Source organism: Astatotilapia calliptera, chromosome 10, assembly GCF_964374335.1.
Source record: "Astatotilapia calliptera chromosome 10, fAstCal68.1, whole genome shotgun sequence".
Classification (NCBI taxonomy): domain Eukaryota; kingdom Metazoa; phylum Chordata; class Actinopteri; order Cichliformes; family Cichlidae; genus Astatotilapia; species Astatotilapia calliptera.
In genome coordinates, this window is record NC_137431.1 from 21,680,318 (window position 1) to 21,752,406 (window position 72,089).

Here is a 72,089-nt window from a genome sequence, read left to right on the forward strand (position 1 = left end):
TTCTGTGGGTCAAATATCAGCGCATTTAACAGTTCATGAAACAACTGTAAGAACTTTATGGAAGTTTTCTAGTAATTAACTGTCCAAGAGACACTGTGCATTCCCAGTAGCAGGAATATAAAAGCCAAATCAGCAATAGAGCAAAACACTTTTCAGCCAGTCTCCTGCTAGCTACACTACAAGCCCAGCTGGAGATTTCAATAAGTGAAAAGACAAAGAGGAGGAAGCCACGGGAGATGAGAAGCGCTCAATCACCCCACAGTTTAGATTGCAAGGAAGAGCTCTCCACTGAAGATTCTGCTCTTATTAAAGTTTGCACAGCTTACTTGATTTGCTTCACAAGTTGTAAGAACATGTGGAAAAGCTGCACAGCATCATTGTTTCTCCAGTTATTCCCAAATACTTTAGAGTCACACAGAACTTTCCGTTTATATTGCGAATCTTTATAATCTGATGGTTAGTTATGTTACAGTACGGAACGTTTTCTCTAAAATATGCATTTAATATTAAATGATACATTTCAGAAGTAAAGCTCAAAATACGAGATTACATTAAAGACATGGTGTATATGGGAATTGCTAATGTACCTGAATTGATTAAATAGTCTGACACTTTTTATTGATGTTGTAAAGATCCCCTGAATGATCACAGCAAAATTTTGTGCATTAGCTCATAATACATTTTCTTTGCAATGCTTTTGTGTTCCTTTGCAATAGTGTCCACATTATTTGCCTCACATATGCTTCTAGAATACTTTGGTATACCGAGGAGGTCAACTCCATGACTGCAAGGTGCCCAGATCCTGTGGCTGTAAAAGAGGCTCAAATCATCATCCCTGCAACACGAGTCTGACAGTTGGTATGTGGCGTTTGTGCTGAGACAAAGTAGAGATGTTTGACTATAATCCACGGTGCCATCTTTGGTGAAAACCAAACACAGATTACTGTGTTCCAAAATCAACTTTGCAAACCTACAAAAAATGCTTTCTCTTGGCAACTTTTCTAAACAAGCTTTACCTTTTCACTCTTTCTAATTGTACTGTAATGAACTTTAACATGCTAACTGAGGCCTGTAAAGTCTGAGTCCGTAGTTGTTGGGTTTTATTGCAATTTATCTGTGTCACAGTCTGTAGGGTAGGAAGACTGTCATGGTGAGCAGGACAAAACCCCCATGTCCAGGACTCTCATGTCAGACATAAAATAACAAAAACTAACCTTTATTCAGGTGAATTGCAAAAGTTCCTCAGGGGACAAATAAGAAAATGCAAAATACTAGGGCCAAATACAGAAAACATGCAGCAGGAACACAGGCAAAGAATGCAGACACTCTAGCAAAGAACACTAACCAATTGAAGTTTTAAAGTCAAAGGTTAACAAGCGAAGCCGGGACACCTGGGAAACAACTGAAACTAATTCAGTGAACAAGAATTACACAAGTAAAACTAAAAGCAAGGCACAAGACTGCTGAAATAAAACAGAAAATAACCTAAGTGGAAAACACATGAAGACAAGATACGAAGGAACATGAGGAAAACAGAAAACTAAACTAAACCAAGAGTATATTTTAAAAAAATGACTAATACATAAAAACTGAGAAAAAATTCAAACACCAAAGGAATTAGAACTTGACTGAGAATAAAGCAAAAAGAAATGCTAAGGAGATTCAACATGAGAATGTAAACAACAAATTAAGAGCCAAGTAGAGAATATTTAAAAAATAAGAATTCAAAGTCCAAAAACTGAAATCCCTTGGTGCAAAATCCAGGACCATGACCCCAAACCCTGCATTAGATTCTAGAGCAGTATGACCTTGGGGTGAATATGCTGGTACTTCCACTTTATACTTTATATTGTATGGTAAAGACTGTAAAATAAGACAGAGAAAACACTAACAATCAGATGACCCCCTATGAGCAAACACTTGGTGACAGTGCGAAGGAAAAACTCTGTTTTAACTAGAGATTGCACGATACCACTTTTTTATGTCCGATACCGATATCATAAATTTGGATATCTGCCGATAATCAATAAAACTGTTTTTTTAATATATTGCTGCATTTTGTATAAGTTCATACTCAAGTTTAAATAAACAACAACACTAAAGCTATTCTGTTATACCTGTATGTAAAAAATACACTGCACCCAAAATATTTCATAATTCAGCAATACTGAACAATCTAATAAACTTAAACCTACTCCATCCTTCCTATTCTGGTATTTTAAAGAGTACTTAGCAGAAATATTAAGCAACCTAACTACCGTAATAGTGTTGCAAACTCCCAGCAAAAAAAACAATAGGGAACCACCCCCCACCCTCCACCTCATGATGCTTAATCGATGTAATCAACTTTAATTTGATGCAGTGTGGGGAAAAATTCACAGAAATAAAAAAAAAATGTCTTGGATAAAAAATTTTCAAGAATAATTAAGATTCAACATCTTTCTTCAACAGAATTGCAGACTGCACAGATGGTACAGAAGTAGTATAGCTTACTAGGGTATATTAGACTTAACAGTTACTATATACAGTAATGGACTTATATATATTTTACATAAGATTAAAACTTTGGCTGTAAGATTCAGATAATTATTCATTAAAAGCTAGACATTTTAAATGAGAATAAGAAAGAAAAGTATGTCTTTGTGCCCCCTTTTCCCTGTTCATGCCCTATCGGCCCCCCTGGCTAAACTTTGCTAGATCCGCCCCTGCACAGTTACCAGCCGTCAGCTGCATAGAAAAGGATCCTGGTGTAGAAAGTAATATTAAATAAATTCTAACTATAGCTTATCAAGGTTAAACGTGCTGCTGTTGTTCAGCCGCTGGTTTCCTCTTTCTGGCGCAAAGTGGGCCAAAAACAAACAAGAGAGACGGACTCGTGACAGAAAAGCCGATCAGCTGATCATTAATCAGTTTCACGATTGAAGTAGGAGCAAGAAGAGGCAGTCGCTCCATATATCGGTTGTTAAGCTTAACGTGGGAATGCTTTACAAACATTCAGAGATGAACTTAAGCACTTGCTTTACTTCTCTCTGGGATAACTTCATCGGAGATGAAATGCTGGTTTGGTAGCGAGGCTACAAATACACACAGCCGCTCTATCATGTGATGCAGACTGCTCCGATGTGCTACGGTTATGAGTCGAGTTAAGCCGTGTCGCAAGTTTTGTGAGGTGCTTTTTTTGATATTTAATGGATTGGATTACATTTTTTATTTCTCTCCGATATCCGATCCAGTAATTTACGTCAGTATCAGACCGATACCGATACGTAATATCGGGTCGGTCCATCTCTAGTAAAGAAATTTGCTTTTGCATGAATGAATAAAGTCGTTTCCTGCACTATACTATATAATTATTCTTTTTCACCTGACCATTTATCCATGCTGTACTATTTGAACCTGTAGTGCTAATGTGACAAAAGTGCATACCACACATCTCAGAAATACATCATCAATGCAAATCTCAGCTAGCTTAAATTTGTGCAACAGTTTCAGTTTAGTGGAACAACCAAAGCCCATTTAGCACCACACATGCTGTGAGAGTCATGTCATACCAGAGCTGCATTCATAAACCAAACCACAGTCTTTCTCAAGAGCAGTCAGTAAGAGATTCAGAAATCCTGACTGGCCTTTTAAAGTCTAACATTAGGGAGCCACAAAGCATTTTCAGAAACACATCATCTTACAGCGTGTGAACTCATACACCAATAGATATACGACACCTAATGCTGAATAATCTTCCACTTGGCTCTTCAGTTTGAGATACCTTTTCCCAGCTGTTTGTGTTTAATACCTCCTCTGATAAAGCCCCAGGCTTCAGAGACACACCGTGAAGATTATGGTGCCCTGCTGACAGGGCCGGAGCTTGAACCCTGAGGTTTTCTGTACTGACGGCTGGAGGCACAATTAAGAAAAACACATGGGGATACCCTGGTCTCTGCTGTTTCAGTTTATAGCCTGAATATTCTCTAAGAATATGTTCATCCTGCATACAATATATATATAAAATATATTAACTTTGATACCACTGCTTTTTAGATTTGTATCTTCACAGTCTCTAATGTATTGATATTCTGCGCTTATTTAAAAGAGCAACCATAATTTTTATATGTTGCAGATTTCATACTGGCACTTATTAAAACATTTAAAATTCATGCATCCACTATGTTTAACACATTAGTATACAGCAGTATTTATCTTATGTACCAGTCTTTTACATACTAGACCATCCAATAACACTTATCATAGCCAGTAATGAGGTAATATCTATTTTAAAAAATGTGGGAAAATTATTAGTGAAATTCATTCTTAATTTTAGTTTATTTATTGCTTTTGTGTTTTTGAGAACGTTTGTGGTAGTTACAGCTGGTATATCAAGTGAGCTCATTCACAGTGTTTAACGTATGTTAAAACATCCAGAAGGACTAGACTTTAAAAAGACTTCAAGTCACTTTTGACCTTAATAAGGCAACTTGTGAAAAAGTCTAGCTGCAATTCTTTCTGTGACTCAGTCTATGGATGTATAGGAGTCAAAGTGCAGAAAAAAAAGGAATGTCGTTAACTGTAGTCACCATACTTTAGTCTGCCATGAAGTAAAGTAGTTACTGAAAGGATGTAGCACTGAGAAGCACTGAGTAGTATAAGAGTACTGGTGTGGGATTGTATATGCATATCTTTAATATCGTATCATTTTTGCAATCTTCAGATATCACAGTTGTTGTCAAAACTTTCAAATTGTGACACCCATATTAGATATAGATTGATACGGAAATCCCAGATGTCATGCCCCTTTTTCAGCACCAACACAACCAGGGGTGATGGATTATTCTCACTAAAAATAGCTGCTGTTGATGAAAATGCTTTACATGAATGTGGCATTTTATGCTGGGAGGTATCTATGAGATCTCAGCCTGTCCCCATTGATTTCACATACAGATGTTCCTCGATGGCAGATGCAGCTTAATGGGTGGAGGAGTACCCTTCTGTCAGCCTGGCTACATCTTACAATATCCAAAGGATCATTGTTTGCCCATATTTTTTAGGGGAGAAGGTTTAGAGTGTGGAGTGAAACACCTAGACTAACACTAATTTAAACATTCCACTGTTTGGCTCATTTATATCAAATCATGCGCATTGTTAAAAAAAACTAAACAACAACAACAAAACCAGGAGGTGAAACATTTTTCTTTGTGATTTCAGTCATTTTTTTGCCCATTGTTACCATTTCAAAACTTAAAAAAACCCCTTCTGATCTGGAAAGATGTTTAAATGTGCAATAGAAATAAAATGCACTTAATGATTTTGTTGGTCTCACTGACTTGACATCTTTATAAAAGCTTAATTCCAAAGCTGTGATCCAAAATCCAAAAGAGAAACTGGCTGTGTGTTGAACAAAAGCCAATTTATAGGATGCAGAAAGAAATTAAAAACTAAAATCGATCATTTTGTCATAATAAACGTATTCTTTCTGTGGCAAACTGGAGAATGAACACTAACAGAGGCATTGTTAGTTTCATAAATAGGGATTCATTTTGTCAAAACATGCATTTTGTTCTGAAAGTGACATCCAACAGTAAAAGCTGTCTATCTGTAAACTGTAAAATTAGGAGTTTTTGTTCCACAGTACCCTAATTTAAGCATGCACAATTATCCACTTATTCAGTTCAGAGTCACAGGGAGACTACACTCGCAGGGCGAAAGGTGGGGTACACCTTTGGACAGGTCTAATGCACAAAGACAGAGAAACATTCACACTCACATTGACACCTATGACCAATTTAGAATAGGCAGTTGACCTAACATGCCAGGAACAAGCCCGAGTACCCGGAGAGATTAACACATGCACAGAAAGAACATGCAAACCTCATGCAGAAAGGCCCAATCAGGCCAGTGGATTCAAATGCAGGAGCTTATTACTGTAAAACAATACTAACCGCTACAACACTACTAATACTGCAGCTATGCAGTATTACAAACATAAAGTAATATGCAGTGTTAGTTCAATTTTTCAATAAATAAATAAACTTTCATCAGTCCTACTTGCTCTCATTATAACTCACCTGTCTTAATATTATTTCCTTGTACTTAAAAGTGAAACAGTGCTGACCTGTGCTCTTTTCATTCTCTGGCTGAAAGATGTTTTTCACCCTATTTGTGCTTAACATATTAAATTAGGTCAAGCAACCCACTTTTTACATCTAACTTTATGTTGCTAATTAAATCACAGATTGTGAAGATGAAGGGATAAGAGACAAAATCCCCTTCTCGCCATTTCCCCCCTCCTGCAAACATTGAATTAAAGGTTATGCAAATGGAGCATAGCTTGTACAATCTGATACAAAGTCTTTTTCCCCATCTGCAAAACGCATCTCTGCTTAAATACACCGGTCAGACTACAAGGATTTGGTCAGTTTCACTTTTATTTCTTTTGTTCTTTAAGCTCTGTGGATCTGCACATTTGATTTTAAATGATTACATCTAAATGTCAATGGATTTTTCCGCCATCTGTCTTTTTGTTTTTTGGACTGACCTCTAAAAGATTTAAATAAACCAGTGACATGACGGCATGGTCACAAAGTAAGGACACAAAGCAAGGATTGCTCTCCTAGATATAGATGGACATGCTTCCTTGATGACCATCCAAAGTGAAATATTTCCGATTTTCTTTTTTTTTTACATTTTTTTTAAATTCTTTTTCATGATGGCTTATAGCCCATAAAAATCAAAAGTTGAATAATTCTCATTGTTAGGATATTCCATTCTGCCTTGAAGTTTTCACAGTCTGTGGTGATTTTGGGATGCCAGTCCATCTGCCAGTGTTGGTTTGAACACTGTGTTTTATCAAGTCCAAAGTCAGTAAAAATGTCTAGCAGGAGAGTTTAGAGCACTTCATGCTTTCATCTGCTGACAAGCTTTATGGAGTAGTAGTTTCCAGTAGTACTACCTGCCTAGTGCCCAAACCTACTACAAGATAATTTGCTTATCATGTTATTACTGTGCAGGGTTCAGGCTGGCACTATGGAGTGGTGTCAAGAGGAAGATACCTGGCCCCAAAAACACAGACAAGCTACAGGTCAAAATTAAACCAATCTGGGCCTCAATACTATCTTAGCAGTGCCACAAGCTGCTTTATTGCCATTTTGATGCAGGCTTGAAATATTCCACTTTACATCAATGAATACATGAGATATTACCTTTCTGAATTAAATTACAAGAAACTTTTTTGCAATATTCTTTTTTTTTTGGTTGCACAAATGTAGGAACTCATATATCAAATATAGCGGTGGTAGTCCTTTTATGGCTTGTGCATGTGGGAGGCCGGGAAATGGATGTTAATTAGGAAGCAACAGGATGAATATGCAGGATGTATGCAAACAGATACTGAAGCTCTCTGTGGCTTAAATATGCCTCAGCATCCATATATGTCTTTTTTCAAAGCTTTATTTACAAAAATAGTCCATGACACAGAAAAGATACAAACACACAAGACATTGTTGGCATAAAAATTAAACTGTATATATACATATATGATTGCTTAGCTAATTTTATGCCTTTTTCTAAGAATGGTTCAATCACACACACTAAATCAAAACAGTTATTCCAAGATTGAAATCTCTGTCCCAAATATGTTAGGACAGAGGGAAACGAGGACATCCGTAGGCCATACTGTGTGCAGTTCTTGCAGGGTTTTTAATCACGCCACAAATCCACATGTAAGCAAAACAGGAAATAAAAGCTCGGCACAATTTTTAGGTAAGCAGATGTTTCATGTAGCACAGAGAGGAACCACTTGATATGTTAGTGTAAAGCTATTGCAAATACTGAAAATTTTCATACCTGTTTCCACTCTTTTCTTTCCAGTCATGTATAAAGTCATATGATGCTCATGATAGTTTGTATCTATTTGTCAGCAACCAACTTTGCTTAACCACACACAATTTTTTTTTAGCTAAATAACAAAATTTATTGAGGATATTCAACCTTGTAGAAGAAAGATAAGCCTACCAAGATCAGAAATGGCTATGACTTTGAAACATCAGGGATGAGCCCTCAGCAGTATAGCTCTGTGTCAGACCTGTAGCCTGAGTACTGTATTTCCATGGCCAGAGGAGAAACTCACCCCCCACCCTGTGTTTTGGCTGGCAGATGTTTTCTTACTCATGGGACCCGCCAATTCATTCCCTTTGGAGAGTAGAGTCCAAATTTAGACAGTATATCTTGGTAATTGACTCTATTTCTGTTTCTTCACACAAGCAGTTTTGTCTTTCTGACAAGTAGAAAATGCTCAAAATGTGGAGGGGAAAAAGGTTGTACTATTTTTATACAACTTGGTGTACTATTTTATATAAAATACTGGCTTGATGGATTTATTACTTTTGAAAAAAACATTTTAGATGTCTGTCAATAACTTACAGCTTAGCTTATAACTAAAAATTGTGTTTTTAGACAATATTAAGCAATAAACTAATATCACATTTTTATATACTAACTCAAGAACACACTGAATTTTTGAAATCTGAAATTAATCAAACATAAGAACTAGTAAAACTAATTATTCTGTTCAGTAATGCAAGTCAGTAACTGTATTTTGACATCTCAATCAAAAAATAATAATGCGCTTTACTTTATTTAAATTTTTTTTTTTGTGAAACAGTAAATTTGAAAACTCGTGGATACCAGCAATATGCTGTGTTTTCACATTAAAAAATAGCCGCAATGAAGAGATATATATTCTAAAAAGACACAGACCCTGCAGACAGTAGCAAAAAAATGGGGGAGTAAGTGGGCAAAAAGAGAGAAAGTTTGATACTGAGCCAAAACAGGAGGCACTATGCAAGATGACAGATTGGCCCAAAGTCAGAGGATTTACTTTAACCAGGCAGAAAGTCTGTTTCCCATGGCCAGAGGGTTCTTCAGATGGCCATCTATTTCAGCACAACCCTCATCTGCTGTTATTTCTAATGCGTTATACTTGCCTGTCCTACTTATATATTTTATATGTACAAGTGGGAGAGGGTATAACCATATGTTATCTGACTCAGCTGCTTAATCCAAGCATATTAGGACATTGTTGTCTGTGGAAAGTTTATAGTGTCCTTACAATAGAGGACACGGAGCACCACTGAAACCTGCCCCTCTGCCATATATCAGCTTACACTTAGTGTCCTTGAGCAAGACATTGACTTGCCAGTGTGTCTAAAGGTACTGCTGGGGGAAAGTGACCAAATCTCTGGCCCCCTGTGAAGGGGCACAGATATAAAAATAACTTCAAAGAGGAAAGGGATTAAAATGAACTGCTTTGAAATTGTTAAAAAAGATAAAGAATGGAATATAAAGCAACATTTATTCAGAATGATTCACTTTATGAGTAGTTAGACACTCTTAATGATACAAAATGTAACAATTTGACAACATATCACAAAAACCTATTATGTGTCATTTGGCTGGAAGTTGGCTGGAAGCATTTTGGAGATCCTCAAGGACACCTGGCTGAATGCAAATATTTTGGCAAACCAACAGGTCCCTCTGTTGCTGATCAAAAATCTAAATATTTAATAGATATTTGCATCCAGAGCAGCTGTGCCTTCAAGTACATTGACATGCACTGGAAATTTTATAGGGAGGGAAGACTGGTTTTGTAATGATGCAATAAATAGTTATAATTTAATCATACACTTAAAGATAATTGATAGAGTTTGGTATAAAAAAAGTCACTGCATATTGAACACATTGCACGTACGCCAGAATTACTGTGTTTTAAATGATGAAGGTATACTATTAGCTGGTGTAGCTATGTTTGACTTGTGAAGTAATCTCTGGTCAGTAATAACCTGGTCAGCTAACAGGTGCCCATGGAGGGAAATGATGCACACACAGTTAGTAGATGGTTTTAATGTCTTTTCAGAGACAAGGACAGAGCAGCAAAACAGGCAGGACACAATGTTATGCCAGGTCAGCTGAAAAGTGAGCTCGCATTTGCTTTATAATGCTGAATGCTGCTATCGGCTAACGGGGCTGTGTAAGCACAAGAGATAAATTACACTCATTGAGGCACACACATTAAAAGAAAAACATGCAAGTACAATACACAACGCCTCATGTTACCGTTAGTCACCATTAGTCATTTCTAAAAGTTACTATAGCGAAGGGCACGCATACTTAAATGCATTTAACAAGTAATTACATGCAGCATTTAGTCAGGACCCTCGGTAGGAGAGACTGCAAACACAATAAACCAGACTGACCTTTGAAAAGGTCAGAGTGCAAATAAAGGGTACGTTTGAATTACAGATTGTTAGATTGTTTCGCACTCAGTTGACAGTGATGAAGCGATGCAATTAGAAAAAACAAACAAACAAAAAAAAAATCAAGGATTTTTACTTTATCCCATACTGTATCTGATACTTTGTTTCTTGCAAGTCATATGCAACTTTATTCTCAAAATGTTATTAGGATAAAATAGCATTTTGACTTAAATCTCAAAATTTCTGCTTTATTTTCAAAATGTTTAATAACAGCTTGATAACGAATAACGCTGATTTGTAAAAAAGCCTTCAGGATACGCTTCCAAAGCTATTCAAATGTAGACTGGTTGAGCTTTAGTATTCCTTTAAGCTCTCCTGAACTTTCTTATGAGACATAATATCATGGGTAACTCAATTTTCTTCAGGGATGAAGAAATAACGCTGATTTCACAAACACCTACACCTGTGCACATTAATTCAAACAATCTAGGCCTTCATCAAATGCACAATGAGCACAGACTATGAATAGCACAGTCACAGCACCTTTCCGCAGGTGTATTTTGCATCTGGGTCTTGTTATTTCCTCAGACACAAGAAAAATACAGGAACTTTTCTTCATATAAATTTTTCAGCATTTTCAACAACATACAGTTGCACATTATATTTGGTTATATTTGGCTACACTTCTCGTAGCCTGTTATATCAGAAAAAATAAACCAGGGGGCGTCCGGGTACACACCGGCTCACTCCTTGGCGGCCGCTTATTGGGGCTCGCTCGGGCCACTTTGGAGGTGGGGTGCCCCCGGCCTCTCGGCCTGGGGCTCGGTCACTCAGGCACAGCTGGCTGCCGGCGGAGCTCACGGGCGCGTCACTGCAACTCCCCCTGGCTTCTGCTCCGCGGCTGCTGAATGAGCTCTCATCTGGGACTCTCCTTAGCTCTTACTGGGACAGTGGCGCGGCTGCCCCTCTGTGGGTCTTCCTTGGTCTCTTGTGTTCTGGGGGCCTCTGGATGTCTGGAGGTTTGATCTCCTCCATACCTGCTTGATACCATAGAGGACAGGGCTGTGGCTCCCCACACTCTCTAGCAGATCATTACATGGAGAAACCTTTGGAATGCAAGCATGCTGATCCACACAGGTATGCACACAGGTGTACACATGGGTATTCACAGATGCGGACTACAGCTTTCTTGGCTGCTGCCTCAAAGCACACTGTGCGCTGTCTATCTTGCGTGCTGCACAATATCGTTTATTATTTAGTAACTATTGATATCTATGACTAGCTAGTTTATTGTGATGGTGCTTTTTTTTTTTATTATTATGTTGCTCTTTGTTGTTTGCTGTCTCCCCTGTTTTTTTTGTTTTTCTTTCTCTCCATACAGGTGACCCAGGAGTTTTTTTTTTTTTTCTCTCTTCCCCCCCTTCTCACCGTCTCTTCTCCCCTTTGGTTTTCTTTCTTCCTCTCCCCCTCTTTCTTTCATTCTTTCCCCCTGTCCTATTAAAAAAAAAAAAAAAAGGATGACAAAGGATGAACTGAAGCTCCGCCATCACGTGATGTCACATGCTGCTGTTTCTGATGTCACTTCCAAAAAAAAAAAAAAGAAAAAAAAAGAAAAAAAAAAGAAAAAAAGAAAAAATAAACCAGTTATTTTTTTTTTTTATAAAAGGGCATAAAATACACACATGTTTCACTATTGTTGTATGGTGTGTCATAAACCTCCAGTGTACCTAGGCAAATATTAACAGGACCAACCAGTGTGAATATGGTTTACTTTAAATCCATAAGTTGATCTGTGAATGTACCTTTCCTGTTTCAACTAGTAACCACAGTCCTCGCATACATGGCTCTCTTCCTTTATAGGCTGAAATGAAATGTTGTTAAAGTTAGGAAACATGTGCAGGCTAAAAATCATAATAATATAATGTATTACTCGCCTGTCAAATCTTGCCACAAATATTAAAGGGATAAAGACTAAATGCTGTGGAAATTAGTCATAGACCATTTTATGAAACAGACACATTTTTTTCCAACAATGACAAAAAATCAAAACCGACACATTCATATCTGTGACACTGAACTGAACATGAGGTTTCACATCGAGCATGAAGGATTCACAACTAGGTCATCTTGCAGAGCAGCTGTGCAGAGCCTCTGCACACACAAGTCTTCATTAATGCAGGGTCAACAGTGCAGTAACCTTTTCCACAGAGTGAATGGAATATTGTCCTCAGGGTCTTACAGCTGACTAAAATTGAAACTGGAGATGAACTCCTACACAATTTTTTGAATGCCGTGCAGGAAATAAACAAATAAATACGCAATTAAAACCATGGTCATGCCTGCGTCTCTCTGCTTCACAGATTTGCTGAAAGATCGTGTGAGGCATTCCAACTCTGAAGGCCATCCAGAGCTACTGTCTAAATTAACAACTATGTAGCCACTGGTGTGTCCTTACTTTATTTTATTAAGTGTTCAACTTAATAAATCAACATCTAGCAGTGTAAGCTATAGAACCAAATACACAATGTCCACCTGTGCGGCAAAATTATCTGGCAATGGATTAACGCACTTGGATTTTAACTTAAAAAATAAAACTTTTGTCGGTTTGAATTGCGAAAACAGATTTATTTTTGCCACTTACAGAAATCAGAAAGATGCTGTGAACACTGCAATTTGCAACACTGCAAATGGCCGTTGTCGCCATCAGACGAACAATGAAGAGCACAGACAAAGAAAAGCTGACTGTATAATTTGACTGGCTTATCTATAGCACTGCTTCCATTATTTGAGGCACCAGAAAATCAGTGGGTTCTATTAATCCCATTTTTCTCAAGTTATGAAGTTGTGCCATCAGATACAACTAAGGGGAACAAAATAAAGGATGTTACTTCAATAATCACATAAATAAATCTTTGCTTAAATGAGGTACTTGTGTGTATAAAATATTGCTCTGTCCAAATGTAGATGGCGAACAAAAATCCTAAACTGGTGACCTACAAGTGAAAAACACATGTTTATCTTTTTGCAAGAAATACGTGCTCATGTGAGAGATCTTACACCATGCAGAATTTACTCTGTCTGCTTCTTCCCTCCACAGCGGCTCTTTCATAATGTACAGATTACTTTAAAGTCGCCTGGTTGCCGGGTTGAAGCTGATACCAAGTGACAGTCGTATTTTTAAAGTCAATGCTATTTCTTTTAGCCAGTGATGCATTTAAACAAAAAAGAAAATATGAATTTAAAGTTTATGTTACTTTTGCTCAAACTAATTTGAAATAAAATATTGACAACAGCAGTAGATGCTTATGTTGTTGCTTATATGTTAGCCGTTTTACCTCAACCGAGAAAGCCCATTTTTGTCTAACCCAGTGTTACAAGATGTTTTTCTCCATCTGAGTCGATGGTAATTAAACTCTGGAAATAGGTGTATATCTGTCAAGATTGCCACAAATAGCTTCTGTGTGCATGTGTGTGCAGGTTTTCCTGTTTATTTTGTAGCATCCAATAAATCAATGATGTAACTGACATTTCCACTTCTCTAGTTTTGACTTGGATTCGTCAAAAGGTCCTCGTACGGGTAACTGCTGAACAACTTCCAAAAATACACATGTCATTAAATAAGAAGTAAAGGCAGCATCAACAAGCAGGAGCACCAGATAAAACCAGCAATTTTTCTGCATTTGTGGATGAGAATACAAGGGTATATTTTTCAGCCTGGAAATCTACATGCAAGCAGTCATTGGATTATGTGCAAAGATTTGTGAGCATGTGCTCTAACATTCATTTGCATATGTGTGCTTTTGCAATCATGGATTCTCAGATGCTGCAACACTGGTTGAGATTCATTTGTCCTACCCCCCAAACTCGCCCCACATACAGTTGCAACTTCCTTCCTGCAAAATCTCCAGAGTCTCCACTGAAGCACTTGAATAACTACATCATTAATAAAGATGAACACATTTGAAAGAAGTCAGATATGCTCTCTGCTTTGTAGACAAGAGAATGAGATTTTAGACATCATCACTTTGCTGTTTCACATTAAATGATGCACAGTGCGAATTTTGGTAAATTGTGCTACACTGCATTTAGATTAATTGCCACATAAGACATATTGATTAGGGATGGAAACTGATAGGAATTCAGCAATTCCAATTTCATTATCAGCATTGAGAGGGAATAAGAAGCATTTTAACGACATTGCATTCTACATTGAATGTAGTTTAATTGCATACTGGGGGTCAAATCTTTGTTGTGATCATTGATGGGTTATTCACCACGTCAAAGCAGTATTTCTTTTTTTTACATTTAAATGAAATAAATATGGGCTTTACGTGGCACTATCACATAGTGACAGTCAGTCACACAAGTGCTTAATATGAAACATGAATAAATATCATGAAATGAGAGATGTTTTAATATCATCATCTGATATATTTTGTCATATCATAAAGCACAGCCTTACTATCTCATAATTACCATTCAAAAATATAGACCTGAGGCTGCAGCCCCACACATCAACACAAATTCCAAAGGTGATCTAGTGAATACAAAATTGTGTAAAAAAAAAAAAAAAAAAAAAATGTGGAATATAGCAGTAGTAAATAAGTGAACATGGAAAAAAAGGAAGTGAATGTTTTTGTTATTTCAAATTTCTGGTGTAACCGATTTGTTTAGGTATAACTCTTATTCATGGAATCTAGAAGGTGAAGGTAGAAGGTGACTGTGGCGGGGTCTGTTTGGTGGCTCGGCTGTAGGGGAGGAGTAGAGCAGTGGTGTCAGGGAAGGCTGGTTTCTGCAGCCGGCGAGCATCATCTAATCATGCCTTCCCTATTTTAGCAGCGGTCGGATGTACACTGCAAACTGGACAACAGTGTAACCAAAGCAAACAGTGTGAATAAAATAAAACGAGAACACAGACAAGCGTGTTGTGTAGGGTCCTTTGGGTCTACAGTGATTTTTGACTGTGCATACATCAGCTGTTAAGTTTGTATTTTTGCTTTCTTAGCAGGTGTCCAAGTAATTTGGAGTACACTTTGCAAGGCATCGAATATATTCTCTCATCTTTAAAGTTGATGAATTTTTCCTAAAAAAACCCCAACCCTATGATTGTCAGTTTGGGGGGGAAAAAAATAAGTTTTGATGCACCACTACACCCCTTCCTGATAGGTTTCACTGACTGCACAGATATTAAACCATTTTCCTGGCATCTATAAATTACTGATGCATCAGAACAGTCAAATGAATCAATAGGCTAGCAGGGAAGGAGCTGGAAAAAGACCCCAATCACCCCGGTTTACAGCAAAATAACAGCAAGAGGCAATTTTATGAGATCATCAATAATTCCAGGACAATAAGTCTGTATGGTTCAGATGTCAAATACAATTTCACAGCCAGTAATCTAACACAAATACTACTATCTGCTACATTTTTTTCTCTACTGTACTTTCTGTACTGTTACTAGGAAATTAACCAGAAAATTAAAAGGCAGCTGTTCCTATCAGTTGTTTCAAGAACTCAAGAACAGAAAATGTATATATGAATGTTCCCTTTTTCTTCAGTGTTCTATAGTAATATACTTTTTTCTTCTTCTTTTGTCTGCATTTGGTGGAACTAATCTACAGCTTAATCAATAATGAAATCCCTACTCCCATGGTTAAATTAAATGTTTTCAATAGTTTCATTATAAACAATTAAAATAATAAAACCTTAAAGCATTCTTTATATACATCACTGTGCAAACATCTTGAGCTAGGCAAGTTTAAAAAGATATGTTTTTAGCCGTGATTTAAAAGAATGAATAGAATCAGACGCCCGGATGCCAATCGGGAGATTGTTCCACAGCTCCGGTGCAACTAGAGCAAACGATCGATCACCTCTAGATTTCAGTCGAGATCTGGGCTGAACCAACAGTAACTGTGAGGATGACCTTAAAGCCCTAGCAGGAGCATATGGGTTTAAAAGTTCCTTAAGATAGCTTGGTGCAGTGTTATTGGTAATTTTAAAAGTAAACAACAAAATTTTAAATTGAATACGATATTTGACAGGCAACCAGTGCAGATCAGCAAGGACAGGAGTAATGTGGGCAAACTTCTTGGTTTTAGTTAGAATGCGTGCTGCAGCATTCTGAACTGTCTGTAATCTATGTAAAAGGGAAGAGTGGAAACCACAATAAAGTGAATTGCAGTAATCAAGCCTTGACGTTACAAAGGCGTGGATGAGCTTTTCTAGGTCTTTATACGGGATATAGCGCCTGGCCTTAGAAATAAGGCGAAGCTGGTAAAAACTGGATCTGACAACAGCAGACACTTGTTTATCAAGTTTAAATGAGCTGTCAAATAAGACACCCAGATTCCTAACAGTGTCAGAGAAAGAACTAGTGAGAAAACCAAAGGCATCCCGAAGTTTGGCACGAAGGGCATTACTACCAAAAATCATAATTTCAGTTTTCTTATCATTAAGGATAAGAGTATTTGCCAAAAGCCATTTCTTGACCTCACACATGCATTCTCGAAAGCTATTCAAAGACAGAGCAAGATCATCGTTTAACTCAAAATAGATCTGGATATCATCCGCATAATAGTGAAAAGCAATGTGGTATTAAAACCAGTTAACACTAACCTATGGATAAATGGTTGTATTTCAGTCAGTGGAACTGGGGATCTTCTCACAATTGATGGAATGTTGATGGAACAGAAAAGTATAATCAGATTTTCATCCATCATGCAATACCATCTGGGAAAAGTGGTAAGGACTTCATTCAGGATATTAATGATTGCACATGATGCACATTATTGGTGATGGATTTGTCTCCCCACAGGCCAGACCTCAATATTAATGAAGAAACGTGGCATCATCTTGACAGAGAATAGAACAAAAGGCAGCCATCATCCAAAGATGAGCTTTGAATGTCCTTCAAGAAGCCTGGATGACTACTCCAGTTCCAATTTAGTTCAGAGTGTGTTTAAGAATAAATATGATCATGACCAAACTCTATTTTTGACTTTCCAAAAGAATAAAATCAGTTCAATGAATGTGTGTCTTCAAAGTAAGTCAGACCAGACATATGTCCAGTTCTCCTTCATCTGCTTAACTCAGCATGGAGTCTAATCCTGCAGCCAAAGAGCAGGCAGGCATGTGCAAGCTGGCCTGCAGGAGGCACAGAAGGTCAAAGGATTAAGAGAGAGCGTGAAAGACCACCAACAGGAGAGACATTATGTACATGGTCAAAACAAAAGGAAGAAAAGGGTAAAAAGTGAGAGGACAGATTAATGCATGGAGGAGGTGGTCAGGTCTTGAAAAAGGATATTGGACCGAGCATGTAAAGTATGTCTTTGATCAAGGTACTGGAAGGACGAAAGGCAGTCAAGTGGAAAGAGAAATGAATCTAATTTGACTTTGGGTTAAATAATGTGAGATGGGAAATGTTCTAGTTTTCTCTTTTGCACATATTGTGAGCTGACTGAAAGTTGGAACTTTTTCAATTCTTAGATCAGAGTAAAATTTTCCCCCTTTCAAATGTAAAATACAAACTGTGGCTGTCGCCTTGAGGTCTTAAACTTGTAATGTCAGTATCAGTGTGATAATTCTGTGCATTATTAAACATGCAAACCTTAGCTTTCAAGTGATTTTAATAAACAGCCTTACATTATTTAGAATGTAAATGGACTCTGAGATGTGTTGGTTATCTAGAAAAGACTTGGAAAGGTGGATTTTAGCAGATCAGACTCCTGGGACACGTTATTTGTTTGATTTACTTCCTCAAATGTTATGACTTTCCCAAAAACTCATGTATTCATGGATTTTCTGTGCTTAACTCTTCAAGTTGTTACTATCTGTGTTAGAGTATGTATTTAGAGTTTCTCATTTACCTTGTTTTGAAAGTATCACTCTCACTTTGGTGTTTTATTTACCAATTTTATTGCTCTTCCTTTAATATTCCTTGACATTGCCTGGGGAAATTAAATACAGTAGATGGCCTTGCCTGGTCTTTGAATGTAGTAAAAACATTGAGCGACTACTATGGGCCTTGTATGCCACAAAACTAATTTCATGTCAGATCCTGAACTCAGATAATACAGTGATCTGTTTAATGTAGACTGGCAAACTGTCAGGGTGTAACATGTCTCTCACCCAACAACTGTCAGTCTCAACTACTTACAACCTCAAGAAGATGGATAGATGGATATTTGATTTAACTTAACCCAGTTTAGATAAAAAAGTGTAAAAATTAGACAGAAACTAAAACAGAACAGACCTTGTTCTCATAGTATTATTGCAGTGTGAGTGTTTTGACGGGTCTTCATGCCCTTTCTTTCTCAGTTCTCTTCTATTTTCATCCCATTGTCTTTTTTTTCACCATCTACTAATAAATTAATGAACACAAATAAAATCTACTATTCTGACTAAAGGCAGTTGAGATATGTTGCATTTGTTAACTACACACAATTTCAATCATTTTATTTCTGTTTTTTGATCAATTTTAGATGAACTGTTTGAATTGTTTGAATACACATATATGTATTAGCTACTCTATTTTTTTTTTAATATGCTCTGATAAATTTTATTTGCATGCATTGTACGTATTTTAAAACAAATGTAAATGAGGCTATTGGCTATTTGTACACACCAACAAGAAAATTTGTAGATGTAAACCTGTATCCATTTGTTATATGTGCCACATTTGGCTGCTATATTTTTGGCTCCGTGTAACACCACAGCTAATATATTATTGTGTGATTTCTATGTTACAAAGAAAAGTATGCAAAAATTGTACCATGGGGACAAGCAACCAAAGATATTCAGAGATAGGCAAAAGATTTAAAAATAGAGTGAGAGGGAAAGACACAGAAGGGACAAAAAGAAGCAGAGCAGAATAATGGGATCACAAATCACTCTCTAGATCAATTCCCTGCCCTCACGCAATCACTCATAGCAATTATGCATGCCGCCATGAGAGATCGACTGTCAAGGAGTAAAACAAAAAGGCAAAACAAAAGACACCTCTGCATTCCCTTAATTACAATTGTTCCCACCATCTCCACAGGCAAGTGGGTCCCCCACTATTCCATCTGTTTTTCTTTTTTTTCTTTAAAGCATTGGTTGTATGTTCTTTAGCTCACAATCACAATAGTCTCTCAGAGAGATAAAGAAGCTAATCCAGGTGTTTGAGGCCAGGATATATTTTTAGAGTGAAATGACAGCACTGCTCTTTTCCAGTTAGGAAATTCCTTTTCTTCAAGAAATTTTGTTTATATCAAACTAATCTACAAAATCTTTGAAAGTGAAGCTGCTTTCAGACTCGCACTGCATTGCTGGATTTTAGTAGATACTACCAAGAGCGAGCACTGATTTTGCCTTACCAACTCCCTAATAGACGGTCTGTGTAATGACCAGTTGAGCCCTTATGAGAATAGCACAGGTAATTGTCTGGAAAATTTACAGAGAGCAAGTGGTGCACCCTACCAGTGCAACAGCTCTTGCATGTACAAAAATGAATATTTCCAATGCTGCAAATACATCTGATGCAGACTATGACCTGCTGAGTGCTGCATGGAAGAAAGGGACAATGCCTGGACCTGATTTTAGTGATGTGTGGGAACAGCTCGTATTTAAATGTAACTGCATAAAGTTTAATTTAATGACAAACAGCTTTACTATTTTTCATTTGCCAAAAAATTCAGGTGTTTTTTTTTTGATGGAAGATTTATTGAACCTTCTGTCGAATTAAAAAAGATATATTAAATATTATTTTGTAAATATGAGTCGTAATTTATCAGAATTTATTGAGTTTTTATTTATTTAATTTATCATGTAATGCATCATATTAGCTACATTATTCATTTCTCGTAATTTGTTGCTTTAAAATGTATTTTGCAATTTATTGAGGTTTTTCAGGGGGAATAAAGCCTCAAAAACTCAATATCAAACATGACACACTAGCCGTTAAAGGGGTGCTCTACGTTGACTGTTGCTATGTGTTAAATTTGACAGTCGTAAGTCATAAGGTTTCCATATTTACTGATTCACATACAAATTGAGCTGTGAATCTGATTCCACTTTTGTTGTTTATGAATCAAAAATATTTCTGAACCAAGAACCTCAATCCTCAAAAAACTGTGACACCAACAACTGACACTCCTTTAAATAAATCGATAAAACAGAACTAAAAAGATTTTCTTCAGTGTATTGTTCATCTGGCATAAATGTATACTACTGTGTTGCTAATCTGCATTTCATTTTTTTTCTTTTTTTTTTCCTTTTTTTTATTTGTATTAGGGAACAACTTTATTAAGTGACCAAACCTTTTTTGTTTAAACATTCTGTATTTATTTTTTTATTTTTTTATTTTTTATTTTTTGCATTTCAAGCTTATTGTTCCATTTTCCACTCTCAGTATTTTATGCAAAGCTGTACCAAGCCATTTAGAAGGCTTTATTTTTTATTGTAACATGACATATCTTGCAGATTGCATGTCAGATATGTACAGTCTGAGACATACAGAGATTCAGACTGCATTCTTGGGCTTCTTGTGAAGCAATATAGCATGCTATTTGACAACTGAGCCCTTCTTCACTTTCTAGTAATAAGGCAAATGCCTTCTCTAGAGCTTTGTCCTCCTATCAGAACAGAAAATATACAGTACTTTCTGTTACACAGCTTGTTTGTGTAACAACTCTCTGCCACAGTCTGATAACTGACTGTCAAAGGAGAAACTTCTTTGCAGAAGGCCCAGCATTAAGCATGAGCAAGACTGAAATGACAGGGGACAAGACTGGCGACTGATAAGAAAATGTTCATTTAAAAAAATGCTAGAAAGGTGCAAAGCAATAACACAAAGTAAAGGTTGGGATACAGAAGAGAAGAATTACCAAGGTGTCACTGAAAAAGCCAATATCTTGCTTATAGCCACTTATAGCCATATGTCAACTTGCACATGTGCAAGTTGACATATAGCAGCTCATACTTGCAGTGTAATGTTAATTTGTGGTGTTTACAAAAATCCCAAACTCCACAGGATTAGGTGAGATTGCATTTAATAACCCTAAAATGCATCATTTGAGGCTCGAGAGCACTCCCCAAAACACAAAATCAATTTCTCACAGTGACCACGTACACACAAACCAATATTTAGCTACAAGCTAACAGCTACCTGCAGTCCATGGGCAGGGTCAGCGGAAAACAAGTGAAATAGAGTAAAAATCCAACAAAAGTGACAAAACACATATGCCTGTACTGTCCGGAAATTGTGGAACAGTGAGATGTTTTTCCCCAATTTAGACACTGTACACTAAAGCAAAATAAAGAAAAAAGCTAAAGGTCTGCACATGGTATATACAACTAAAAGAACGGTGGCACTATATCCAGTCATTGTTAGTAAAGGTTTTTCCTCTACCTCAGTAGTTTTTAGTCTAAAGTTAACCAGAGACTAATAATAATGGATTGGATTTATATAGCGCTTTACAATGCCACTATTCATTCACTCTCACATTCACACACTGGTAGAGGCAAGCTACGGTTGTAGCCACAGCTGCCCTGGGGCAGACTGACAGAAGCGAGGCTGCCATATCCCGCCATCGGCCCCTCTGGCCAACACCAGTAGGCAGTAGGGTAAAGTGTCTTGCACGAGGACACAACGACCAGGACAGAGAGCTCGGGGATCAAACCGGCGACCTTCTGGTTACAGATACGCTTCCCAACCCCCTGAGCCACGGTCGCCCCAAAAACATGTTCTTACAAACTTACAAACATAATATAGCATCTTCCCAACCTCCCAATGCAGATTAAAAGAGTACCGCTGTCTCTATATGGTTAATACTGACGACACTGATAGGCTACTGATGTTAAAGGACACAGTTTTATAACAGCGGCAGGACAATAACAGTATTTATCTAGTTAGTGATGGCCAAACAAAGTTGAATTTTAATGAGATCCCAAAAGAATCATGATATGCTTTTTATTATGGAGCTCCGTAAGTGTCATTGGATTCAAAAAGAGTGGCTTGGTGCATGGTAATGAGTACTACAATCATGAACTAAGGGATAAGAAATGAGGCAGAAAGACAGTGTGGAAATATGCGAGAATGTGTGGCACCTTTTCCTGTTGATTGATCAAGGTGTCTCAATCCTCTAAGTGGACACCAGCTTTAATGAACCTGAGGCAGTTGGGCAGAGGCGATTGCTGTAGAGTGATGATTACTGCTCAAACACAGTCAGAGTCACCTCAGTGTAATGAGGAAGCCCATTACAACAGTCCGCCCGGTGCTTTGGTAGTTGGCTAAAAGCCCCAATTTTTACATGTGAGAATTGTCTGTCCATTTCAGACTAGGCTGAGTCATGGAAGAAAAGTGAAGTTGGCCGGGTTTGTTGTATTTATTTATTTATTTTATGTAAGCCTGAGGCTCTGTGTGTGTGTGTAGCAAACTGATTATCCAGTGTTATTCTCTATAGTCCTTCTTTTCAATCTACAAATGTGCTTCAAATCCATCTTAGTGCTTCGTAATGCTTAGGTGCATGTTCTGCGACAATATTTCAAAATGAAAGCAGGACTGTGTGAGCTGGACTTGTTTCAACCCGTCACAGCAGGGACCGGGGCAACTGATTAGATCAAAGAACAATCTTCACTGCCAGTATGTGCAGAATTTTCAGAAATGTTTAATCACTGTTAAACCAGCTTGTGCGTTAACTTATAAGGGCCATTGTAACTTTTGACTCTCTGGTCATGTAGATGAATGTATCTATCAGTGATGAATTTCATTTTGTTATTCAGAGAAGAACTCATGACCTTGACCTTACTGCACTTAAGCCTATCCCCCTTATCGCTCTATATCTAGAGAAAACTCAATCTGGTCAGTCTCTGACGTTTTTTTTTTATCATTTACAAAGAAAAGCAAACTATGCTTTTTAGCTTCTTTAGCCTGCAGCATATTTTTGGTAAAATAGGATCCCTATGTTTCTATTTCAGCCTGAGAGTAGGAGGTTTGCAGTAGGCTGAAAACCTTTATTCCCCCTGGGGCATTGCTTTATTTACTTTCTGGAAGAGCTGCAGGGAAACATTTGACTTGTTATCACTCGGTATGAGAATTTTAATTCAGTAGATGTAACATGAGACTGCAGATGACATTTGCTATTATTGAATATTTGTAATCAATATTTGTTTTTATATGTGTTTTATGCTTGTTATTTGCTGTGCATGTGTCTTGTATTTGCTATTATTTAGTACAACTCAGATATATATAGTAAGAAAGAGAAACTTTAAATGTTTTTTTTTTCGAAAGGATTTTTTTATCTTATGGCGAACATTCTTCACAATTCATCTTTGAGAATGAGGTCACAGTCCTTCTTTATGTCTTGTAACCTGAGCTGTGCTGTTCTATGTCTTGGTTGTTGCTGTGGTTGTAAGTGCATGTTAGTGTATGTTACTTCCTCCCTTTGAAGCTGCTGGCCCTTCCCACTATCAGGAAGATGAGAGAGTGACCTCCCACACTGCCTTGTTAACGTGAGATTGCAAAGTGCAGTCAGGAGCATTCAGCTGTAGGCAGTTTTCCTTCGCCAAAGAAATGAGAAACTTCAGCTAAAAGAGATTCAAGCAAAGAGAAGGACTGGACCACAGTTAAAATCAGTCTGGGTTTCTGTAGTGGAGAGCTTTAGAACATGTCAAAGGGCTTGAAGTTTGGTCTGGTGTGTGGTTTCAATTTTAGTTTCTTTTTTTGGTCATAGATGCTCTAGTGCATCTTAAAGAATGGAAAATTTGATCTTTTCAGTCATACCTCTCTACGCGGAAAGATTAAACTTATACTTCATTTATCTTTCTGGGGTTGCTGAATTGGGAGAGGTAGGCTTTAAGATTCTGCTTTTTTACAGTGTTTCCTGCCAAAGGTATTTTGTTCATCTTCTACTACAGCAGACATCATGGAGAAAACAGTGGGGAAAAAAGGGGGGGTGCTTTATATTTTATCGAGCTCTTAAACCTCCCTCAGCTCTTGACACTTTAAGTATGAGGATTATCACATTTATGAGACGTACAAATGTGCTGTGTTATAGCCTAGTTAGAAAGAATACAATCCTGCTGTACTTAGCTAGAATATTTAAAAAGATCAGACTTGTTCCAATTATTGATTTGATGCAGTAGGAACAGTGTATCTACAGCACCAGCAAAAAGTCCTTTTTAACAGGAATGCTCAAAGTAAATCTAACTTAAGTAAGTAAAAGGTGACAGGTTATGTATGAGTTGGTAACCAAAAGATGATTCCTCATGTGATCAACAGCTAATGTTGCAGCAGACACAATCTGAGCAAGTCCTCTAGAGACACTGTCATTTACCGGAAGACAATTTACCCATTCCCGTAGATCTAAATGTTTCAGTTACTGTTCTTTGAAGCTCTTTCAATCCTTGCCCCAACAATGAACCCTAATTTAAAGTCATGTAGACTTCTTCCTCTGGCTAATAGTCCTGCTAATACTTTTGCTACAAAAGCATAATTCAATGTTGGTTGTTTAATTGCGCTCATGTGGAGGCATTTCTATTTGTTGTGTTCCTTTGCAAATTGTATTCAGTATTATTTCCTTCTTGCTTACTCATGCACACACACACACACACACACACACACACACACACACACACACACACACACACACACACACACACACACACACACACACACACACACAATAGCAGCTAGCTACTAAGTAGGGCTAAGCTACTGTGGAGGCATTTCTATTTGTTGTGTTCCTTTGCAAATTGTATTCAGTATTATTTCCTTCTTGCTTACTCATGCACACACACACACACACACACACACACACACACACACACACACACACACACACAATAGCAGCTAGCTACTAAGTAGGGCTAAGCTACTGACCGCATCAGATGTAAATTATATAAATAAAAACCACCACACTCTTTTCCAGCTTCATGTGAAAATGTATTGTAATTTTAGAAATGCATTCATGCTTCTATAAAAAAAAAACTCAGGAAAAAGCCTATGAAGTTTTTTTTCCTTAATTAGTAAGCATAGATTTTATTAAATAAATCTATATTTTAAATGATAGAATTAATGTAACTTTTTCAAAATGTCATTTCAATAAGTTCAGTAGAACACATTTCATTTAAATTGTATTTGTTCTGTATGTTCTACGTATTAATCCTTGTTTTAGCATGTGTTATGAATTCCTTCTTTTGTCCTTCATATTACCTTCATATTACATGATTTCGTGGTCACCCCTGACATCACCCCTGCCATCTGTCAGTGTCTTGACAGCTAACCTACATACATTCCATATGCCACTGCATGGATGGTGGAAAGGCTTATAGAACCTAGGACCATGTGAATCTACTCTTTAGGCTTTGATATAACGCACAGTTCACCCATTTTCAACAAGCTGTTAGACCTTCTTCTCTGGACCTTGGTCTCTTTCTACTTTCTACTTGTTCCCTTTGCTGTCACCACAAATCAGTTCTTTTTAAACCTTTATCCGTACTGGAAGAAGGGTAAACAGTGACTCATCTTTCTTGAATCTTATGTGAACAAGTCCATGTGACTCTATCGGAGAGATAGCGGGCACATTCTCTGGTTGTAAGTTTATTTCATCAGTCAGGGGTGCTTTAGAAATGTTATTGGTGTGCGTAAGTCATGGCATAAGTAAGGGCCATGAAACAAATGTTTCCCTCTGCTTCCTGCCTCAGGGTGTTTACCTCCTAAACGTTGCACTACACCAGCAGAGCGTCCATCTTCACAATTCATGCTGTGCAGCCATATTTTTAAACCTGCAGCGTATTTTTTTTAAAAAAAATTCCTCTACTTCCGCTTTGTGGGCCTGTGTTGCCCACTCAAGTAAAGCCAAATAGGAGAAAATAAATAAACCAATAAAAAATAAAACCAAATGTATTTTTTTATGCTGCCTTAAATCATTATGCAAAGTGAAAGTCAAACATCAAAAGGAAGTGGCATTAACCAAAACACAAAACTTAGTTCTAATGAACTTCATTCTTTAGAGTCTTTTTTGCAGTTGAGCAACAATGGCCATATCCCAGCAAACATGCTTTAGTGGGCCCACAGTGGGTACCTGTGAGTGAATTATGGGACTTTTGAGAAAATTACCCCACACAGGCTCCAAGTGGATGTGCCAACAAAGGAACAACAACAGTTATTGCCCTTTGGGTTTGCCTACTGAAACCCAGGTGGGGCCCATGTAGCCTAGCAATATGTCAATGGGAATGATCACAGTTTGGCCCTTTTGAGGGTTGCCCCAGGACCTACAGTAGCTTTACCTCCCTTTCGGTGGGCAACCCACATAGAAAACACATACACGGGCCACAATGGGCAAAACTACTATGCGTCTGTGTAGACACACAAAACAAGGGATAACACAGTGGAAGTTAATCTGGATCATGTTGACATATTGTAAAAGAACTCAAGAAGTGAATGTTTTTAGGCCATATTCCATTTTCTAACTTAGATTAATTTGTTTGGTAGGATCTGAGTTTTGTTTTTCTGTTTTAAATATATTTAAATATTAAATATGTGGCACTACTAGCTGTGGCAACCCTTTGTGAATAAGAGAGTAGCTGAAATGATTTTTTTCTTATTTTTGTTTAAACAAAATTCTAATCCATGGTCTTTACAGTACCATTTGGTAGTGGTAATGGGCAGTGGGTCACCCATTGTAGGTCCCTCTCTACTTAGTGTGGGTAGCCCACAGTCCACCCCAATGCATGCCAAAGTCAGACAATCACTGACAACATAGTTCTACTGCAAAAACATGATGATTAGAAATATCTGTGTTAACTTCAGTGAAAGAAATATATAAGCACCAGTAAGCTGCAAACACTGAGAGCTTAGCCATGGGAATGACTAAAGTTGTCACCACATATACTCATTACTCTGCAAATAGAAGGAAATATGAATGAATATAACTCAGAAGATGAAGCCAACTGGGACCAAAAACCCAGCATTAAATCATTTAGCAACACAGCAAAAACATCATTACTGTAGATGCTGCAAAAAAACATAATTACTGTAGATGCTGCAAAAGAAAGGTGAGCTGTTAAAAAGTCTGCAAGATGCCTCCAGTAATGTACAGTGTGTCAATGTGAGCATCTAGCACTGCAATACAACTGAGGTGTGGTGTTATCAGGACGTTCTATTTGCCATATATAGTGTGACAAACTAAATGCAGTTACGACAAATGTTAAATCAAACAGATGCAATATTTGTTTAATTGAGCGTCTTTTGACATTTTGAGCCTTTTTAAAGTTGGTTAATTTAAAAAGCCATCACAAAAAAAGCTGAGTCACTTGTCTCTTACCCGTGACTTCAGCGGAAATTTCAAATTCAGGATCTGACACAGACTGATTCATGTCCTACACAGTTCTTACAAGTTCATAGAAATTTCTGTTCAATTAGAACCAAGTATTTGAGTTGATGATTGTAATTTTTATACAATGTTGTAATTTGTTTTTCAACAATTTTTTGATTAATGTTTTGTTTCCTTTACAATATTATACTTTAATGTATAATATTGTAAAGGAAACAAAACATCAATCAAAAAATTGCTCTCTTTTTTATTCGGGCTACTTACATTTATTTTGGGCTACCAAAAACTGAAGAGTCCCTGCCCGAAGGGCTACCAGGGATTTTGAAATTTTGAGAGCCCTGAGATATATTTATTTTTTTAATTACTTTTGTTTCAGCAACATTAAATTTAAAAACTGTACTTTTGAGTTAAAATATATATTTATAATTTTAATAAATGACAAATTAAAAAGGCATGAACATTTTTTTTGTATCGAAAAAATATCGAACCGTGACACCAAAGTATTAAACCGAACCGAACTGAATTTTGTGTATCGTTGCACCCCTAATATATGTATATATATGTATATATATATATATATATACACATATACTTTATATATATATATATACTTTATATATACTTTATATATATATATATACTTTATATTATATATAATATAAAGTGTGGCAATGCCATTTCTGCAGCTGTTCATATCTGACATTTTCTTTCATGTTATACTGTTGACAGCAGATACACACTGCGGTGCATGGATTGTCTGAGTATTCATGACTTGTTGTGACGTTGAACAATGTCAGTAGGTTGTATTGCACATGACAGCTGACAAATGGGACTGTGAAATAAGGTGTGTACATGCAGATGTCTTAAATTACTCAGTGAGGGTCACAGTATTACCTGACACTTTTTCAAGACTCCAGCTGTAATAATATCACATGTAATTTGCATCTTTTAATTGAATACAAAGGAACCTTAGAGTAAATAAAATAATTTTTGGTCTCTTTCTGTGCCGTCAGAGAGAAGAGAGGAGGCTGCCAGGCAGAAGCCAAGTGAGCAAAGTGAGTAAAAGGACATGCCAGCATGTGGTGAGATGATGAAGGGGGGAAGGGACGTTGTTATGAATATATATACTGAATGAACAATTTTTTAGCAGTTATATCTTGAAATAATCTTCTGTACAACCTTTATAAGTCTCTCACATTGCTGTGGAGGAATTTTGGTTCATTCGTCTTTAATATATTGCTTCAGGCAAGTTTGCAGGCATTCATTTATGCACAGTTTTCTTAAGGTCCTACCATGGCATTTCAGTTGGGTTGAGGTCTGGACTTTGCAATTGATTTTTTTTTTTTTTTTCAGTCATTCTGCTGTAGATTTGCTGGCGTGCTTCTGTTTATTGTCTAATTGCATGAACCCAATTTCGGCCAAGCTTTAGCTGTTGGACAGATTACCTACTACTTTGGTATACAGAGGAGTTCAAGCTTGTCTCTGACTGCTAGGTGCCCAATTTTTGTGGCTACAAGGTACAAAACTTGACCGTTTGTATGTTGCTGATATGCTGTGGTGCGTTTTCACCAAACATGGTGCTGTGCATTATGGTCATTGATCCAGAAGTCTTGATTTGTACAAATGCAACATTACAAAATTGAGTCATGCCGCCATATTCCTTTTATAGAGAAGAGTCTTTCTTCAGGCAATCCTTCCAAAGAAATCATGCTTGGCTAACAAATGCATTTCTTTTGAATTTTTGTTGTATTTGTACATGAAAAAAAATTATAATTCCTTTTTAGTTGAAGCAAGACTTAGGGTTTATATACATAAAGAACTTCTGGTTAGCTGCTCTCTGTTATCATTTTACTATCTCAGAATATTATGTAGACACAAGCCTTTATGAAAAATACTATTTGATGTGTTTTTGGCTCTTAGAGTAGAGAACAAATTTTGATTATTAAAAAAAGACAGGCTACTGCTTCAATGTGTGAAAACTCTCAAACAGGAGCTAACTTCTGGTTATGCTGCCCATTTATCTGAATTAGATACTGTTGGTGGAAATTGCAGTTTTGTTGCTGTACCCTCTTGGTTAATGTTTAGTATATGCATAATATATTTCCTTCTCCCTGCATTGTTTTAAAAGATTTTCTTTAAACCAGCCTTGTCATATCGATTTAAAAACAAAGTAGGTTCTTACTGCTCATGCTGGTTTTTTTTGTTTTTTGTTTTTTGTTTTCCAGTTTCTTTTCCCTTTCATATGAAAAATGTTTTACTAATTTGTGTTGCTCTCTGAATGCTCAGACTATAAATCATTCTTTACCTCTCTGTCTTGGAGAACAACAAAACAGTTTTTGCTGAGTCAGTTCCACAACTTCTAATGTTCACTACTCTCATTTTTATTCCTGCCAAAAACTAAAATTTACTAACATTTTTTACCTCACTAAAAGCAGCCTCACTGGAAACTCAAGCTGACTTTTAAAACATTTTGCAGCGGTACTCACATCCACATTTTTTCCACTCATGATCAGATGAGCTATAGATAAACATTCATGGAAATTTATTTGTGGAGCTTTCCTTTTACAAAACCTGAGAATCAGTGGTGTATGAAGCTGAGGCAAATGGCTTTTTGAAGGATTCTTACTTTGCATAAAGGCCTTTACATATGAGACTAATTGTTTGGTATTCGTTCACTTTCTGACCTTTATCACCCTCTGATTTCTTTTCTGCATGTTGTGCTTAGCTTACTGTTTGCTGAGTGGGAACCTCCCACCAAATATAATTATTTTTACTCTTTTTTACTCTTAGATTTTTTTTGCATTTACAGTCAGCAGCTAAATTTGTATGCATAAATAAAACATGCCTGTAACAGAGCAACGTTGTGGCAGAGAATGACACATAGTGACTGCATAGACACTGAATTTACAGAACATTTGCTTGATTTGATTACTTTTGGCCCACTGAATAAAATATAGAGCAGACTAAGTGGAGAAGTAAAATTTATTAGCCTTGCATAAGAGCACTTCTGGTGGGCACTCTCCTACCTTTAATTATTTCAGTCCAGCAAACAATAACAAAAACAAAACAAATATTTGTTTGTGGAAAAACAAATGCTGACCATCATAGGTGCAAATATTGAAGGTTATATAGTACTGTTCAAAAGTCTTGTGCCACTCCTCATTTATGCATATTTTGCTCCAAGGGGCCAGGCTTTTTTGCAACACTTCTACCCCTTTTCTATTAGTACCTACTCAGGTCGGCTCAGAACAGCTCGACTCTGTTTTTATAGTTTTCCATTAGGTGGTAGTACCTAGCATCAGGTACCTTTTTAGTACCTACTCTGCCGGAGTTCCAAGCGATCTGACACTAAAATGCAACGTCAACAGACTGCCACCAACTGGCTAGGCAGTGGCGTCACTCAGTGAGTCATGAGAGCATACCTGGCAACGAAGGAAATGGCTTCACAAAGAAACCCAACACTGTGGTCCCTGAATCTGACAAAAAGCTATACACCAAGCAGCAGGTATACCATCGCCTTGACGTCCTTCATTGTTGTGACGTTAGTGTTGCATATAAATGACATCACAGGATGTTCAACTATGTTGCTATAACAACCCCACACACATTAGGTGATACTTGATTGTAATGGAAAACAATTGAAACCCAGTCGAATTGAGCCGAGTAGGTACGAGTGAAAAAATCACTTGGTATAGCTAAATCTATCACTATGGTTCCTGGTTCCTCAACATATGAAAAGTATATAAATTATACTTAATGTACCTGAAATAAAAAATAGGCAGAATGGACCTTTTCAGAATCATGTATTATGTGTACATTATTCTGATGTTGAACCAGGAGATGATTTAATTACCCATACACTGCTTGGTACATTTATAATAATAATGCAATAGTAAATATATATTTTAGAATCTGCAAAATAGAAAAAAAAAAGGTCACTAAAGCTTTAAAATAAATGATGCAGCTTTCAAAGTTTAGTATTGCATCCAAAAAATACTGGAGTACAGCACAGCAAAAGTCAGACAAATGTAAAAATGCCATGTGTTTACCAGTGTCATTAGAGGGATCCGTGTTGAAAGTGTGGGTGTCTGGGCATGGCAAGATGCAGCGTGTTGTGGAGCATAAACTAAATGAAACCAACAAAATAGCATGCAGACACCAACGGGCATGAGCCAGAATGAAAGAAAGCAGAAACAGCTGGACTGGCTTTTACCTTCGTGGTGTGCACCAAATCAGCTGATTACTGCAGCTGAGCTTTTTCCTGTTACCTTCAGGGATGCCAGATTAGTCAGAGCTGTTTAAACATTCCCACCGACCAGCAGTTAGGCAGGGGCTGCTGCCAGCCCCCTGCAAACTAATATCTCACCTGACATATGCACAAAACATAATCAGTCAAAGATATTCATAAGCAAATAATAAAAGTAATACTTCACATTTGTCTTATATAGTCAAACTGCAAGGTCTCTATCATCAATAAACCAGGTACCTGGGAGAGTGGGGTTTTCAAGCCAATTCATTTTGCAATTAGCCACCTGTTCAGAGGACATAATGTGAGCAATTTTTGTAATTTTCTGTTTCTCATAATTTCTGTCAGTTTACTTATCCAAAAAAAGAAAGCAAAATGTATGTAGCCAGTTTTTTCCCCACTAGTATTATTATTATCTCAGTGGCCTTTTGCACAGAGTGCATTTACCTCAGATGAAGTCAGTGAAATACAATGATAATATATTGAATGCTTATTTCGCTGCACGACTGAAGAAAACTGAATTTTAGTTAAGTGCATTTAATTTAGATTAGCCATATTGGAGTTATTATTGATAGGCACATCTATCTTCATGTGTTCATTTAATATATAGTCATTAGAGAACAGCAGGGATAGGGATTCTTTACCTATCTGTTGCTCTTTCCTAGACGGTTATGAAACTGGAGCAGAAATAGTTTTGCTGTTTAGTTTTAGAGGCCTTATCGAAGTCATAAGTGCAGTATCATATTTTATTGTAATACTTTACAATAGCAGTGAAACATACAAGAAATCTAATTGACTTACAAGACAAACAACAGTGGCAAAATTAGCTAATAGTCCTCTAAATGTTTTGGCAGAATACAATGTTGCTATTCAGTAAGTAAAAAGTGTTCAATGACTGAGACTGATGAGAAAATATCAGATCTTCTAAGAGCCAAATGTTGAGAGTTGGCTTACATTTGCACCCTAAAAGTTAGCATCATGACTTCCTCTATCACAGACTAATAAGTACAATCTCATTCTCAAATTGTATTTACACGATATAACTGTATTCAGTCAATCAAATTCTGCTATATTTTCATAACATGTCAGTACAGGCTGTGTCCTATTTTAGAATGAAAAACCGTGAATATATGCAGATGGTCCATTATAATGACTTGCAGACTCATGTGACTCTTGGCTTCTACTTGAGGCCAATTGTGAGCACAAATATTCATGCATGCCTGAACATTCACACCCAAATTTCACAAGTATGAATCCATATATGCATGCACATACAGTCTACTGCATTCAAGCATATACGATAATGGTTGGTTTATCCATGAATTTCCCAGCCTCTTAAAAACATATTCTTGACTGTACTTCCTGTTTTTACCAAACTGAGTGTCTTATCTATCCTCCCAGATAAAATGTCTCTTGTTGCCAAACGTCCCAATATGTGTCGGTGCAAATCAGGTTGATTGGGGATAAACTCAAAGCAAGTGTGGATATGCATGATGATGCTCTTGAATATAAAATACTGTATATAAGATACATTGATAAAAGAACTGCCAGTAAGTAATAGGCTACATCCTTTATGAGAGTGTAACTATGCATGGATTGCAATAAAAGCTTAAAACATAATTACTTTGGCATGTGCATACATACACCGTTTTGCCCAAAGGATGTTTCTAACCATGTGAGCTATTGTAGCATGCATTATAATTAGCTAATACACTTTCTACATATAGTTAAAAATAAGACTGTTGTCAATGTCTGTATTTTGGCGAGTCAAAATTATTATCTCAAAATGTTATTGTCTCAAAAACCACTGGGTAATTAAGCCCAGCAGTTCAAAGCCCTGCTGGGCTTAATTGCAGCCTCATGGAGCAGCCAGGATTGCTGTAAATATAGTCCTATTTGCAAACTATGTCTGAAAATCATGGAAGAGACTCCTTAAAAAAATGTGAATCCCATTTGATCATGTGTTGCCAAACAGAAAATTACAGTCCTCGAGATTTTACGCATATCTGTGGGTAATACTTTCAATTAATGACATGGTGATAGACGGCACATCGGTGTTCGAAATGATCGACTATTTTGTGGAGAGCAATTTTTCAGTAAAAATGCAAACGGTGCACGATGCTGGCCCCACGCCGAGCAGTTGTTTCTTGTGGATTCACTGACTTCACAGCCAAAAATTCTAAATAATAATGAATTTTTGGCTGTGAAATCAGTCAGTAATTTACAAAGAGTAAAATGCATAGAGTGGGAGTTAGAGTTGATACGAGCTGTCTCATTAAACCCTGTCTGACTTTCATTCACATTTCTGGGTTCTTAACTTGTTTTGTCTTCTGATTTTTGTTAGAAATGTAACTGCTGCCTGGATTATGTTCTCTGGCAATGTTTGTTTTTCGCAGCAACAAAACATTGGCAGAGCTGCTCATCTTTGTTTGTGGGCATACGTGTTAAGGGCCTTCACAGTAACACAGTAATGTAACACATTACAGTTACAGTTATGTTCTTACTCACATTACAAAGGTTCTTCGGTTATTTGCATGGCATGTGAGCTAGTGAAAAACTCAGTGATTTTAAAGCTGAGTGTATGCCGACCCTGTCCCTAGCAAACCCTAGCATGCTATCCTTAACTTGTAATTATGGGACAATGCATTTCAAGTCATTTTATGGAATAATGTGAAAGTAATGTAATGAGTAGTGCAACTAATTACTTTCTCCAGTGAGTTATTAAGAAGCATAATCCACTACTTTTAAGTAACAGGTGTTGTTGCTGTTTTTATATGTAATAGCTCTTTATACAAACATAATAATAATTGAAATGGTATATGTCACTGATGGACCTTTTAGTGAAGTGGCATTTATTATAAGTTATTATAAATGTATTTTAGGTAAACCCAGTGGTGGTGAATGTGAGAAATACAAACCATCTGGTGTCTCTAAGAGAACTGCAAATACCTTTGCTCGAGGCATGGGCATGGGTTGACCTTCAGCTAAAAATATGTGTGTGTTAAATGCTCCTGATTCTCTCTGACCACCCAGCTCTTAAGCCACCTGTGACCCATGTAAACTGTTGTACTTAGCTGGGCACCAGATGTCCTGTAAGCAATGTTGAAAATAAGAAAATAATAGGCAGACACCGTTCACAGAGACTGTTTACTTTATATTAACATTACACACATTATATAAACAGTTTTCTGGGAGAAAGTGTTTTTTTCATGTCAGAGGTTAGTTGAGAATGGCCAAACTACTTTGAGCAGAAAGGATACCAACAGTATGCAACCACAGATTGCAAAAGAGCATCTCCAAACATACAGCTCATTAAACCTTGTAGCAGATGAGCTACATTCAATTCAAATTAATTCATATAGCACCAATTCACAACAATAGCTAAGTTAAGGCAGTCTTTAATTGAAGACAAAGACCCTACAATATTAGGGGGGAAACTCTAACAATTAGATTATCTCCAAGAAAAAGGCAAACGCGAGAAGGAAAAGTCCCGTTTAATAGCAGGATAACACTAGCAGAACCGAGCTCAGACAAAGGAATCATCTGCTGCAACCAGCTGGGGAGTTAAGGGAAAGAAAAGAAAAACAAAAATAGTACAACATAGGGAGGAAGGAGAAGGACACCAGAAGATTTCCTGATCTGATAATTCTTGATATCTGATGTTACGTTCAAATTGCTGGGCCAGAATTTGGTGTACCATATTTTTCGGACTACAGGGAGTGCAGAATTATTAGGCAGGTTGTATTTTTGAGGAATAATTTTATTATTGAACAACAACCGTGTTCTCAATGAACCCAAAAAACTCATTAATATCAAAGCTGAATGTTTTTGGAAGTAGTTTTTAGTTTGTTTTTAGTTTTAGCTATTTTAGGGGGATATCTGTGTGTGCAGGTGACTATTACTGTGCATAATTATTAGGCAACTTAACAAAAAACAAATATATACCCATTTCAATTATTTATTTTTACCAGTGAAACCAATATAACATCTCCACATTCACAAATATACATTTCTGACATTCAAAAACAAAACAAAAACAAATCAGCGACCAATATAGCCACCTTTCTTTGCAAGGACACTCAAAAGCCTGCCATCCATGGATACTGTCAGTGTTTTGATCTGTTCACCATCAACATTGCATGCAGCAGCAACCACAGCCTCCCAGATACTGTTCAGAGAGGTGTACTGTTTTCCCTCCTTGTAAATCTCAGATTTGATGATGGACCACAGGTTCTCAATGGGGTTCAGATCAGGTGAACAAGGTGGCCATGTCATTAGTTTTTCTTCTTTTATACCCTTTCTTGCCAGCCACGCTGTGGAGTACTTGGACGCGTGTGTTGGAGCATTGTCCTGCATGAAAATCATGTTTTTCTTGAAGGATACAGACTTCTTCCTGTACCACTGCTTGAAGAAGGTGTCTTCCAGAAACTGGGAGTTGAGCTTGACTCCATCCTCAACCCGAAAAGGCCCCACAAGCTCATCTTTGATGATACCAGCCCAAACCAGTACTCCACCTCCAGCTTGCTGGCGTCTGAGTCGGACTGGAGCTCTCTGCCTGTCACGGCCCAGCGGCACGAGGGAACAAAGATGGACACAGGTGCAGAAACCAACCCGGAAGCGAGACGGTAGGGAACAAATGATTTATTTCCGCCCACAGGCAAACAAAAGCAAAAGCAAAGCGGCGCCACCACACTCGTGGCGCGTAGGATTATTTACGATAAAGAGGGCGACCTAGACACCTCTAGGAGACGGCTGAACAGCAGAGGCAGCGGGGAGGTAGAAACAGGACTAGGCAGGGGCCGGGGCACTGGAATAAGAGGAGATCACGGTCAGTGGGATCCAGCAGACAATCAACGATCCTCCACAGTTGAATTGAGTTGCCTTACTTGGTTTCAGGTGGAGGTGACAGGTGGGGCGGAAGCCCGGAAGCGGTCGAAGCGTGGGGAGGCAGGCAAGTGAGTGGTGGGCCGGCAGGCCACGTCGTGTTAGCAGCAGGCAGCCCAGGTCCAGGAAGGCGGGAGTGAGGGAGACAAGATCTCCACTCCAGGTGCTACCTCTGAGGACAAGAAAGACAAGTAAGACATCACACAGCGTCTGACAGAGTTATGATGCTCCACTCGACTGACATGGGGATAGCAGATACTCAGGCGATGAATGGTTGAGAGCGCAGGTCTGATATACTGCTGGCATGATTGCTCACAGGTGGTCAGCCAGGGAGGAGCAACCGAACTCCGCCCAAAGGAGGAGGGGCCGCTGTCGGAGACCTGCAGGTGCCCACCCAGACCATGACACTGCCCTTTACCAATCCAGCCACGGGCCCATCCATCTGGCCCATCAAGACTCACTCTCATTTCATCAGTCCATAAAACCTTAAAAAAAACAGTCTTGAGATATTTCTTGGCCCAGTCTTGACGTTTCAGCTTGTGTGTCTTGTTCAGTGGTGGTCGTCTTTCAGCCTTTCTTACCTTGGCCATGTCTCTGAGTATTGCACACCTTGTGCTTTTGGGCACTCCAGTGATGTTGCAGCTCTGAAATATGGCCAAACTGGTGGCAAGTGGCATCTTGGCAGCTGCACGCTTGACTTTTCTCAGTTCATGGGCAGTTATTTTGCGCCTTGGTTTTTCCACACGCTTCTTGCGACCCTGTTGACTATTTTGAATGAAACGCTTGATTGTTCGATGATCACGCTTCAGAAGCTTTGCAATTTTGAGACTGCTGCATCCCTCTGCAAGATATCTCACTATTTTTGACTTTTCTGAGCCTGTCAAGTCCTTCTTTTGACCCATTTTGCCAAAGGAAAGGACGTTGCCTAATAATTATGCACACCTGATATAGGGTGTTGATGTCATTAGACCACACCCCTTCTCATTACAGAGATGCACATCACCTAATATGCTTAATTGGTAGTAGGCTTTCGAGCCTATACAGCTTGGAGTAAGACAACATGCATGAAGAGGATGATGTGGACAAAATACTCATTTGCCTAATAATTCTGCACTCCCTGTATAAGGTGCACTTAAAATCCTTTAATTTTCTCACAAATCAACAGTGCGCCTTATGTATGAATTCTGGTTGTACTTACTGACCTCAAACGGATTTTATGTGGTACATAGTGCTCAAAAATCTTTTTAAAAAATGTTTTAGTATGACTTTGGTAAGCTATGAAGCTGCACCGCTTGATGGATTCTTGCATTATGGCTACCGTAGTCAGGAGCCTCGCAGAGTAACCTGGGTCCTAAATTCCATCCGCTTCAGGTCCCAAAGTCAAACGAACACTGAGAATTACTGAGAGCTAAAAACTCTTTATTCTTTCATCTTTAATAAAATGATCAGTGCTGCTGCTTTACCAGGCGTAACACTCAAGTTTAACATCCCGGCAACCATGAAAACTGAATTTATTCAATTTAACTGAGTTAGAAGTTAGCAGGAAGTTAGCTTGCTAGTTTCCACCTAAACATGATATACCATGTTCAGACAGATATTAATGAAAACATTAAAACGTACAGCTCTGCTATCACTTCCAACATAAATGAAAACAGAAATCTAAACAGCAGTGACTTGTGCTATGTGATTGCTAGCGGTACAGCTTTGTTAGCATAACATAAACACAGTGAAGATGGAGGATGAACGCTAACTTTTTTCCACTTGATAAAAGTTAACGTGAGGGTTCCCCCCATGGTTATGGACAAATGCAATCACATGGCAGGATGCTGTAAATGGGTCAAACTTCAGTCAGGAGAACAACTGAGATATTCCATCCACAATACAAGGTTAGTCATTAATATACTGCAACAACATGGGAATAGAGCAGCTGCGAGAGAATTCAACATGTATGAATAAATGGTACGGAAGTGGAGGAAGCAAGAAGAATGAGTTGAGTAAAGTTTGACTTATCTAACTGTTTTGTTTAGCTTAATGCGCCTTATGTATGAAAACAGACCCGTTCATAGACAGTGCGCCTTATAATCCGGATATTTTCTGGTCACAATTTGACCTATTAGTATCAAATAAGCATTGCTTAAATACTATGACCATATTCGTTCCTTTGTGACCACAGCCAGCCATTTTCTGATGCCGTCTCACAAACACACACACACACACACACACACACACACACACACACACACACACACACACACACACACACACACACACACACACAAGAACACCTGGAAGCTGTCCAGTACTATCACTTTTATTTACAGGCACTGCGTTGCTCCACAGGAGAATTTGTCTGAACTGGGCTGAGCTTGTTTGAGTAGGAGCATTCTTATGTAAGCACCTGTACAGTTTCTACTTGTCACTAAAGTAGCTGCAAAGACCCTTACCACGGCACAGAGAGCGAAAAGATAGACTTAACCTTCTACAAAGCCAAAAAGATGTTTTAAGCTATAGCAGCAGTGGTAATATTTTCGCACTTTGTGTGTCGAGATAGTAAGAATATGTTAAAAGTCTAAAGCGTAAAAAAAAATGTCTAAACATGCCTTTGGCTTAGTTGAGTTTTAAAATAATGATAAAGGATGTAGCCTTCCTGTCACGTGACACCTGGGATAGGCTCCAGTCCCAACTGTGACCCTTGGATAAGCTGAATAAAATGGATGGATGGGATAGTAATGCTAATAATCACAATTATATTAAAATACTCACATATCTGCTTTTTAAAATTTTTGTTTGTCTATTTGTGTAATTATATAATATCTCACTACATAATAGGGGTTGGCATGTTTTTGTTTGTGCACATTCATGGAATATGTGTTACAAAATAGCGTCAGAGAAAACACAGATGAAGATAAAGCTCATGTTTTCATTTAGCACCACTCTCTCTTTCTCTCTCTGTCTTACTTGCTTTCTCCATCTCTGTCTGTCTGTGGTTCAGCCTACCAGCACAGACTGTGTGACCAGCGACAGTGAACTTTAACATGTGCTGACAGCTAATCAATAGCAAATAGTGTTTTTTAGCTTTTAGGAAGAACTATTTATAACAGACTGAGCCATCACTCTCCAAAGCAAATCAGATATTTCCATGGGATGGACCGAATGTTGCATAGCCACATTTCACGAGAGCGTGTAGATGTAGATATATTTGCCTGGCATGATCAGAATATATATTACAGTTTTGTTTTTTGTTGATGTTTTTTTGGCCTATGTAAGGGACTGTTAAAGTCATCTAGAAGCTTGCTTTTTTAAATTCAGCCATTTAGCCATTTTTCATGAATTTCATTGCTGAATTTTCATTAGTGTCCTATCTCAGACAGTTGGGTAGCTAAGCAGTATTTAAGGAAATGTTCAGTTTTTGTCCTTGCCTTTAAATTTAGATATGATAATGAGAAGCTATGATAAATCAAAGTCTGTAAAATCCATCCCACATTGACTCTGCTTTTTGCGTCCATTCATGCAGCAATATTCCTCTGGAAAAATATAAATGCGCATGTGCATGTGGGTGGACATACCATGAAGACAGATATGTCAGGAGCAGAGTGATAATGCTATTTTGATGCAAGGAGACAATCTACTGATTGAGAGAGAGAGAGAGAATTACCTCAGTGCCTCATCGTCAACATCCCTCCCTCTCTCTCTCTAGCCTTCTCCCTCACACTAATGCACGCATACTTAACACCCCACTCTTTCTCGCTCCATCGCTCCCCTTCGTCCTTTTCTACTTCTCACCCCTACTTTAAGTCGTTTCCACTCTGTTAATTTCCCCCTGCAGTACTTCCCTCACTCTTCATCTCTACCAACCACTGTTGTGGCAGCTGTCATGTCACCTCGTTTCACTAAAGAAGTGACTCTTTATAATTACCAGGTGGACTAAGTCAGAAATCTTATACGTGTTGACATTAATGCTGATGAGGAGTGATATTTGTTTGTAGCACCAGCCTGCGTATATCTGAGCCATCCACTCAGCCTTACGAAGAACCAGTCGATTTGTCGATCGATTAGCCTGCGAGTAATCCAGCTTCTGGGACAAATGGTGGAAAACGTTTTATTCTGTGCCCAGTCAGCCAGGCGCTACAAGCCTGGCATCAGCCAATCAACCAGCAATTTAAATCCCAACTGAATAGTGCTGTCTAACTGCTGTCGGTTAACCAGTAAACAGAAAATGTCATTCACTAATCTCACAGGAAATATGGTGCACAATAATATGTCAAACACATGCAAGTTAACTGTGCTAGATGCCATTCTGTCCAGAAATCCATCAGCCAATTCAACCTGTCCACAACATATAGTATAGCCAGGAAAGTCCCAAATTGTTAATTCTCGACCTCTGTCTCTCTGCATCTACATGTATGATGAACTCAGTGTCCTCACATGAAACACGTAGCAACAGAAAACAACTTCAGTGTCAAAGGCAGCACGCTAACTCTTGTTTCTTTTTTTTTCATTATAATGTACTGTTGCCTTAAATATGTAGTCTGTGTAGAACAAAGGAAATGCAAGCATAGTTAAATAGTCCCTCTGCATCTTGTGTACTGTTGCAACATAAATCACAAAATCACTGAATTAAGTAAGACACTTCCTTTTTCAACCACCTGTCAGGCAGGAAATTTGTTACCCAGACATTCAGTCATGCAGTACTAGCCAGTCAGCCGACCAGCCAAACGTCATCCAGCCATCCAGTCATCATCTCTGCTGCCTGCCCATTAAACTGGGTCAGTATTAACAAGACCCACGCCACTGCTGCGAGAGCTCCAGCCCCTGAAGCTGACTCCCTGTGACAGGGCTATGTTACATAAGGAAAACGCGGAGACTGTGGAGCCAGCGAGGCATCTCTGATGGATTTGTTTGTTTGCAGAGTGTCTCTGGTTCAAGATGCCTCTGCAGTTTAGGCAATTCACCAGCACATTTAAAAGGGCGGCCGCAGAGAAAACATCCATGGAGATTAATGCTGCGCTGTTGTGTCAGAGCGAGCATTAAGCAGCTCTTTTTTAAAAAAATAATGAATACAGCACAACAGCTTTTACAGAGCCTTAGTGAACTTACATTTTCTCTGAAGATATTTTTAGCCATGTTGGCTCTACTGTGGGCAGTTTCTGCCTTTGAGGTTACTAAATATGAGAATGGCGATTTGGATTTGCAGGTTAAAATGAAATTCTATAGAGACAATAATGATCCCCAGAGGATGTTTGGTAAAGACTCTGCTGATCTACTTTTTCACTGTGGCAGCAGTTATTAAAATGATTCTATGGCATTTTCTAAAGGTCTCTATAGGCTTATCCACTAAAATCAGAAATATTAAGCTGAATATGTCTTGCACTAAGAAATATATTAACATATACTAAATGGTTTAGCACATATTATTATACAGACAATTATTCTCCCCAAAGGCAGAGTCCTCATTAGTTTGTTGTTCTCCTAAACCCCATCACACGGCTTATATTCCTGAGTGAAGTCAACAACAGTAACAAACAAATAAAGCAAACTTTAAAAAAGCAACTGAAAGTGTCATTATCCTATATGCCTACTCTAGGGTGTCTTGAAAGATGATTTCAAAATAAAACCTATAAAAGCCATGTGACATTAAAGCATCTTTGTGTGCAGATGCAGAAGCTTGCTAGATGCTAAACTTCCACCTGAGTGTTAACCACCACAGTAAGGATTTTTTCATGTTAAATTCATAGTAGGCTGACACAAAGTGCAAGCATTTAAACCTCTTGAGTGTATGATACTAAACATCTGTGTTAAAAACAGTTAAAAATTAAATTGTATAAGTAATCCTTCAGTGAATAACTGCATACATAAAATGTTAATAATAGATGGACTTAGATGCTAACTCTCTAATATTAAAAGCACTGAGCAGTTTTCACGTCTCACAAATGCTATATATGTGTGTGTGTGTGTGTGTGTGTGTGTGTGTGTGTGTGTGTGTGTGTGTGTGCGTGTGCGTGTGCGTGTGTGTGAAAAGTATATGCTAGATCACATGAAGACAAATCTAATTAACTCTAATTCTGACATCTTTTCTTTTGCATATTCTTTATCTTTGGTCATCAGTTACATGACTAAAGAAATCTCACCTCTTTCATTTTTGTACCTGTGTTCCAGAAGCTATCTTAAAATAGCTGTTGGATTTGTTATATCTACACAGGTCTCTGAACCTACTGCTGAACCAGCACCTGAAACTGTCCCCATCATTACTACCTTGTCAGCAGCTCCTTTAATAGTGTCTGCGGCCATTACAAAAGAACACAACAGGGATACAGCCATGTAAGAGTCTGCCATCACAGTATCCCTGACAATGAAACGTTATGTTTTGCACTTTATATAGAAAAGTGTGGACTTGCATGGTTAACAAAACTAAAGAAAGCAAAGCAGAGGTGCTGCTGGAGGGACTGCCATTAGGAAAACAAATATAGATTGCAGTGCTGCAATATTCAAAGGAAAATTTGTGTGGAGAGTGAAAGGAAAACACATGAAACAACAGATATAAAAATATTATTTCATTGCATAAATATATGGAAAAGGAAGAATTACATTTTAAAGAAGGAATCCACCATAAAGTGGCTGCAAAAGGCAAAGACCTATGGGAGGAAATGAACCTTAAACCCATCCTAAATATAGCACTGACGTGTGATGATAATGCCTGAGCTGCTGTGGCAGAGCCTAAGGCCCCTCTGCCTCCATGAACTCTCACTGGTCCTGAGACCTTTCTCCTCTGTTTCTATAAAAAACTCCAAATACACACAATGGACACACAGAGACACAGACCAATAGAGATTTATGAATTTGCTATGAGAATTGCATCCATGCACATGCATTAACAAGCACAAGCATATGCCACTACCACAACAACGCAATTGAAATAGTAAGGGAATATATTCAACCACTCTCTACACTCACATAAGTCAGGGATACAGATGTTTCACTTTAGATATTTCACAAAAATATTCCATGTAAATACAAAATGCTGGTTTTCAATGATGGTTTCATTTAGTGAGGAAAAAAGTCAAATGACCGAATCACCTTAGCTGGCTCCTTTTTGATGTGAGGACTAGCGGCTGTACTCTGAGCCTCTCTTGGAGGGCTGAACTTCTCACCATATCTCAGCCGCCCTCCAGAGAAAGCTCATTCAGAAATCTCATTCTTTCAGTCACTATCCAAACCTATCAGAACCGTAGGTGAGAGTAAGGATGCTGATCGACCGGTAAATCAACAGCTTTGCTTTCATTCTCAGCTCTCTCTGTACCACCAGTACAGCGTCCCTCTGTCTCTGTCCTCCGATCTCCCGCTTAGCTCATGCCTTACTCGTGAATAAGATCCCAAGATACTTGAACTCCTCAACTTGGGACAGGATCTCATCGCTGACCTGGAGTAGGCAGTCAGGGAGGCATGACTCTCCCACATCATTCCCACAGTTAAATTAATAGGCAGTGACTATAGCAAACGATGAGTCTGTTGGTTTGTAAGTTAATTTGGTACATTTGTTTCACTGCACTTCATGACACTACACTGTATTTTAAATGGTAACACATTTGGTTTACATTTGTTTGAGTTATTTGGCTCGCAATAATCATTTTTCCCTTCTTTTTGGAGCTACCTGTCTGCTGCTGCAGTCCTTCCTGGTTTAAGTAAAACAGAAGGCTTTGGGTCAGCTGGTTTAAATGCAGAAGCCAACCAAATGAACTGAACTATGACTGCATGGGGGGAGAACAGTGAGAATGAATGTGGTTTTTCATATTAATTTTAATTTTAATAGTAAGTTTAATCTTTCCTGGATACAGTGAAGTCCAATTTTTCCAATCTTTGCCTCTGCATCATTTGGCTGCTTGGTTTTGTACAGATACACACATCTAGAAGCAAATCTCCTATAATAATTTATTTACACATCATCATTTACCTGATGAAACATATTTATTTATTGGTTTATTCATTTGTTAAATGCACTCATGTTGTTTCATAAGACAGTAGGTAGACAGGCTATTTTGACATGAAAAAAGTATTTTCAGTACACAGATTAAACACTAGTGTATGTTTTTTTTTCTTTCAAAGTGTATTTTCTGTTTGGTTTGATATTGAAAAACAAAATAAACTTGAATATTGTAAAAAGAAACCTGTAAGTAAAATATCTGAGGAGCATCTACTCACAGCCACCTGCATGCAGTCTGAAGTATGAACAGCTGGTGGTTACTTTCTTTATCAGACAAATTTGAGCCTAGAAGGATAAAAGCATAATAGCTACAAAATTAAATACACACAGACAAATATAGCGAATTTTATCTGTATTTTTTAGTATTATACTTTTATAAATGAAACTAATTTGAGTGGAAGGTAGACTTGTGTTTCTGCATTGGAAGGAGCTTCTATGAGTCATATTTTAGTCAATAAAACAACTCAATGAAAACCACTTTACTTGTCTTACAAACAGATATTTGTACCAGGTGTTTACACAGATTAATCTAACTGATCATGTTGAAGATGTAAAAATCAATAAGATCATGTAGTGCATATTTCAGACTTTAAAAAAAAGGCTTCCACTATAGATAAATTCTACTAAGTCTTATTTTGATGGTTGCATCCTGTTAGTTCGGTACTCCAGTTTAAAGTGTATTCTGCATTCTTATATTAGATTAAGAATATACTAAAGCAGCAAAATGATCTTTATATATAAAGCTATGGTGTTCATTGCATCTCTGAATCTGAAGCTGATCTCTGTTTCACCTACAGTGAATGTGAGATTCAGTTAATACTGTATAAGATTCTGAACTAAAAGCACACTGAAAAATTTCATGTTGCACATGAGCATTTGGAAAGCTTAAATTTGTTGGAATGTTAAAAGAATTCCCAAATAAAAACACAGCACCGGATAATAAGAGAGAGACTGGAAAATGTATGTAAAAGCGATATTTCAAAAACATGGAAAACAAAAGTCTCTCAGTTGGACTACCCTGTTGTAAAGCCTTTGGGCCGTTTCCCTTGAATGGTTTTGATGTGTTTTGGTGGATGACTGCCAAGCCGAAAGATAACTGCCATTGAACCAAACAAACTCCTGATGTGTGACAGGGGAGGCCAAGCGGAAACAAACAACGCATCAAGTGCAAACCTCTGACTTAAAAATAACTCACTTGGACTTATTATTTCTGTTCTGCTCACTTAAAAAGGCAAAGATAATGATTTCACCAGTAATATAAAGCCAATGAAAGATAAATATATTAAAGATAATTATATCTATGATAACATATATATTAAATTAAACTAACGCCTGCCATTCCAGAGGTTAGATTAGCTCAAATAAATAAATAAATAAATAAAATTTAGCTCTCAAGTGGGCTTCTCCCACATCTAATAGTTAACACATAAACTGCTGAGTATCTCCCACTTCAATTATCACATAGCACAAACTTTGACTTGGCACGGACGCCTGGAGTGTGTATTGTGTTGTGACTTCCTCCCTTCCACCGAATAACTGTCAACACACATCTCTGTCAGGGAAAAAAAGTCCAGATTCAGTGCATTTCCGTTCTGCGCTGCCGTGGCTAGCAGAGAGAGATTATGACGGTGCATCACTTCAGGGGAGGGTGATCAGCCAATCAGACTATAACCTGAGTGATCGTGTTATGCTGTATGCATCTGCTCATGTGCATGAGCAGCTGTGCTGTAACCCTGTGTGCACTGTCGGTTGACCTTGGAGTCTCCCTATGCTGGCACTCAGGATGTGACTCCACAAATAACTAGTGCCAACCATTGATTACCACTAGCACACAATGCTGCACAATACAGCAGAGAAAAAGGACAGGGACAGAGATATTGGCTGCACAGTTAACAGTTATTTCCCCGTCTCTCTGTGTGACTGTCTTTCTCTCTCTCACTTTCCATTACTCGCAGGCATAGCAAATACAATATTGGTTGGTCAGTCAGTCGTACACTATCAGGTTGTTTGAGCAGCACTGTCAGAAGGCATTTAAAAGCCACGCTTGGACCAGTGAATCTGAACAAAAGATGTTAGTGAGCTCTATTGAGCTTTATCTTCTCTGTAGCCAGCTGCCCTTCTCCAAAGACAGTGTCTTAATCAGGAAATATGGAGGGTAAAGGAATTAACTCGGTTCAGAAACAAGACTTAAATCTTTGCAGTTCAGCTGATTTCATTAGTGTCCTAGATCTCAGCCTACTGGCTCTCTGTGGCCATGTGAGGTCATATAGATGAATATTAAGCAACCAGCCAAACTTATATAATTTATAATCTTCTTTTACTACTAACCTACAATCCTTAGATTTATATTTAAGCTCTTGCTGGCAGTCATTCCAAGGTCCCCTGCAATGTTTACAGACACGTCCTCCCTAATTTCAGGAAGGCAGGCATGGCTGTAATGGAAAGTGACACTATCTAGCCAGCACTCTTACTTGCTGGAGGGCATTTTAAAGCTGTGGCTGTGGCCGTAGCCACCAAGATGAAAGTCCTGAAACCAAAATGCCTGATTATTTTCACATGTAAGCAAGGAGCTGCACGTTTACCAGTATGCTCGAGTGTTCTTTTCATTCTCAAGAGACTGGCAGCAAAGGATATGTGACTGTGGGTGCTGTTAGATCTTAAGGGAGAATGTACGGTACTATGTTTGAACTACTAAAAGCAGTTTCGCTATTGAGCTCAGTAGGACTCTACCGCCACAGCTATCAGTCTACAAAAGGGATGACAAAGTTTAAAATCCCTCGCTATAATCATTTACTCAAACGCATTCGGTGTATGGTGAAATTTTAGTATTTGTTTTTGTCCATGTTACTCTCTCTGATGGTACAATAGTGCTTTTTGTACGGCTAGAGAGAGCAAATAATGATTTTTTTTTTTTCAAGTAAACTATTTGGACTTGGATTAAATTATTTGAATATATACTCTCGAATATATACTCTGATATACTCTCGAATATATACTCTGATATATCTATATATCTATATATATAGATATAGATACATATCTAGATATGCTCTCCATACATCCGTTTATATCATCCAGTCTTACGACATAGTTTTATGACTTTAGGGAATGCTCAGACTGACAATAGAACTGTGGAAGATTGTTGTTTTTGCACAGCGGGAATCTCCAGATATGGAAGAAAACCATTTACAACATTATGTGGCAACACTGGCTGAGCAAATACAATCACAAAGTACAAGACCTTGTAGCTTTTAAAGCTCTGCAGTGTTCTGACATCTGAAAAGCCTCATGGATTATTTACTCAAATGGGACTTCCTGACAAGGGCATGGGTTCGGTTTTAACATTGACAGGAACACTGTTTTAGTCAAATACCAATATACATAGTAGTGTATGAACATGCTGTCTGTGTCTCCCACAAAGAGACATAGACACAAACACACACACAAACACACACAGCACTATAAAAACATTTCTTTATTTCAAGAATTTGGTAACTTGCCCGAAACAGCAATTGTAGGTTGCCACATTATCTAGTCAAGTCTTCCCTTTTCCAGAACAAATAGTTATCACAAAAATAGGCAAGCATTTTCAGAAAGGACGCAAACACAACAACATGCATAGACTATGGATGAGGACAGACTCTTAAGAATATTATTAGAGATGATGAAATTACTGAGTTGGTAGCTGGGGCGAAAAACGGGGTACACCCTGGAGACGTCGCCAGTCTGATGCAGGGCTAACAAAAACAGACCACCAATTGCATCTTTTTGGACTGTGGGAGGAAGCTGGAATACCCGGAGAGAACCCACGCAGACACGGTGCAACCATGCAAACTCCACACGGAAAGGCCCCGGCTAGATGAGGGAGTCAAACTCAGGAAATTCTTACTGGATTTAACTCATTAAATTTATGTTTAAAACTACACCCAATCTTCTAATACATGCTGCTGTTTCTTTTTGAACTCATTGCAGAAACCCACCAAAAGCTGCCAGTTAAGAACTGCTCTGCAACACGGAGACAAACACACAGCTGGATATATTACATGTGGGAGGAAACCAGCATATCTGATGGGAACTCAGAGATACAGCCAGAACACAAAAGGCTTTTTTGCGAGGTCTCCTCACTTTGCTATTGTTGGTAGACTCTGAAAATATTCAGCATTATGTAAATGAGAGCAGGATTATATTGTTCTCAGAGAGAGTGATGAATGGTATTTTATTTGAATGCAGTCAAGACAACAAACCAGGCAAAGCCCACGCCATTTATAATAAAATCATCTTTCTGTTGCCACTTTACAGCAAAATTTAATCCATTTTTTTCAATTTCCATTTTATTTTTAAGCAGGAGAAGGAAAGTGCGGTGAGCCCGCGGAGAAGAAAACACCATAGAAAATATACTCAAAATGGATGAAGTGAATTTACATTCAGAATGGTTAATTTCCTGAATGCAGAAGGTGCCGTTCTGTCTAATTAAAACTGATCCTTACTTATTTACTCAAAGTAATTAAGCACATATTTGCTGAAGAGCTTTCCTCTCACAGGGAAGAAATAATCCCTACAAACACCGCATGAAACAGCCCCCAATTCCCACTGATGACTTTAAATGCAAGAAAGTTGAGGAAAGATGGTTTTTGACTGATACCAGTGGAAAGGAAACACAAATTGGTAGAAAAAGAAGGAAGGCCTTAAATAGATGGACAATGTAGATTGGGAGACTCGACAGTTATGATAGACGTGGATATGACACACTACAACCAGTTTGTTGTGCTGAACTGTTGCTGTTTTAATAATAGGAGACATTTTCACAGTGAGGTTGTTCAGTTAGGTTGATGCTCAACCAAACTGCAGCCCTGAGGTAAACTACACCAAATGACCAACCATCTTTTATGCACTTCTAAAATTTGCAGCTAAAATATTCCAGTTTGTTGTTTCTCCAAACCACACTGAAGACTCCTCTTGTTGTACTTATATTTAAATAAAATCATTTCTGTTATGGCGATAACAAAAGTCGAATTGTTTGTGTCTATGTGCGCACTGATGAGGGCGCTCTTGAGAAATTAATTCAGCCTAAAATCCACAAATTCAGAAGTGTCATTTAGATAATTTTCAGCCTTTTTGCTTTTCTATTTTCATTCATATAATAAGCACAGAAACTGACAGCACAACTCATCTTGAAAAATTCTGAAATAACTCAAGTTTTACAAGCAATGTGCTTGATTTCTATATCAATTTTAAAATTGTAAGAGTAATGAAAAAAAATAATGAAAGTTTTCAACTAAGAATGTATATCCGTATTCATGTTAACCTGCAGAGGGTAAGAAATGAATCCAATGTGGCAAAACTGACATTTAGAGGATTGCTGATTTACGGCAACAACACCACACCGTGATGGAGCCCTCTGAAACAAATTAAAAAGAGCCAGCTGTGACCCTCTTATAAACTACAATGAGCACGTAATTGAGGTGTCAACCCATAGCTACTCTATTTTGTTGGGCGAGACATGAAAAATGTCTGAGTAACACCTTAGCAAAGTTTTTTTTCCTCGTGTAGATTGACGTATAAAACACAAGATTTCATTTTACAGTATTGCTTAATCAATATGTAAATAAAACTGAATGTCAACAAAGCATAATCACAAAAGGAATGGTTGTATTGGTACAGTTAGTAAAGAAATGACTTACAATATGGAAAACCCCCATTCATCTTGTTATTTTTAAAACAAGCTCCCCTTGGGGACAAGGCAAGAAAAGGAACGAGATATTACACATACTACAAGTGCAATATGACTGTGGAAGACTTTTATCATGCATGAGAGAAAACCACAAGTCACTATACGAGGGGTCAGCAACCTTTCACATCCAAAGAGCCATTTGGACTCGGTTTCCACGCAAACGAAAACACTGGGAGCCGCAAATACTTTTTGACATCTAAAATGAAGATAACACTGTATATATTGTTTTTTACCTTTATGCTTTGTGTGAACAACTAAGGTGTGTTGCTTATGAAATCCTTGAGAATGACAGTCTTCATTAATCCCATGCAAACGTACACCTATCTGGAACAATCCGGACATATTACAAAACAATAATATGATAAACTTTCCAAATTGGAGTTGCAAAGGAATTAAATACTTGGAACATATATTGGAAGGAACAGACTTTATTTCATTTGACAGACTAGTTACACAATATGGGATCAACAAGAAACGATTTTTGGAATATCAACAAATTAAATCCATAGTAAAAAAGAAATTTAATCCCAGTGAAGCTGAATTACAAACACCACCAAGTGTGGTACAATTTTTTAGTCTAAAACCCAAATTATTGTCTAAAATATACAGAACACTCTCTAAAATAGATGAATCAATATCCCTTCCTATTGCAAAATGGGAAGCAGATTTATCGATCAGCTTAGACCCAAACCTTTGGTCTCAGATATGCTTAAAAACCTTTCAATGCATCAGAAATCCCAGTTTGCAATTAATACAATACAAAATATTACACAGAGTGCACTATACTGGTCATAGGATGTTCAAGATGGGCTATACGCCTTCCAACAACTGCTCACACTGCACAGCAAATACACCGGACAATTACATCCACGCTCTTTGGTTCTGTCCACCAGTTCAGAAATTTTGGCGTGAGATATGTGAAGACTTATCAAAGTGTCTGAAATGTAACATTCCAGCCTCCCCTTTAGTATGCTTGCTGGGCAACTTGGATGAGGTCACTGCAGAAATAAACACAGCCCACGTTGTTTTTACGGCCATATGCATTGCCAAGAAAATGATTCTCATTAACTGGAGAAATAAAAATAATCTTAATTCTAACCAATATAAAAACCATCTAATAGATCACATTAGTCTTGATACAGCCTCTGCCATCACATTTGATCAATCCCTTTGGGCTCCTTTGATCGGCTTCATCACCTAGTGGGGGTGGGGGGTCATGGTTTGGTCCTGCCTTTGCTATTGTGGTTGATATGGGGGTAGGGACGGCCTTAGGGCGTCTGGGGAGTCCCTAGGGACGTTTTCCCTGGAGGGCCTAACCCGGGGGATGTGGCCATGACCTGTTAGGGGCTCTGGTGGCTCTTAGATGGTGTTTTCCTTGTGGCTGCGTACAGCGGAGATGGGGGAGGGTTTGTGCTGGAGGACGTTGGTTACTGGCCTGGTAGCCTGGCTGCCCCTGGGTGGGTCCGGGACGGGCGTGGAGGCTTGGGGGTCTGAGAGTGCTCCACCCCCGGTCTGGGGTGCTGGCTGGGCCTTGGGGGCTTGAGTCCTGGCTGTTGTGTCGCCGGAGCTGTGGGCGGGTGGGTGCAGGGGGGCTCAGCCCCAGTGCAGGGGACCTCTGGTGCATTGGCCCAACTAAGGGGCTCTCTAACTGGTGGGGAGGTTGTTATATCTTTACAGGTGGTCTCCTCTCTACAGGAGCTCACTCTGCAGGTGTGGGAGAGATAAAGGAGAGGTAGAGAATAAACTCAACCTGGGTGTCTATTGTCTTGTGTAGTTTGGGAGATGATTGGATGATGGGGTGGGTGCAGTTTTCGCTGGGGTGGAGTCGGGTGGGCTGCCCCGGATTCTGTGGGGCTGGGCGGTGCGGCTGCTGCGGGCTCCGGTCCGGATGGGCCTGGGCCCCCTTGCCCTGGTGGGTTCCAGAGTGTGGGGGTGCCTACTGGGGTCAGAGGGGGAGCTGGCCCCAGGGAGGGGCCGCTTGCCCCTCCCTTTCTTCCCTCCCCATCCTCAGCTGCCTCCCTATTCCTGCTCTACCACCCACATACGCAGGGTTTGGGGTGCAGGTATGTCACCAGGGTGCAGGGGAGGCACTCCCCCTCTGTCCCCTTCTGGCCGCCTGTGCCTCAATTTTATTCTGCAACCTAGACATCCACATTACTCACACTCTCACATAACACATACATATAGGGCCTTGGGGGTGGGCACATTTTACAGCATCCAGAGGATGGTCGGTGTATTCCAACCCACCTCTGGCGCTGGTGCCCTACCCTCAATTTTAAATGCATTTAGATACTAAGGGTTTTCGGGAGGAGCCGTGCTGCTCTCTGAGAGGAAGCAGGAACCATGCTCTCCTGCGTTTTAAATGCACTTTAGAACAGCACACAGCAACACTACATATGAGCGGGCGTAGGGAGGTTTGGGGTCTTCACTCACCCCGGCTCTGTCAGCCGTCAGGGCTAGGGGGCTGGGAGGAGGTGCTGGCCGTCAGATTGGGGTCTGGGATGCGGGGCCTCCCTGCTACTGCAGATAAGGAGGTGGTCCGCTTGCCTCCACCCCAGAGAGAAGGGTTACATCTCCTGGGTCTAGGTGCGGCTTGCCCCTCTGGGGACGGGGGTACCTGGACCTGGGATGTAGAGTATGTTTGGGGAGTGTGACTGTCTGTGCAGTGTCTATTTGTGTCTGTCTACACGTTGGGTGAGTGCCGAGTATTTGGTTGTGCATATGGGGTGGGAATGCACGTTTGTGTCCGCGTGCGCCTGTTCGTCTGTGTCTATATGTCAGGTTGGGTCTTAGACTCAACCTCTCTGGGTACATCTCAGGCCCTCACCACATTCCCCGCCGGTGGCTGTTGCCCTCAGACGTTGGTGTGTTCGTGGCCCTTGTCGTCTGGGGCTGGGAGCTCATGTATGTACCGGCTCACTCCTGGTGGCCGATTGGCGGGGCCTGGCGCCTGTGGCCCGGCTGGGCCCCTTCCAGGGGGTGTGGTGCCCTCAGGCCTCTAGCCTCTGGGCCTGAAGCTCGGTCCTCTCTGGCACAGCTGGCACAGCGGGCACGCCACTGCAACCCCCTCTGGCCTCTGCTCCGTAGCTGCTGGGTGACCTCTCGTTTGGGGCTCTACTCAGCTCTTACCAGGAGGGTGGCACGGTCCCCCCCCTTTTGGTGGTCCTCCTCGGGTCCTCGTACTCTAGGACCTCTGGATATCTGGGGCCTGGTTCTCCTCCATACCTGCTTCATGCCCTGGGGGACGGAGCTATGGCTCCCCACACTCCCTAGCAGATCGTTACATGGAGAAACCTTTGGAATACAAGCATGCTGATCCACACAGGTGTGCACACAGGTGTACACACGGGTGTTCACAGACGCGGACTACACCTTTCTTGGCTGCTGCCTCAAAGCACATTGTACGCTGTCTATCTTGCGTGCCGCACAATATCGTTTAATATTTAGTATCTACAGTTATCTACTGCTAGATAGTTTATTGTGATGGTGCTGTATTTATTATGTTGCTCTTTTTTTTGTTTGCTTTCTCTTCTGTTTTTTTTTTCTCCATACAGGTGATCCAGGTGTTTTGTTTGTTTTTCTTTCTTTCTTCCCCCCTTTCTCACCATCTCTTCTCCCCTCTGGTTTTCTCTCTCCCTCTCTTTCTTTCATTCTTTCTGCCTGTCCTATCCCCCAGTCATGTCTGTCCCGTTTGTAAAATAAATACATAATAAATACATAATTATAAAGGTCAATCAAATGGACCAATATGGCAAGGCCATGATGATCCACTTGGTAAAATAAATCCGCTTGGCATCTTTCTTGGCCTTAAGACGACAATTCTGATGGCTAAAGATCCAAACGGGACACACACACAAAAAAAGAAATCCTTGAAGTGCTACAGAGAAAATTACATTTTATTTATGTAATTAACACATTTTGAACTCTTAAAGAAATATAACAAAAGGAAAGTGTTAAAATCTCCCAATTCTTTTAATCTTTAATCCTCTCTCCCTAGCCTTGATAATCTAATGTTGTTATCCATTGTTCCTCTAGTGATTCAAAGTTGGTTTAGAATCTCATGTTCAGGACTCTCTGACCCAGGGACTTATTCTAATCATAATCTATGTGTGTAAGTGTGTTTGCATTTACCCCTCTGCACTCAAAGTCAATACCTACAATATATCCATCCGGACAATAACGCCAAACGAAGCTTACGACCTTCAAAAGATTGAGTGCCAACCCATTATGAGCACATTTGCAATGTGTGTATATTTAGTAAAAGAAATCAAAAATTAATGAACCATTTCTAAGTCTAACACATTATAAGTTTTACCATACCTAAATTATTAAACACACAAACAAAGTCATAAAATGTTCATAAAACCATTGTTTGATGTTCAGACTCAAAAACCATTGTTTGATGTTCAGACTCAACTCAACTAGAACTCAACCTTTGTTCGCAAAATGTGTCTTGCTCTAGTCCAGAATAAATGTAAACCCGTGATTACACAGCGGTTTCAGTTTTATTCTGTAGCTATGCGGGAGTCCTCAGTTCTCAAGTCACCACCTTGGCTAACCAGACGCCGCTGGACCGGCCGGTGCGTCCACAGACAGGGGGGCTGCCACACCATGAACAAGCTCTTTAGGGGTTCCACTCCCAAGGTTGCTACCCTAGTTACCTCCGGGCCGCGTCCGATCTACCGGTTGGGAAACCACTCCCGGAACTAATCCACGAGGCCCGCTAGACATCAACCTTTGATCCTAAAATGTGTCTTTGCTCTAGTGTCCTCCCATTCACACATCAACCGTCACTGTCACCATGTTCATATTTCACACAATGAAACACACAGAGAGCGCGTCTCACATGCAGAAACACACACAGAAACCTCTGAGCTCACCTTTGAAAATGCAAGCGCACCACAAGCCAGACTCCATTTCACCTCTATTTCATATGCTAAACTTTGGCCGCGTTTTAGAAGTTTTCCCCATTTCTTGCAACAGAAGCCAATCATAGACAAAGTTAAATGCGGAGGGTAACGTGGGCTGCAACTCTAGTCTCAACGTAGAATGTTTTTAGTGTCTTGCTAGAGCCAGTTCCTATGACACACTGGAATTTAGCCTCAACTTATGATGTTAGTATCTCGTGCCAAAAACCAGACACCGACAATTTAATGTGAAAATACGTGTAACTCAGCGAACAGATTAATTTGGAAAGCCCAATATGCACATTTGGTATTTATAATACAACAGGCTGTGCTTACCTTTTTATATTTGGACCGGTCCTCTGTTCGCCTCGCCCCACAATCTCACCACAGGCCAAATCTGCCCCTCCTCAGCACACCAAAGATCCGGGTCACGGCACCAAGTTGTTAAAATCTCCCAATTCTTTGACTCTTTGGGCTGAAGGAAGGACAATACTCGGTGTATAAATGCTCAATCAACAATCCTTTATTTCCATACAATCCAACACTTTATGAGCATAAGCCATCATGATGGGGAGACATGCATGAAGGGGGTCACAGCAAATCTCAAACTGGTAGAGGGTTACTCAAGCTCTTATAGCCTTTAGTGGCCCCCACCTAGTCGTAAAAGCCTAAACATTCACATTCTTTCTCTGTTACGGCGCCTAACTTATGACCTCGGCTCCCTGTCTTTCTGCTCTCTGTAAAGGTGGGGGTATGGATTGTGGTCTGTCTCTTCTATTATCGGCACAAGGTCCTCTGCACCCAACACTCTCTTCATGATTCAGCAGTATGAAATGTCAAGAAACCATGTAACACATTCAACAGTGTCGAATAATACAGGTCAATCCAATAGATCTAATGATTTTCACACTCTTTTAAGTCAGAAGTATAATGCAAACTAAAACTATATACTGATCACACACTCTATACTAAGGTGTATAATATGACCTACAGCAGTATCCTAATTCAACTACTTCAATTACAGATATAAGGTAACATATGATAACAGAATAATCTCACAAAAGACACCCAGCTAAACTGAAATGATCCATGTAGCAAACAAAAACTTGTGAGCCGCCACCCTTATATCGCCTTTGGGTTTTTGGAGCCTTGACCTGACTTTTAAAAAATAATTGGAAAAAAAGCACTATGCTGCTAAAAGATGAAAAATAGATATTTGCAAAATTCTGCCTAAATATGTATTTTACCTGGTTAATGTGTGTGGCGCACCTGAGCGGCACCCGCAATCACGCCTCGCCGCCTTAACGTCTGTGCTATCTGTGCTGTTGTGTTGGTATGTGTCGGGCTGTGAGCTGAAAAGCTAAAGCCGGCTGTATGCGTACAGCAACTGTGTGTGAAAAGTGGTCAATAAAGAGATGCTGAAAAGCATGTTCATGGAAACATCGTCGGGTCTGCCGTGATATGTTTACAATGGAACGTCTGCTCCTGAACCTCTGCGCACAGCGTCTGCAAATCGGGGCTGTACGAAGTCACTTTTATCTTTATGCAGGACTGTAAGCTGTCATCTGTGAGGCGTGAGCGGTGTTTGTTTTTAACATAGTTCACGGAGGAGAATAGCTGCTGACATAATGTGGATCCGAAGATCCATAATTGGCCTACCTGGGGGTGAAAGTCTCGATAAATGCACGGTGTTTCGGCGGATACACCGGCTTCCGCGAGTGTGACGCTTATTTTGAGCAATGAAAAAATAATAGAATATATTTGTATTTTTATATTTCAATATCACAATAATCTTCCAATTTATAACTACAAGTTAAAAAAGAACTAACATAAATAAATTACACTTCAGCTAAATACTTCTAATTTATTTTCCCAAACCACGCGGAGCCGCACTATAAGGACTAAAGAGCCGCATGCGGCTCCGGAGCCGCAGGTTGCCGACCCCTGCTCTATACGTTTACGCAAATATTTCTCCTCTCAAAGATGCTGGTGATCAGGCATAAGGAGGGATACAGAGGAGGGTGGGTTATATGGATAAAGGGATGTTCGAGGGGTAATTAAAGGACACACTATATTAAATATGTAACATATTTATAAAACAAGAATAAACATGAGAGGGTAGAAATAAGCTTCTCTGGGCTTTCAAAGATAAAGAAGTGTAAAATTCACCATATGGAGTGAATAATAGGGCACTGCAATGGTTCTTTTGAGGATTCATAAGTTGGATGAAGTTTGATAAACAGAAAAAAATGAAATAATTACCTCCATATTCTCAACTTTTTGCACAAGTACTTTTCACAGAATCTGGGCATCTTGGAGAACTTGCCACATTTCTTCAGTAGCTGCAGGCTGCCTTAGTTTTATTTATATGGTCGTAATTACTAATAATATTAGGCGACTCTCGTTTGTAAAGTAAAGCCCTTAGAATATTGTAAAGAAAAACCCAACAGAGTGATTCCCTTTTTAAGGAACAATTATGTGGGGCATAAGGAAGGAGACATTTTTTTGCAGAACTGGAGTGCAGCTATATGGGGTCAAGGGAAGAATGAGTGACAACAAAAGTCATAGTGGAGCTACAAACCATACAAACAGAGTTGTTAGATAGGCTGCAGATTAGAAATGTGTAGAGCTGGGTGCAGTCACAAAGAGAAAGGCTAGCTAGAACGAGAGAGAAGATTCACAAAGTGTGACAGGGAAGAGAGAAGAGGAGAGCCATGCAGAGCATCATGGGAGGTCTGCTAGCAGCATGGGCCTATGGCAGCACACTCTATTTTTAAACTGAAGCCTAATCTTAAAAATAAATAGGGTCGCTGCCTCTGGAAATATATCATAGTGGAATCCCCTACATAATTTTACTACAGCATTTTTGAATATTTTTCTCCACATTGTGTTTTCATTGCAAATGAAGACCAAAGAGTTTTGAGAGAAAAGCCAATGATGATGTCTAATTAAATAATAATGAATACAATGCATTATGAATTCAACAGTGTTGATTTCATGTAGCTTCCTATCAATTACATATCACCCACTGAAATGACTATGTTTGTTCTAATCACTAAATTGCAAAAAAGTAGTTTGACTTATTCTAAGTATTTGAAGATGTGCTAGCATTAGTGCTAACTGAGTTATATATAACTTATAACAGAAACTTCCTAGGTTAGGTTTAGACTTCTTTTGTGAGGGTGACAGCTCGAGGGAAACTACAGAGAAATTTGTAAGACTGCAACTCCTGGTCTTGACTCTGTATTGTCATAGTTTAGGACTTCAAATTAAATCATCAAATCTAATCATCGATTTCTCATTTGTTGCTCCTCTATTACATGCCCATGCTACATTATTGTTTGACAAACCGATACTTAGTCACATTGAGGAGAAATAAAAGGTTGGCACATGTTTTTTATGTGCCAAAAATAAGTTATTGATGCTAGGAAAAATGATGAAATTGTGATATCTGATATAGTTGTTCAGCTCCTGATTATCTAGGAGGAGTTTGTGGACAGAGATTTCATCTATTACAAGATGAGAGCACCATTGTAAAAAAAAAAAAATGGTTCATACAGTCTCTTCCAATTAGATCAACTTATTTGCCTGTGTTTTTAAAAATGTATCTGTGCAGTCAGCATCAATACATGCCTTCTTCACAGCCATCAATGGAGAGTATGCATGCATGATTTTACATGTCATCACTGTTAAAAGCAGAAGTAGAGAGAAAACTCGATGTCAGTGAACTACAGTTCATAATTGATACCATCACCACTAAAGTAAATAACAGTTAACATTCAGTATTGCCTGGTCTAACCCAGTGATGCATTTAATAACCACAGCATCTGAATGACTTTTGGATCACGATGGTCACTCTTTCATACTGTTGTGTTTTCCCGTTGAGCCTCGAGTCCACTGCTTGCTCCGCTGTAGGCCTAACTGGTCATGATCGTTTGGTTGGTTTCTAACAGTGACGTTATCACTCTCTTACTGCAAGAAATCTGTGAAAATCTTTGCTTTTGATATAATGCTTTTCAACTGGGTTCTTGACAATAACACAGAAGTATGTCATACTCAAAATGGCATGACTAATGGCCTCAATGCAAAAGTATCTAGAGTATTTTTTCCAAATCCCAAAACCATGGAGATTATTCCCTTGCCTTATATCTAATATATGATGGGCTGTAACTAGGCCAAAAGCAATGGCAAATTGTTTCTTCATTTTAATATCGCTAGAACACGAAAACGGAAGATACTGTGAGAAAGTTGTGAAAAATCTAATTTAATGATATAGAGGTCTGACATGATGATGTCTTCAGAGATAAATATTTATACACTAAATAGAATAAGACAGTTGACGTGTTGCCATCAAGTTCCAAAAGACTTTCCTGTAAAAACTCTGTTCAGTCATCTAAATTCCCTCATGAAGAAGCTTATGCACAGACTTTGTGTCCCTGCAAGGCAAGTAAATCTGCAAGGATTAATCTCAGATTGAGATCTGTCACTCAGTCTCTTCACTCAGGAAGCCGACACGCCGGGTGTGTTTGGTCAGCCTTATATTATGACTCATTTGTATTCAGAACCACCACATCCTCTAGTCTTCTCAGGTAAAATGCTATATTCACGGAGAAGCTACTTATAAATAACATTTGTGATATTTGAGAGCTGTATCGTTTCCAGGATGGCTTGAGGATAGGAGAAGAGTTAGCACTCAAGCTTAAAGCCTTTTCTTTCAATGGAGGTCATACAAAGAATGATTCCAAACCAGGCAAACAAATTAAGGAAGAGATGGTAAAAAAAAATAAAAAATCCCAATGCTGAAAAGTAATACACAGTCTGGAAAAGGACAAAAGGAAATTTGTGAGCATATATAAAAGGTGGGCTGGAATCAAAACCTGAGACTTGTGCTTGAAGGAAGAAAATTGAGTTGACAATGAATGTATTTTAAAAGAAAATGAAAACAGTAACAATTATAATGATGACCGATGGGTAGTTATAAAGAATTCAAGATAAACCGATAGTTGTGACCACCATGCACAAGCTTAACAAAGGCGTTACATTTCTTGAGAAAAATATTATTATTAATAATAATTATTTATTTATTTAGCTTCATTGTTCTATTATCAATATTTTAAAGTGACAACACTATGTCACAGTTAGGTCCTGAAGAGCACTTTCAGGACTAGTTTCAGTGCTGTAATTTATTGGGGCTGAGTGGAGAAGTGAGAATACGTGAGTGTGGCAGGCAGACAACGTTGGAAAAAAACTGAGGTTATAAACAAGGAAGGAGAGAAGAGAGACAACAGACACAAAAGGGCTCAGAACAAAACATTCTGCACAGGACTGACCATCGTATTTGGTTATAAGATTTCAGACGCAGTCCTGAGGTCTCTGTTGTTGTTTTCAGTCCAATTTACCCTTCAACATTTGATCACCTGTGAGTGGCCTGCTGGCTGCTCTTCCTAACCTACAGACACATGTAGTGCCTCTGTTAACCATCCTCCACATAATAAATTGTGGTGTCTGATTATCATAGGACTACTCTGTCTCCTACAGAGACTGTTTTGAAAACACTAATTGCCCATGTGTTCATTTATCACCTGAGAAGATTTATCAAACAGAAATCCAGTGGGCTCATTATCATGATAAACTGTTTTTCAGTTGCAGTCTAAAGTTATGTTTTGTTTCCGAATTGTAGGTATTGCTTTGCTTTCAGTGTGTCAACAACAGCACACCAGACCAATTTAAAGTGGCACCATAATGAAAAACTAGATTTGGGACTTGTTTTGCAATTTATGTGTGTAAAACAAAGTTTTGTTTTGTTTTTAAACCATACTATTTTCACTTCTCCATTGTCTTCAGTATATGTGATTATACAAGAGGTTGTGAAAAAGTTTCAGGAACAAGAATATAAAAATAAAAAACCTTACACAAGAGCTTAACTTGGCTAATCCCCCAGTGAAAAGTTTCTTTTCAGGCATGCACAGATGGATTCAAAAGCAGGTGCTACTTTTGGTTTAGTCCCCTGGAAGTGTCACTTCAACCACTTGCACTGTGCCTTTGCAAATTTAACATGGGCCTCAAACTTGCACAGACCGCAAATATCTTTCAAATATGTGAAGGATCATTGATGCGAGTTGTGTCTCCAGCTATGACCATGCAGTTTTCAACAGTTCAAGGGGTTCTGCACTGTGAATTGGTCCCCCTGGGTGAGACTGCCAATTTCTAGTTCTAGTGTAACATGCTGAGGCGTCTGAGAGGAAACATTAAGTGGAAATGAACTGAACTGTGGTGTGTGTCAGTTTGTGCCAGCACAGAGTGCATTGAAAACAAAGACGTTTTTAGTCATGTCCTCTCAGTGTTTGCTCACTACCTGGAACATTCACTGGATTTTGCTTGAAGCTTTGTCCAGTTGAAGTTCAAGTTGAAGGATCATCACTTTGTCATATGGGAAAAGATCTATCTTCACTGCAAAGACACAAGAGAAAGGGGATATATCACTGGAAATCGCACCAGTGTATGAAAAGGATCTTGACTGGGAATCCAAATTTAAATCAGGTCATGTTTTTCATTTTTATTTGGCCATTCACAGAATTTTTGTTCACCCCTTCCTAGGGATGGGTATCGAAAACCGGTTCTTGTTGAAAACCGGTTCCCACTGTTTCAATTCCTTGGAATTGTTTGCCATTTTTGCAAATGATTCCCTTATCGATTCCAGTCGCCCCAAATGACGTCACCACGTTGCGGAGCGTCATTTACCCGGCAGGAAACACGGCGCCTAAGCGGCTCAAACGCTCAAAAGTTTGGTTATACTTTACGAGAACGGATGACAACAGGGCAACTTGCAATACTTGAAAAGTAGATATTTCATTTAAGGGAGGAAACACTACGAATATGCAAAAGCATTTGCTCACAAAACACACGATGACCTTAAATGAATGTCGTGTTTTTAATTCCGCTCCGGACTCGTGAATCTCAACCCAGCAGCAGCGGTAACGTTTGCACGTCCTCTCCCGTTAGTGCGGCAGGTAAATAATCAACTAACAGTGCATATTATGTTAGCGCGATCTGCCTTATTACAAAACCTGCCATTACTGTGCATTTAGGTGACCATGATGAGAGAGACAGAGTCTGGCTGGCTCAGATGCTGGCAGTTTTCGCTGCAGTCTACCGGTAGCGTCTCCTTTCAGGCCAGGATAGACGAATGTCACCGAGCAGTGACTAAGTTTGTGGTAAAAGGCTTGACCCATTTGCCACAGCAGATGCCCCGATTTTTGGTAAGTGAATGTGTTTAATTGTAGACAGGGATATTACAGGATATTCTTGTGTAATTGCTACAGAGAAATTTATGTTATACTTTGTTATTGCTACAGAAGAATATTTATTTTGTTATTTTACATTTAAAAAATTTTTTCCTGGGGACCCGGTGACACCCCATTGAAGAGCCGTAGGCTGGATCTCTTAAGATCTCACTGTTGGTTTTGTAAGGCCATGTTACTCCTAAATTTCTATCTTGTTCAAAGAGAAGATATAAAACAAAGTTCTAAGTTAATCGACCTTAGTGTTCTCCTTTTTTAAAAAGAATCGATAAGAGAATCGATAAAGAATCGAATCGTTAAACAGAATCGAAACTGGAATCGGAATCGTGAAAATCTTATCAATACCCATCCCTACCCCTTCCATATATTGATTTCTCTAGAGCTTTGAATCCATTGTCCTTCTGCCTGCAGAGTTTAGATGATGACACTGTTGTGAAGCAGAACTGGGATTATGTACTGTAAACCAGCTTTTACGATTATTCACATCACTCTCTCGGTAAATGCTAACTGTCTATCCTCTGAGGGACAAGGCTAATCTGAACCTATCGGTCACTTCATAAAAGTTGAGTTCCTTTCACTTTAACAACAACAAGCCAATAATTAAACAGATTTAACACTAGCAAGAAATAATTTATGACATTGTTAACATAATATAAGGTCACTTCAGGTTAAATTAGCTCGGAACGGTAATTCCAGGTATTGCCGGTGGGCAATTATTGAACATGCATTGAAATGATTATAATTTGCGCTTTATGGGCTTTGCACTGTATGTTATTACATTATGTAGAACTCTTTGTATTAACCGCTGGTACAAATGGGGCACTGCTGTTCCTGCAGTTTGATTCTGACAGCTGGTCCTAGTGGCTGTAATAGACATATACCTTATCACACACACACACACACACACACACACACACACACACACACACACACACACACACACACACACACACACAGAGAGAGAGAGAGAGAGAGAGAGAGAGAGTAAATTGCACACTTTATTAATCTAAAAATTTTAATTCCACCAAATAAACCATCTTATAGTGATGGGACATCAAAACCCTGGAGGCCTGACTGAGAGACTAAAAAAGGAATCATTACATAAAGAATATGACTGAGGGTGTTTGTTTATTTATTTATTTATTTATTTATTTATTTATCTATTGGTAGCGTGGCCTACCAAATTCAAGCATGTCTGCTTATTCGTCCTTACACTCTAATGTGTTTTTAAGTTAGTTTCCAAGTCAATAGAACATTTTTAATTATTATGACTTTTTTGCCATTAAGACTGCATTTAATTTTCAGTTTTCTGTTTCCCATTCTCTCTGTGCTTCTTATCCAATGTGTCCACTTTCTCCACTCTTACACAAGCAAATAATCACTACACTGAAACCTACATACCAAAATCACATGCTATCATGCTGATCCACCCCCACCGTTGCCCTGTTTCATTTTCTCTGTGCGGCAAAGACAGCAGAATGAACATTTATGCATTTTATGTGGATAGAACTGGGGGCAAAATAATCCTCATCTCAGGGAAAATGAAAGTGAACTGTGAGATACCAATAAAGGCCAAGATTAATCTATTTTCCCTTTAAATAAGTTCTATTGCCTTTTTTGGCCATTTTAATTTTGAGATACAAATGGTCACATTGGAGTGCCTTGACCTTCTGCCTTTCCTATAAGACCTACATATTGGCCGTCTATTGATGCAAACACGTCTTTATGCGATATTTCTAGCAAATCAGTTTTCTTTTAAGCCTAGCTTCCATTCCAATGTTTTAAGTATTCATATGTCGGTTAAAGTGGCAAATGTCTACAATACCTGCAATACTGTAGGATTCTGTAACATATTCTGTAATGTCAATCATCAAAGCAAGTTTTTACAATATATACTCCACATTTTTTATCCTTATGTCTCTAAGTGTGCATGCTTTGACTTTATCAGAGACAACCTAAGGTGAACCAAGTCCCTGGTGCACTTCCAACCACTCGTTAAAGCATGCACTGCTTTCTGAGTTTAAATATGGACGTTTTTTTGCACTATATATAAGCACTTTGTGTTGATATATTTTCATGTGAATAATATGTATATTATGTATCTATGTAATGCATTTTCTGAAAAATGGGTTGGCAAAAATAGACTACATTAAGATCCAAACATTTTGTCCCCTGTTTCGCCTTGACCTACTTCTTGCTTCTTAGTACCTAGCATAATTAGGAGGTTATCCACCAAGTGGTAAAAGGTGACACATGACAAATTGAGCATATATACTTTTGCTTTAAATAGTTTCAAATGGAATAGTGATAACATTACTGAATTCACTTGGCGGGAACTTTTGGACGGTTTGTGTTTCTCTCATCTGTTGTCTATGATATGGACCTGTACCATGTTGAAGTGCCTGGCAAATAGCCACCCAGTTTCGTGCATTTTCATTAGGCCTGGCTGACCGGGAACCAGCAGGACATCAGTATGGTAATACCATGGGAGGTTGTCTGAAATTGGTTTCTTAGATTTGTTCTTGAACTGGGAATGAAGCAGATGAAGTCGAGAATGACACTGATTTGCTTTTGGAGCTTGGGGTTTTAGGAGAAGCTATTTCTTGTATAGATGAATGAAATGTACAGTTATAACATGCAAGTTAATTATTCTGAAGGATCCAGTATTTTCAGAGATGCCGTGAACATCACTGTAAAACACAGACATAAGAACACAGGCACAGCAGAGAGAAGAAACTATATTTTCTGTCTTTCTTCCTTCTTTGGTATCATAAAGTTATTATGAACCCCTCTAGGCATCCCCCTTCTTAACTTTTTCATATTGTTGCAAAACAGCAGGCTTCTATGTCTACAGACTGCAAACATTAATGCGCGAAATGTATTTGCACAAGAAAATCTGTTATAAAAATATTGATAGTATAGAGGAAATCTGACTAAAATGAAAAATATTTCCTCTTTTGCCGCTTCCATTTCTTTAAAGTAACACTCCTCACGCATCAATTTTAAGTTAGGACAGTGGATTGCAGGAGCAGTTTGAAGGACAGGGCTAAAATAAAATAGATCTAACCGTATTTCCAACTAGAGCAAGAGGCATGTGCCCTATTATAGTTAGGTCATTAGTGGCTCAAAGTAGAAATGACTGCAGGAGGGGGAGGAAAAATATCTGTCACAAATGCCATGCATAAATTCTTTGTGGATAAGTAAGAATAATTTAATGTGATTTCCTTAGACAGATGTTGTGCAGGAACAAAAAACATCTTGATTTGCCATTTCAAAAGGCCACTTTGACACCCCAGACAGAAAGGGCAGAAGCAACTTTCCACTCTGTCATCTTCCTTTGCGTACTTCAGTGAAGAACTGGCTTCTCACACTTCCAAGCGTTATGAGCAGATGTCACGCTTGAAGTTATTTGTTAGACAAGAATATTAAGAGAGACAGAAAAGGTGAAGGAAGGTCAAAAGGGAGATAAGAACGTGATAAAGGGGCATAATTAACATTTCAAAAGAAAGAAGCTATACTTTTCTGTGTGCGCATGAAGGCTGTATTTCCTGATGTGCAGACATTTACATGTACAGTTGTAGAATTGTTGATGTTTTTACACCCGGGGTGAGGTAAATATTTACAGCCTCTAATAGACGTTAGTTTCCAATTAGCTGATGTAAAATCTTCCCACTCCTGTTGCTTTGTGGGTGTATTCCAAAATCTTATCGAATTAAACCTGATGCAAATTTGCAGTAAAACGTATTTATTTTTCCTCTCATGCTGACACATCTGCAGTTGCTCAGTCTCTTCTGTAGATTTGTTGACGCTCAGCCAAACTGGGTGAACATTTACAAAAATCTAACCTAAGGCCATTTAGTGCTCTCCAATGACAACCAATGACAAGTCTGATCACCAGCCTGCTTTTTATGGAGCTATATGTCTAGGATCATAAGATGTGTGCAATATTATCTTTGTTGTTGTAACATCACAAATTCCCCATTTGCTGGAAAACACAAACTATGATGCACAGAATGCATTAGATGGGTGATGGACCATTTTCAGAGACTACATTGCTTTGGACTATTACTTTTGGACTCCATTTAGGGGTATTGGTCTTTTCAAAGAAGATATTTTGACATGTCTTACTGCAGTATAAACAATCATTTTAATGTTCCCATTTAGCTGCTTCAGTTACTGAGGAGTGAGCATGTGCAAGCCTGGTGTCTGTTACAAATTCCTTCGAAACTTGCATACAAAAGAATGATTGTAAAAGGTGCATCAGCTGTCACAAAAATGAAATTCAAATTTGCTCCATCCCTAACTCATCAAGTCAATTGTTCCACTATATCTCCTCTAACACATCCACCAAACTCCTTGTGGAAAGTAGCCCTTTGTTAGATATTGTGCGAATGCGGTCACACGGCATTCGCCGTGACCGCATTCCACTGTGTCCACTGTGGCCTCTCTGCATGTCTGTGTCTGCAGCTTCGGTCCTCCTTTAACCAAACAGACACACATGCATGAACAGCAGCTACATTTATATATTGCCCCGCCCTCACAGACGGAATGGTTTTACTGGCTGGGAACCCCCTTCTGAAAGGCTGACATACATAAACATATGTAGAGTTCCACAAGGTCATAACTCTAAATATGTTTTCCCCTCTGTCAAAGTTTGAAAAATGTGATTCTGTTTTTATTTTTATTTTTGCTATTTCAGTCATTTAGTCAATTTGACATTTGTTTCCATATTTGTGATACTTAATAGTATCATTGCTGGACTCAAATGTTTCCAGTTTATTGGATATATTTCTTCATACAAAGATAGTTGACGTTGGGTCGTGGTACAAGTATTAAAACTATAACAAATGTTTGTTTTGTTTTGGTTTTGGTTTTCCTTTTAAAAGAGACAAAAATGATCCGTGTGGTAAGGAATTAGAATGATGTCCTGCAAATTGTACTTCTTTTCTTTGGAGTAGATGTATTGGTGTATCTGTTAAAAGAAAAGAATGAAAGACTCAAGATAGATAGCGTTAATCAGAGTGACTGTAGGGAAGGGTAAGAAATCTTACAGGAGGATAGAGATAGAGTCAGTCTAAGGACATCTAAGCAGGGCTATAATTTCCCAGAGGGACCCTGCAAGAATCTTGTGGTCCCTGGTACCACATTTTAGCTGAAGAGAATTCAATCTGACCAAATGAAACCAAATTAAAATCCCATGGTCAAAGATGAGCCAATTTAAGCTCAACCAGTACCCACTTGTCTCAGATAACTACTGACAGGTCGGACTTGTGTGAACCATACTGTTCAAAAGTTTGGGCTCACCTACAAAATTTCACAGTTCTCCAGAAAACTCTTGGAATACTTTTATTCATCAAATGAGTTGGAATAGAGTCAGTACACTGACAAGGCAAGAAATATTAATTTTGTCCTTCAAACTGTCAATTTGCAGCAATCACAGTCTAAGGGGCCTTTGTCATTCTAGCTGTCAGTTTAATCTGGAGGTGTTTCACCTCCTGCTTCCCAAACCTCCCTCATATTAGACTGGTCAGATTGGTTTGTCTCTGTGCAAGATGATTGCTTTTTTCGCTGCATTGTTCTTGTGTATTTGAAGCTTTGGTCTGGATCACTGTCCTCTTGAAAGAGAAAATTATCTCAAAATAACCAGCATCTCTGATTACATTGTAAATGGAGTGACATGCAACCTCGTTTAAGATCCTATTTTTCCTTTACAAAGCTGACATTTTTAGTATCACATAAGCACCTGCACACCATTTCTCCCATTTGTTTGATTGATGGTTTCTGAAAATCCTTCTAGCACCTTGGAGGTTGAGATTATTTGGAGCAAAATAAGAGCACATGAGTAATTATTTGAAAAGTATATGTTTTTCTGTGTGTTTTGTGTCCTGTGTTGCATTCTCCTTCTTTTTTCTTTTATGTGCCGCTCAAATATGGGCTCCTTTCTCCAAGTTTGCCTGGATGGCCAGGTAACATTTAAAATATGCTGCCACTTAAGAGCCTCCGAGACACTTATATATTTTTGCTCTTCGTCACTTGTACACTGGGGACTCTGTCTGTTGTGGTTTGAGTCAGATTGGGTGGTTTATGATTCCATTAAAATTTAATTTGCACCATTTTGGATCAATTTCACACTCCTCAGTAAACTGGAGAGACTGTCTAAGAGGCAGACACAGAACATATGAATTACCCCTGTTACTGTGATCTGTCATAAATTCATGATTTTTAACCGTATGTGGTATATGTGTCAAAGCACCACTTTATTTCATTGGTGGAGTGAAGTTAAATGCATTTGTATCTATCCTACAATTGGCATCTGGATTTAAAATGATTTACCTTCACCTTGTGGAAAAACGTTAAGCTAACTTCTAACTCTTTTTCTTATCACTTTTACTCTATAGAAATCTCAGCACTCTCACAACCTGCTGGACTGGAACACTTTTTATTTCAATTTGTACCACCATGGGTACATGCACATGCGGGAACTGCACTCATCTCCTCTAAATCTAAAAGCTCTCACGGTTCAGTAGGCTTAAAGCTTTTAAAAGCAACTCTGATTATGGAGACGTGCTTGTATTTAAATATATTAAAAACACTGTAGATCTCTCAAAACTTCCTACTTTAAAAATGTAATAAAGTACTTTGTAGAAAAAACAATGATGGCCCAAAAGCCAGAGAGCAGTTTGGGTAGTGAAGTCAAATGTGAAGGTCTAGATAAGGATGTATTCGGTTGAACATTTTCAGCATAATCAAGGAGGAAAAACATACTGGGCATTACATAGAATTTACATCAAAATGAAGATGATCACAGAGGTGAGGAAGCAAGAGGCCAAATTGTTGCTGTCTGTGAAGGAACTGCTCCTCTTTGCCAACAAAATGGGAGAGCGTGTCTTGTAAAGAGCTCCACTTTCTGTCTTCTACTGGTAAATATATGGATCATAAATATATGGATCATTTTATGCTGTACTAATTTAAGACATTAACATCCACTGCCTAAATACACAACTGGCTTTCTCTACTTTTTTTATGCAAGCTAATTGTTCACACACGCAAATACACTGCATAATTACTAGCACACATCTGCTGGCCACGTTTCTGTAGCAGCGTTGGTCTTAATTAAAGAACACTGTATACTTGCTGAACTGACTAAACCGACAGACTGTGAGTGTCAGTATTCCGGCCTTAGCAGATGGTTTGCTGTGTAGCAGGAGACAATCTGATATTTTTCATCTTTCACATTCTTATATCGATTTTCACTTGCTATCCAAGGGCATTTCGCCTCCTTATGAGAGAAAATTCTTGGCACAGCATTTCGTTTGAGTCCTTGCTTATAATGTTTGTGAGATGTATGAAATGCAGCAGGAGGAAAGGGAACACTGTGATGACGATATCACTTTCCGTGATTCTATTTGACTCGAAACTGCAAACAAAGGCATCAGAGCGTGGCATTTTTGATACCTTGAGTACTCTGTGCTACTAGAAATAGCAACTTTGCAATGATAGCCACAGAGTGCAACCTGTCTATATTAGCAAAGTGGAGTGGTCTGTGCACCCAAAGTAATGGCAACCTTACTTTGGGTGCCCTAAAAACATCGGATGCAAAATCTCTGCACACCTGAAAAAGTGACAGGTGTGGCAGTGACACAAAAACTAAAGTGATACTGGCATCTTACTATAATGTATGAAATGTCTCTTTGTTTGTCTGTGAATTCCCCCTATCAGCTGAGCAACCACAAGTGACACATACATACAGTAGCTACATCTTAAGCCCCTGAAGGCTCTTAACAACATCATATATTTGGATGTCAGTCACATAATAACAGGCTGAAAGGAAATGTTTTCAGCAGTTAGGATCCTATAACACGATATAAAAGAATCATTCTATTTAATGACAATAACATCTTATTTATATCCACAAAAGTTGAAATATGCATGCTAATACGCATGCTTCTTTTCTTTCTTTTCTCAGTCTAATTGAGTTAGCTGACAGCACAAACAGGCAAAACGATACTGTGGCATGGGCATATACTACCATTCAAATGATAATGCTTCAGTCCAGTTGAACTTTATCAAGTATTTAGGAATGTGGCCCATATACCTAATTTATTAAATGTTCTGCAGAAAACACAACTATGTATGGGAGTTCTGTTTCATTGTTTATTATCTTCCTAGGTCTAAATATGTATGGAATATTCTCACAACTGCAGTGATGTGATATCTGCTCCAGGGTGTTCAATATAATTCCCAGTCAGTTTAAAATTGACTCAGACCTTTTTAGGCTGATAAAACAGATGTCACGCAACAACAGCAGCATCTCCTTGGGTCCTGGGCAGTTAACTGGATTAGCACCAGATTTGATACATTCATGCATCTTTGGTTTCGAGTAAAATGTCTTAACAATTATTGGAGACATTTCCTTGACATATGACGTAGACATTTGTGTGTACCGCAGCAAAATAAACAAACTGTAAACGTGATAAATGTAATTCGTGTTCCTATTGAATGTGCAGCCTTTATTGAAAAACAATACTGTGCCCAAGTATTTCATCACAGAGCTACAGGCATGACTAAATGACACCCTCAGTTATAATCAGTCAATCATCATGGACTATTAAGACACCATGAGGAGAACATCATTAGCAGACTCATAGGGAAACCAATGAGTCACACTTAACATGTTTGTTTTTCAAGACGTTGTTAGATACATCCATGAGACTGCATTTTATTTGCTAAACATATTCCTTTCTGTTCATTTTACGGTATTCAGAGAATATTTTTTATGGCTAAATATGGAGCCAAGATGGTGAATGTCTGTATACCATTGTTTTATATTGTGTTGAAACTGTTTCTGATGACTGATATCAATACTACTAAAATACGACAATTCGTCCAGAGAAAGACAAGATTGCCTTCATTAAATTTCATAGTAATCCATCCTATGAGCTTGGATGTGTTTGGTAAGTTTCAAGTTTACCAAATGACACTGCCATCCACAGAGTAACGCTACATGCATAAGGAAATTGTAGCAGTCAAGAGTTATGTGAAAAGATCAAATTTAAAGGGAGCAATGGTAAACATTTTAAGCATGTTAAATATGGATATATCTCTGATTGTCTGAAAGTAAGCTACAGAAGGACTTGTTGGCATTGCTGACTAGAAATTTTATAGACAGTATATACAGTATTAGGTTGTAGCCATGTACCCTATTCATAGTAATGTAATTAGTCTGAACTACATCACTGTCCCCAAAGGTATTTTTATTTTTATTTTTTGTATAAGAGAGAGAAGCCATGCCCTGAGAATCACTGGTGCAGCTGAAAGCTACTTAAGAGATAATGATCTTTCATTATCATTTTATTAGAGCATTTACAAACTTACAGATATGCATTAAATATTTTTTTCCAGTGACGTTTTACTGAAGTATATTTTAAATGTGACCACTTCAACATATATAAATCACTTTCACTTTTAATGGTAAATAGACAT

General features: G+C 38.6%; 1 long non-coding RNA gene across 1 annotated transcript; it reads right to left on the reverse strand.

The window, feature by feature from the left end:
• Positions 1 to 36,429: 36,429 nt before the first annotated feature.
• On the reverse strand, positions 36,430 to 37,911 carry LOC113031188 (uncharacterized). Its single transcript, XR_003273693.2, has 3 exons — positions 36,932 to 37,911; positions 36,692 to 36,861; positions 36,430 to 36,612 (listed from the first exon to the last, which is right to left on the reverse strand). It is a non-coding gene; the product is annotated as an uncharacterized LOC113031188 (long non-coding RNA).
• Positions 37,912 to 72,089: the final 34,178 nt, after the last annotated feature.